Genomic DNA, 72,089 nt, shown 5'->3' on the forward strand with positions numbered 1-72,089 from the left:
ATCTGCATAATCAGCCACAGCCGCTGGAAGTTTCTCTGCCCCAGTCCCGAAGCCCACTCCTTGCCCCAGTACCGCTTCTGACGTTTACTTTAATTAGCTTTTGTTTTTGCTGAACAAAAGGACAGGAAAGAAGACAGCCATACCTCTTAGCACAGGAAACTCTGGCCATCATAGGAAATAGATGGAAAAATGCTTGATCTTTAGAGCAATTCGGCAGGAACCCACGACCATGCTCAGAAGCAGCCCAGTCGCCCCTGCCTAGTTCTGTCCTGTCGGCAGGCAGCAGCCGTGTTTTCCTGAGCTGCTTGTCAAGCCTGAGGTACACTTGATTCCCTCCCCTGGACTCACCATGCTGAATCGAGCAAATGAGTAACTTCTCCTCCCTCTTTCAAACTTCTGCTTAGGGCTAACAACTGGCACAAAGCTTCACTTATTTCTGCAGTAGATTTACAGAAGCCTCTCGGAGCAGATCCGTAGATTGAAAAGAATTAGAAGATTTGCCTAACAACCAGTAATTTAGGTGCTGTTAATGAATAACTCACTCTAAGGAATCAAGGAACTTTTAGGTTAATATCAGATGTGGGGCCTTTTATCAGGCAGGCATCAGTGAAAAGGTCTGGGGAGGGATGGAGGGAGGAATGTAGTGGAATGAGATAGTATTTAAGCCAAATATGAGAGAAGAAAAATACCACAAGAGAAGGAAAATAACTAGTCTCAATGAGCAAACAATCTAACTGTATTAGTATTGCTAGTGAAACCCTGAACAACTGAATGAAGCATCTAGTAGCACTAGAGATCTTTCCAAGTCAGCACTGTCCCTTCCTGTGCCCATCCCAATTGCTAATTCACTTCCTCTTACCATCCAAATATGGAACTCCTCTTCTCAGGCCTAATACACTGAGGATCTCTTACAAGCAGTCCTACATATCCTTACATCTCTCTCTCCTTTAAGGAGAGTGTTCTTCAAACCTCTAATGCATAAATTAATTGGTGGTACCCAGTGGATTGTTGTATCTGGAGGCACTTCTCTCCCCTTATGTACATGACATGGGCTTTCTATACTTATTGATCTGAGGTTTTGCCTGCACACAAAGCAATAGAATATTTCTGAGCCTCTTCTAACTAGAGCTTTCAGTCAAATGAAGTATGTGAGTGTGGTGGGGTAGTGTGGTGGGGAGAATAAGATGTAAGTTGTACAACTGTACAAGTTGCACAAATATCAAGGTTTCCATGTCATTGGCAATCATGCTACCGTGTAAATAAATTGCTGGCTCCGTTAAAAGGCATTCTCATGGGGTGAAGAGGACTTTCTTCTGTGTTTACTGCCCAACATCCACTCATCCTACTTCTGGTAAAAACTATACCCAAACTTTCCTTGGAAATGATGTCCTTTAGATAGAGTTGATTTACATAAACAGGTTGGATCTTAGCCAATCAGAGAATTGGATTCTCCTAATCATAGTGATTAATTTAGGGGAGGTGTATGACCCCTTCCAGCCCAATGAAAGTCAAGATAAAGATGATTGTTTGGCTTTGGGGGGACAGAGTCTTTCCTGCTAGACTTGATGATGTGATACAAGGTCTGGTTGCTCTTGCCACCAAAAAACAAATCTTGTGACTTTGTTTAAGCTCTTAAACCAGCTGCTTCTGATATTGGCAAGAGCCACCCTTCACTGTAAGCCTTTATAGCTTAAGTGATTTCAGGTTGGGTTTTCTGCCATTTGTTTTGAAAAAGTTTTACGGAACAGAATCAGCTAAAGACAGGTTTGTGAATGGGCTCTCCTGGGTCCCCACAGGGCAGCTCCTTGCAAAGGAAGTGGACAACCACCTCTGTCAAACAGGCCTCTTCAGTGACAACCACAGGCTTCCACAGACAACAGGTAGAGACAGGAAAGGCCTACAAGGAATGTAGTCATTCAGTGTACTTGAAACTGGGACATTCCAAATTAATTCTTTTCAAACAATTATATGTTAACTTCCCCAAGTATTTCCACTTTAACCACCTAAACTTGTTTGGTGGATCCTAGTCACGTACTATGTGACCTTAATAAACCTAATCATGGAATCCATCCATCCATGTACAATTGTCATAAATTCCTTTGGGTAATTAGTTCCACAGAGTATTGCTCTCCCCCCTCCCGTTTCTGCACAACTTCCACCCCTTCCCACACCCCCTTGGCAAACTTGAAATAAAGAATCTCTAACCACAGTCAAACTAAGATGCTTCCTTTACAGAACATCTATAAATTCTAAAATGGCTTTAAATGTGTAAATTATATATAAACACTGAGAATTCCTGGATGATTTCATTTTCTATAAATAATTTTTCTTACCTGAAACCACTCACACTGCTTCAGGTATACCATTTCTGTGTTCAGTCTCCCAGGTTTGCAAGAGTCCATTAGAAACACAGAAATTCACACAGGTCCAGGAACTTCCTTTTAGCTCAGCAAAATAACACATGGCTTGAACTGCAAGAGTTTGTTTGTTGTTTTTTTTGGTTTGTTCGTTTGTTTTAGGAAAAGGAGAATAAGGACCTGGGGCTAGGTTTATTGTCTATTTCATTAAAATAAAAAATACTTTGATTTTAAAAATGTGGTAGTGGGAATTCCCTGGCAGTCCAGTGGTTAGGACTCTGCGCTTCCACTGCGAGGGCAGGGGGCACGTGGGTTCGATCCCTGGTCAGGGAACTAAGATCCCACAAGCCACAAGGCTCACATACAATGACCCTGTCACATCCTAGATCCTGTCCATTCTGTGTCCTCCACATTCTTTATTATATGTGGTGGGCAGATCTTAAGGTGACCCTCAATGATCCGTTTTCTGATGTTCATACCCTGTGTAATTTTCTCTCCTTGAGTGTGAGTGGAACTTGTGACTTGTTTCTAAGAAACAGAATACGGCAAAGATGGTGGAAGGTTACTCCCATGATTACCTAATGTTATCTGGGACTCCATCTTGCTGACAGACTCACTCTCAGATTCTCCTTGCTGGCTTGATGAAGTAATTGGTCCTACGTGACAAGGAACTATGGGAGGCCTCTAGGAACTGAGGGCAGCGTCCAGCCAGGAACCAGCAAGAAGCCAGGGCCTTCAGTCCTACAGACACAAGGAAATGAATTCTTCCATCAACCTGAGTGAACTTGGAGGAGGACTCTTCCCCAGTCAAGTTTCCATAGAACACAGCCCAGCCATCGCCTGGATTGCAGCCTTGTGAAGCCCTGAGCAGAGGACCCACCTAAGGCATGCCTGGATTCCTGACCCACAGAAAATGTGGAACAATAGATGTGTGCCGTTTTAAACCACTAAGTTCATGACAATTTGTTATAGAGCAATAGAAAACTAATACATGACCATTCCCCCCTCTCCACTGTGATAGCTAGATAGCTTTGTTTCTGTTAAATTCTTTTTTTTTTTTTTGTCTGTTAAATTCTTCATCCTCTCTTATCTGGATAGTGACAGAAGTCTCCTAGCAGATCTCCCTGCCTCCAGCATGGCCCCTTCAATTCCATTCTCAACTTTGATTAGCTTTCTCAAATAAAATATGATATATGACTCTTTTACTTAAAAATGAGTAAGTGACAGCTCACTGCCTGAAGATGAAATCCGAACTTCTTTACTTGGTATACAAAGGGCTTTGTAATCTGGCTCCCACCCCCTTTCAGGCTTGCTGCACCACTCGCGCACACACAGCCCTGTGTAGTGAGGCCAGTGCCTTCAGAATACATCCAGGAGCCTATCACCTTTCACTCTCCTCTCTTCACTACCACTACTACTGTGATTCAAACACCATTATTTCATGTCTCACTTGGATTATTGCAATACCTCCCTGGCTTCTGTTCTTGCCTTGTTAAAATATAGTCTTAACAGAACATCTAGATGATCCTATGAAAATGCAAGTCAAAACTGACTCCCTTCTGTCCAATACTCTCCGGTGGAATGGCTCTCCATCTCACCCTGACTCAGAGCCAAAGTCCTTTCAATGATCAGCAAAGCCTTGTATGATACAGCTTTCCCCCCCTTCTTCCTCCTTGTCTTCAACTTCATCTACCACTCTTGTTTTTGCTCTCTCTGCTCCAGCCACACTGGAGCTACACAAAGTTTTCTTCTTCCTTGCTATTCCTTGGACACAGTAGATATATTTCCACCAGAGGGCATTTGTATTCGTGTTTCCTCTGCCTGGAAGGCCCTACCCCCAGAGGTCCTTATGGCTGGCTCCTTGACTTCATATGTTTACCCACATATCACCTTAGCGTGCTTTGCTTGACCACTGTCTATAAAACATTGACATTCCCTGCCTCCCTTGCATGTCTCAGTTCCTGTTTTATTTATTTATTTATTTATTTATTGGCTGCATTGGGTCTTCGTTGCTGCGTGCAGGCTTTCTCTAGTTGCAACGAGTGGGGGCTACTCCTCGTTGCGGTGCACGGGCTTCTCATTGCGGTGGCTTCCCTTGTTGCGGAGCATGGGCTCTAGGCACGCAGGCTTCAGTAGTTGTGGCATGTGGGCTCAGTAGTTGTGGCTTGTGGGCTCTAGAGCGCAGGCTCAGTAGTTATAGTGCATGGGCTTAGTTGCTCCACGGCATGTGGGATCTTCCCAGACCAGGGCTCGAACCCGTGTCCCCTGCATTGGCAGGCGGATTCTTAACCACTGCGCCACCAGGGAAGCCCATTGCATGTTTTATTTTTAAATTTTTGTCCATACCACTTACTGTCACCTGACATACTATATATGTTTTCCTCCAACATATATTTACTTCTTTCTTTGTAAAAAATTTTTATTACACTTCTTTCTTACCATTCCTCCAAAACTATAAACCTCATGGAGGTAGGAACTTTGTTCAGTTGATTCTGTAGAGTTCAACCTGGTGTCTGGCATATAGTATGGACCTGACTTGTTGAATAACCTTTGAGTAAATAAAGGAAGGTAATTTAAGCTTAATCAGACTCTCCATGCAAGACTGTAATTTAGAAGTGAACAACCTGATGAAGGATAACTGTGTAGAACCCACTTTGTCATTTAGTTTGGTAAAGGAAACATCCATCTTTCATGGGCAGGAGTGGTGGCAAGGTCATGGTCCTGGCTCAACACAGGCACCTGTGGGACCAGGCTGGAGGTGGTTTCCCCACAGTTCCCAGTGCAGGAGCAGAAGGGGCTTCCCCACCTGTTCTCCAATGATCCTTCACTCCTCCCAGCATTCTGGGAACTCCTAATATGGATTTTTAATGAAAATCCATTTCTGTTTAATCAACCCCAAACTGCTTCCACTGCTTGCAACTAAAAAAAGGAACGATGATACAGCCATCATTCTCCCTTTTGCTACTGTGCCTTGTACCTGGCAGCCCCTCTACCTGGAATGCCTGGTCTGTTTATAAAGTGCCAGCTCATCCTTTCACCATGATTCTTACCTCTTCCTCTCTGTAAAGATACTCATGCCAAGTAGAGCTGACCTCATCGTCTTTTGTTTCCACAGGGCACTTGTACAGAAGGCTACCATATTAATCTCATTATCTCCCACTAGCTGACAAACCCTTATGGGCAGGGACCAGGTTTTAATTCATCTGAGAAACTCCAGCTCTAGCCTACTGTCTGGCACAGAGGAAGACTTCAATAAAAATTTCATGAATAAAGGCTTCCTTTTTAAAGCATCAGTAAAACAGTAATTCTGTAATTGAAAAGAATTCTGATGCAGAAACAAAGAAATATATAGCAAATAAATCAGTTTGGCTGAGATATAATTATTTTCTTGTTAAATTGGTAAAAAAAAATTTTTTTTTAAATTTTCCTAGTACTGGTAAGGAGGCATATCCTTTACCAAAAAAACTCTAACCAGCCCAATCAGAGAAACAGAGAGAAGACACAAATTACCTGTATCAGGAATAAAACAGTTGACATCACTACAGATACTATAGGTATATAATACTTCAATCACTTAACAGTATAACATGGTGCTCTAGCTTATTCGTTATTTTTATTTAAATTTTTTTAAAATTTTTAAATAATTTATTTATTTTTGGCTGCATTGGGTCTTTGTTGCTGCATGTAGGGTTTCTCTAGTTGCAGTGAGCAGGGGCTACTCTTCGTTGAGGTGTGTGGGCTTCTCATTGTGGTGGCTTCTCTTGTTGCGGAGCATGGGCTCTAGGAGCATGGGCTTCAGTAGTTGTGGCACGCGGGCTCAGTAGTTGTGGCTTGCGGTCCCAGTTGCCCCACGGCATGTGGGATCTTCCAAGACCAGGGCTCGAACCCGTGTCCCCTGCATTGGCAGGTGGATTATTAACTACTGTGCCACCAGGGAAGTCCAATTCATTCTTTTTAAATCTGCATTTTATTCTACTGTATGGATATGGCATAATTTATTTAGTAATGGGTGTTTGGGTAATTCCAATCTTTCTTCATTTCTACAAATAGAGTAGAAAATTAGAATAGAAGCTTTTAGCTTTTAAAAAATTCATCTTTCCTTTTATGGTTCATACTTTTAATGTCTAATATAGAGATTTTTCATATTTAGGTTTTAATGCAAAATTTATTGTTTATAATGTGAGGTAGGAATTTGGTTTTATTAGTATATATGTATATACATATATGTGTATGTATATATATATAATTTTTCTAGCATGATTTCTTTTTGTAAATAGTCTGCTCTTTACACATTGATTTATTATACCAGCTCTGTTATAGTCCACATTTACATATATGTTTGGGTTTATTTCAGGAGTACCTATTATGTTCCATTGGCCTATTTGTTTTCCTCTGTGCCAATACTACACAGTTTTGATGATCTTAGCTTTTTAATATATCTTGCATATATCTTTAATATGTCTTGCATATGTCTTTAATATTGTATAGAAAGAGTACCCCTTCTTTGTACTTTCTTTTTGAAATTGTGTAAGCAATTCTTTGACCTTTACAGCTTGTTGACCACATAAATTTTAGACTCAGTTAATATTTTTTCATACAAATCAATTTGAGATTTTGATTAGAATTGTAATTAAAATTATATGGATTTTAATGAATTTTATAGATTATTTCGGAAGTACTGATTTCTTTTTAAAAATTATTTATTTATTTATTTGCACTGGGTCTTAGTTACGGCAGGCGGGCTACTTGATTGTGGCTCGCCAGCTCCTTAGTTGTGGCATGTGAACTTTTAGCTGCTGCATGTGTGTGGGATCTAGTTCCCCAACCAGGGATTGAACCCGGGCCTCCTCCATTGGGAGTGCAGAGTTTATCCACTGCACCAGCAGGGAAGTCCCTTGATATCTTTTCAGTGTTGATTTATTTAATTCATGAGCAAGGTACAATTTCCACTTAATTCAAGTTCTCTTTTATGTTATTCAATAACATTTTTTTTTATGAAGTTCATGCACATATTTGTAGGATTTGCTCCTAGGTAATTTGTAACTTAGGTAGGTACTGTTGTATAATTTTTTTGTGATTCTTTTTTTTAATTACACTTTCTATTTTATTATTCCTAGTGTAAGGGAGCCTTAAAGAAATTTGTATATTAATCTTGTATCCAAAACCTTGTTGAATACTTTTAGTAGTTTTAAAAGTTTATCTATAGAGACTTTTGAATGTAGATAATCTTACTATCTGTAAATAGGACAGTTTTATCCATCCCCCCTGCAATTTATATTCCTCTTCTTTTTTATTCATTTGAACCCCTTCTGATTTTTTTAACCCATTTTGCCATTAGTCATTTCAAAAAACCAGCATCAGTTTTGTTGGTCAATCCTATTTTTCTTTTTAGTTTCTATTTCATTAACTTCTGCTTTTATCACTATTGTTTCTTTTCTACAAATTTTATTGGGTTTACATTTTTTTTCCCCTAGTCCTTTGGAATGACTAGCTTAGCCATATATAATTTTTAGTTTTCTAAAAAATTTCCTTTATATTGTATTTATAGATTTTATACTCTTCATTACTTCCCTCCTTCTGCTTTCTATGGGTTTATTTTGCTGTTCTCTTCTATTTTCCTGAGTTTGAAGTTGAGGTTATTGATTTTCACCCTTCCTTATTTCTTCATATTTGCCTTTAAAACTAAATTTCCTTTTAAGCATAGTTTTAGCTGTCACTCATAAGTTTTGATATGTGGTATTTTTATCATTATTGAGTTCATAATATTTTCTATTTTCATCATGACTTCTTTGACCCATGATTTATTTAGAAGTTTATTGTTTAATTTCCAAACATTTAGTGATTTTCTAGTTGCCTTTTTATTCCCCCATTTTAGGCAGAGAATCCACTCTATTCAATCCTTTAAAATGCTTTGAATATTGTTTTATGTCTCAGCATACGGTCTTTTAAAATATGATTGTATGTTGGATTCAGTGTTCTGTTTATGTACACTAGATCAAACTTACAAATTAGCTTTCCAAATGTTATAATATTACTTTTTTTTTTACATCTTTATTGGAGTATAATTACTTTACAATGGTGTGTTAGTTTCTGCTTTATAACAAAGTGAATCAGTTATACATATACATATGTTCCCATAACTCTTCCGTCTTGCGTCTCCCTCCCTCCCACCCTCCCTATCCCACCCCTTTAGGTGGTCACAAGGCACCGAGCTGATCTCCCTGTGCTATGCGGCTGCTTCCCACTAGCTATCTATTTTATGTTTGGTAGTGTATATATGTCCATGCCACTCTCTCACTTTGTCACAGCTTACCCTTCCCCCTCCCCATATCCTCAAGTCCATTCTCTAGTAGGTCTGTGTCTTTATTGCTGTCTTACCCCTAGGTTCTTCATGACATTTTTTTTTCTTAAATTCCATATATATGTGTTAGCATATGGTATTTGTCTTTCTCTTTCTGAGAGATCTGAAATCTGTCACTCTGTATGACAGACTCTAGGTCCATCCATCTCATTACAAATAGCTAAATTTCATTTCTTTTTATGGCTGAGTAATATTCCATTGTATACATGTGCCACATCTTCTTTATCCATTCATCCGATGATGGACACTTAGGTTGTTTCCATCTCCGGGCTATTGTAAATAGAGCTGCAATGAACATTTTGGTACATGACTCTTTTTGAATTATGGTTTTCTCAGGGTATATGCCCAGTAGTGGGATTGCTGGGTCATATGGTAGTTCTATTTGTAGTTTTTTAAGGAACCTCCATACTGTTCTCCACAGTGGCTGTACCAATTCACATTCCCACCAGCAGTGCAAGCGTGTTCCCTTTTCTCCACACGCTCTCTAGCATTTATTCTTTCTAGATTTTTTGATGATGGCCATTCTGACTGGTGTGAGATGATATCTCATTGTAGATTTGATTTGCATTTCTCTAATGATTAATGATGTTGAGCATTCTTTCATATGTTTGTTGGCAGTCTGTATATATTCTTTGGAGAAATGTCTATTTAAGTGTTCTGCCCATTTTTGGATTGGTTTGTTTGTTTTTTTTATATTGAGCTGCATGAGCTGCTTATAAGTTTTGGAGATTAATCCTTTGTCAGTTGCTTCATTTGCAAATATTTTCTCCCATTCTGAGGGTTGTCTTTTGGTCTTCTTTATGGTTTCCTTTGCTGTGCAAAAGCTTTGAAGTTTCATTAGGTCCCATTTGTTTCTTTTTGTTTTTATTTCCATTTCTCTAGGAGATGGGTCAAAAAGGATCTTGCTGCGATTTATGTCATAGAGTGTTCTGCCTATGTTTTCCTCTAAAAGCTTGATAGTTTCTGGCCTTACATTTAGGTCTTTAATCCATTTTGAGCTTATTTTTGTGTATGGTGTTAGGGAGTGATCTAATCTCATACTTTTACATGTAGCTGTCCAGTTTTCCCAGCACCACTTATTGAAGAGGCTGTCCTTTCTCCACTGTACATTCCTGCTTCCTTTATCGAAGATAAGGTGACCATATGTGCGTGGGTTTATCTCTGGGCTTTCTATCCTGTTCCATTGATCTATATTTCTGTTTTTGTGCCAGTACCATACTGTCTTGATTACTGTAGCTTTGTAGTATAGTCTGAAGTCAGGGAGCCTGATTCCTCCAGCTCCGTTTTTCGTTCTCAAGATTGCTTTGGCTATTCGGGGTCTTTTGTGTTTCCATACAAATTGTGAAATTTTTTGTTCTAGTTCTGTGAAAAATGCCAGTGGTTGTTTGATAGGGATTGCATTGAATCTGTAGATTGCTTTGTGTAGTAGAGTCATTTTCACAATGTTGATTCTTCCAATACAAGAACATGGTATATCTCTCCATCTATTTGTATCATCTTTAATTTCTTTCATCAGTGTCTTATAATTTTCTGCATAAAGGTCTTTTGTCTCCTTAGGTAGATTTATTCCTAGATATTTTATTCTTTTTGTTGCAATGGTAAATCAGAGTGTTTTCTTGATTTCACTTTCAGATTTTTCATCATTAGTGTATAGGAATGCCAGAGATTTCTGTGCATTAATTTTGTATCCTGCAACTTTACCAAATTCATTGATTCGCTCTAGTAGTTTTCTGGTAGCATCTTTAGGATTCTCTATGTATAGAATCAAGTCATGTGCAAACAGTGACAGCTTTACTTCTTCTTTTCCGATTTGGATTCCTTTTATTTCCTTTTCTTCTCTTTTATTTCCTTTTCTTCTCTGATTGCTGTGGCTAAAACTTCCAAAACTACGTTGAATAACAGTGGTAAGAGTGGGCAACCTTGTCTTGTTCCTGATCTTAGTGGAAATGCTTTCAGTTTTTCACCATTGAGGACAATGTTGGCTGTGGGTTTGTCATATATGGCCTTTATTATGTTGAGGAAAGTTCCCTCTATGCCTACTTTCTGGAGGGTTTTTATCATAAATGGGTGTTGAATTTTGTCCAAAGCTTTCTCTGCATCTACTGAGATGACCATATGGTTTTTCTCCTTCAATTTGTTAAGATGGTGTATCTCATTGATCGATTTGTGTATATTGAAGAATCCTTGCATTCCTCGAATAAACCCCACTTGATCATGGTGTATGATCCATTTAATGTGCTGTTGGATTGTGTTTGCTAGTATTTTGTTGAGGACTTTTACATCTATATTCATCAGTGATATTGACCTGTAGTTTTCTTTCTTTGTGACATCCTTGTCTGGTTTTGGTATCAAGGTGATGGTGGCCTCGTAGAATGAGTTTGGGAGTGTTCCTCCCTCTGCTATATTTTGGAAGAGTTTGAGAAGGATAGGTGTTAGCTTTTCTCTAAATGTTTGATAGAATTTGCCTGTGAAGCCATCTGGTCCTGGGCTTTTGTTTGTTGGAAGATTTTTAATCACAGTTTCAATTTCAGTGCTTGTGATTGTTTTGTTCATATTTTCTATTTCTTCCTGATTCAGTCTTGGCAGGTTGTGCATTTCTAAGAATTTGTCCATATCTTCCAGGTTGTCCATTTTATTGGCATAGTGTTGCTTGTAGTAATCTCTCATGATCTTTTGTATTTCTGCAGTGTCAGTTGTTACTTCTCCTTTTTCATTTCTAATTCTATTGATTTGAGTCTTCTCCCTTTTTCTCTTGATGAGTCTGGCTAATGGTTTATCAATTTTGTTTATCTTCTCAAAGAACCAGCTTTTAGTTTTTATTGATCTTTGCTATTGTTTCCTTCATTCCTTTTTCATTTATTTCTGATCTGATCTTTATTTCTTTCCTTCTGCTAACTTTGGGGTTTTTTGGTTCTTCTTTCTCTAATTGCTTTAGGTGCAAGGTTAGGTTGTTTATTCGAGATGTTTCCTGTTTCTTAAGGTAGGATTGTATTGCTATAAACTTCCCTCTTAGAACTGCTTTTGCTGCATCCCATCGATTTTGGGTCGTTGTGTCTCCATTGTCATTTGTTTCTAGGCATTTTTTGATTTCCTCTTTGATTTCTTCAGTGATCACTTCGTTATTAAGTAGTGTATTGTTTAGCCTCCATGTGTTTGTATTTTTTACAGATCTTTTCCTGTAATTGATATCTAGTCTCATACCATTGTGGTCGAAAAGATACTTGATACAATTTCAATTTTCTTATATTTACCAAGGCTTGATTTGTGACCCAAGATATGATCTATCCTGGAGAACGTTCCATGAGCACTTTAGAAAAATGTGTACTCTGTCGTTTTTGGATGGAATGTCCTATAAATATCAGTTAAGTCCATCTTGTTTAATGTATCATTTAAAGCTTGTGTTTCCTTATTTATTTTCATTTTGGATGATCTGTCCATGGGTAAAAGTGGGGTGTTAAAGTCCCCTACTATGAATGTGTTACTGTTGATTTCCCCTTTTATGGCTGTTAGTATTTGCCTTATGTATTGAGGTGCTCCTATGTTGGGTGCATAAATATTTACAATTGTTATATCTTCTTCTTGGATTGATCCCTTGATCATTATGTAGTGTCCTTCTTTGTCTCTTGTAATAGTCTTTATTTTAAAGTCTATTTTGTCTGATACAAGAATTCCTACTCCAGCTTTCTTTTGGTTTCCATTTGCATGGAATATCTTTTTCCATCCCCTCACTTTCAGTGTGTATGTGTCTCTAGGTCTGAAGTGGGTCTCTTGTAGACAGCATATATATGGGTCTTGTTTTTGTATCCATTTAGCCAGTCTGTGTCTCTTGGTGGGAGCATTTAGTCCATTTACATTTAAGGTAATTATCAATATGTATGTTCCTATTCCCGTTTTCTTAATTGTTTTGGGTTCATTGTTGTAGGTCTTTTCCTTCTCTTGTGTTTCTTGCCTAGAGAAAATCCTTTAGCATTTGTTGTAAAGCTTGTTTGGTGGTGCTGAACTCTCTCAGCTTTTGCTTGTCTGTAAAGGTTTTAATTTCTCCATCAAATCTGCATGAAATCCTTGATGGGTAGAGTAATCTTGGTTGTAGGTTTTTCTCCTTCATCACTTTAAATATGTCCTGCCAGTCCCTTCTGGCTTGCAGAGTTTCTGCTGAAAGATCAGCTGTTAACCTTATGGGGATTCCCTTGTGTGTTATTTGTTGTTTTTCTCTTGCTGTTTTTAATATTTGTTGTATTTAATTTTTGATACTTTGATTAATACGTGTCTTGGCATATTTCTCCTTGGATTTATCCTGTATGGGACTCTCTGTGCTTCCTGGACGTTTTTTAACTATTTCCTTTCCCATATTCGGGAAGTTTTCAACTATAATCTCTTCAAATATTTTCTCAGTACCTTTCTTTTTCTCTTCTTCTTCTGGAACCCCTATAATTCGAATGTTGGTGCATTTAATGTTGTCCCAGAGGTCTCTGAGACTGTCCTCAGTTCTTTTCATTCTTTTTTCTTTATTCTGCTCTGCAGTGGTTATGTTCACTATTTTATCTTCCAGGTCACTTATCCGTTCTTCTACGTGAGTTATTCTGCTATTGATCCCATCTAGAGTATTTTTCATTTCACTTATTGTGTTGTTCATTATTGGTTTGTTCATCTTTAGTTCTTTGAGGTCCTTGTTAAATGTTTCTTACATTTTCTCTATTTCCAAGATTTTGGATCATCTTTACTATCATTATTCTGAATTCTTTTTCAGGTAGACTGCATATTTCCTCTTCATTTTTTAGGTCTCATGGGTTTTTATCTTGCTCCTTCATCTGCTGTGTGTTTTTCTGTCTTCTCATTTTGCTTATCTTACTGTGTTTGGGGTCTCCTTTTTGCAGGCTGCAGGTTTGTAGTTCCCATTGTTTTTGGTGTCTGTCCCCAGTGGCTAAAGTTGGTTCAGTGGGTTGTGTAGGCTTCCTGGTGGAGGGGACTAGTGCCTGTGTTCTGGTGGATAAGGCTGGATCTTGTCTTTCTGCTGGGCAGGTCTACGTCTGGTGGTGTGTTTTGGGGTGTCTGTGGACTTATTATGATTTTAGGCAGCCTCTCTGCTAATGGGTGGTGTTGTGTTCCTGCCTTGCTAGTTGTTTGGCATAGGGTGTCCAGCGCTGTAGCTTGCTGGTTGTTGAGTGAAGCTGGGTGTTGGTGTTGAGATGGAGATCTCTGGGAGATTTTTGCCGTTTGATATTACATGAAACTGGGAGGTCTCTTGTGGACCAATGTCCTGAAGTTGGCTCTCCCACCTCAGAGGCCCAGCACTGACTCCTGGCTGCAGCACCAAGAGCCTTTCATCCACACAGCTCAGAATAAAAGGGAGAAAAAGTAGAAAGAAAGAAAGAGGATAAAATAAAATAAAGTAAGGTAAAATAAAATAAAGTTATTAAAATGAAAAAATAATTATTAAGAAAAAGAAATTTTTTAAGTAAAAAAAAAAACCACAAAAAACGGACGGATAGAACCCTAGGACAAATGGTGAAAGCAAAGCTATACAGACAAAATCTCTCACAGAAGCATACACATACACACTCACAAAAAGAGGAAAAGAGGAAAAAATAATAAATCTTGCTCTCAAAGTCCACCTCCTCAATTTGGGATGATTCGTTGTCTATTCATGTATTCCACAGATGCAGGGTAAATCAAGTTGATTGTGGAGCTTTAATCCACTGCTTCTGAGGCTGCTGGGAGAGATTTCCCTTTTTCTTCTTTGTTCGCACAGCTCCCGGCGTTCAGTTTTGGATTTGGCCCCGCCTCTGCGTGTAGGTCGCCGGAGGGCGTCTGTTCTTCACTCCGACAGGATGTGGTTAAAGGAGCCGCTGATTCGGGGGCTCTGGCTCACTCAGGCTGGGGGGAGGGAGGGGTTCAGAGTGCGGGGCGAGCCTGCATTAGATCCAGGGAAGTTGTGCCTGGATCCTGGGACCCTGGCAGTGGCGGGCTGCACAGGCTCCCCGGAAGGGAGGTGTGGAGAGTGACCTGTGCTCGCACACAGGCTTCTTGGTGGCCGCAGCAGCAGCCTTAGCATCTCATGACCATCTCTGGGGTCCGCGCTGTTAGCCGCGGCTCACGCCCGTCTCTGGAGCTCCTTTAAGCAGCGCTCTTAATCCCCTCTCCTCTCGCACCAGGAAACAAAGAGGGAAGAAAAAGTCTCTTGCCTCTTCGGCAGGTACAGACTTTTTCCGGGACTCCCTCCCGGCTAGCCGTGGTGCACTAACCCCTTCAGGCTGTGTTCACGCTGCCAGTCCTCTCCCTGTGCTCCGACTGAAGCCCGAGCGTCAGCTCCTAGCCCTGCCCGCCTCGGCAGGTGAGCAGACAAGCCTCTCGGGCTGGTGAATGCTGGTCGGCTCTGATCCTCTGTGCGGGAATCTCTCCGCTTTGCCCTCCGCACCCCTGTTGCTGTGCTCTCCTCCGCGGCTCTGAAGCTTCCCCTCCGCCACCCGCAGTCTCCGCCCGCGAAGGGGCTTCTAGTGTGTGGAAACCTTTCCTCCTTCACAGCTCCCTCCCACTGGTGCAGGCCCCATCCCTATTCTTTTGTCTGTTTATTCTTTTTTCTTTTGCCCTACCCAGGTACGTGGGGAGTTTCTTGCCTTTTGGGAGGTCTGAGGTCTCCTGCCAGCGTTCAGTAGGTGTTCTGTAGGAGTTGTTCCATGTGTAAATGTATTTCTGATGTATCTGTGGGGAGGAAGGTGATCTCAGCGTGTTACTCTTCCGCCATCTTCCCCCTCTCTCTAATATTACTTTTTATGTGGCTTTTTGAATTAGATATTTCAAGATGTGTTACAATTTTCTGCTATGTTTTAGAATTTTCCATTTCTCCGTTTGTCTCTTTTGAAGTTCTATTTTGTAATTATACTATTGTGAGGCTCTGTTATACTTAGAAAATTAGAATTGTTATCATCTCTGGTGGTTGAAAACTTTTATTATTAAGAAGCGCTCCTTACTGGTAATAATGATTTTTCTTCTAAAGTCAGCTTTGTTTGACAATAATATAATTATGCAGTATATCTTTGGGTTAATATTTGTATGCTCTAGATCCTAATTTCAACCTCTCTTTATCCTTATGTTTTGGATATGTCTCTTTTTTACGTCATATAGTTTTGCCCCCTCAATCTCATTACTTTCATGTTTTAATTAGAATATTTAAACCATTTTCATTTAATCTAATTACTTATATATTTGGGTTTAAGTTTATCATTATAGTATTTGTTTTATATTCTGTTTTATGATTCTTTTTCTCTTTCTTGATTTAAAAAAATTTTTTTTAAATTTATTTATTTTTATTATTCTTTTTGGCTGTGTTGGGTCTTTGTTGTTGTGTGCAGGCTTTCTCTAGTTGCAGTGAGCAGGGGCTACTCTTCATTGCAGTGCGCACGCTTCTCATTGTGGTAGCTTCTCTTGTTGCAGAGCACGGGCTCTGGGCACGTGGGCTTCAGTATTTGTGGTGTGTAGGCTCAATAGTTGTGGCTCATGGGCTCTAGAGCACAGGTTCAGTAGTTGTGGTGCATGGGCTTAGTTGCTCTGTGACATGTGGGAACTTCCCGGACCAGGGCTCGAGCCCATGTCCCCTGCATTGGCAGGCAGATTCTTAACCACTATGCTACCAGGGAAGCCCCTTGCTTTTGTTTTGATTGAACATTTTTTATTCCTTTTGTCTCCTCAATAAGCTTCAAAATTACATACTCATTTACTATCTTTTTGTACTTCCTTGGTGAATACAATATGTATAGGTGTACACTGTGTAATATGTGTATATATAATGTGTATGTATATCTCCACAAGACTTTATCATTTTAACAATGACATTACGTTGTGCTTAGGTGTGGATCTATTTTAATTTATCCTGCACTTGGGATTCGTAGGGTTTCTTGAATTTGTGGTTAGAGGTAATTTTGGAATTTTTCAGCCTTTGTCTCTTCAAATATTACTCCTGCCCCATTTCCTCTCCCTCTTTTCCTTCTGGGTCTTTAATTACATGTATGATAGACTCCTTATAGTACTTTTTTTTTTTCTAAATTTCACTTGTTTCCATCCTTTGATTTTCTGTTCTACATTATGGATATTTTATTCTGATCTTTCAGCTTATTAATTCTCTGTTCAGCTGTGTCTAATATATTATCCCATCCACTAAAATTTTCATTTCAGTTATTTTTTTGTCTCTAAAATTTTCATTTGCTTTTTTTCACATGTAGATTCCAGTTCCCTGCCAATTTTTTAGTCGTGTCTTTTTTTCCTCCTTGAATATCGTAAGCAAAACTATCTTAAGGTCTGTGCCTAATAAATCCAGTATCTGGAGACCTGGTGAGTCCATTTCTGTTGCCTGGTTTTCTTCCCCCTCTTGTTTTTATTCATATATGTTATCTCCTTGTATGCTTGGTTATTTATGTGTATGTGAGTATGTATGTGTGTGTGTGTGTGTGTGTGTGTTCATGTGTGTGAGTGAATGGACATTGTATTTACAAAATTGACTATAAAAATAATTTGAAACTAAGGATGTCTTCTGCTTGAGAAGAGGATTCAAATATGCTCATGCATTAGCACTGGTATCACCAATTTTAAGTATTGAGATAAGTTGAAACTTTATTTCCTCTATTTCCAGTTTACCTTGTCCCTAGGGTGCAGCCCTTTGGAATTTCTACAGGAGTTTCTTCAAGGCTCCTCCCTTCTTGATAGGTCCTGGACTCTAACGCCTATTCCCCTTTCTCTGTGAAGCTGTGAAAAGTAATGCTCAGGTTCTCTGCCTGTTAGACTTTCAGATTCCTTTTTGAGTCAGCAAAGCCCATCAGGGAAAAATGGCCCCCAAATCCAGGTTCACTTCCCTGGTCTTCAATCCTCCTCTACATCTAGGCTCCCTGATACTTTATTATGTTTTTGCCTTTTCAGTGCCTTGAAACATATTTTTTTCCAAACACCAAAAAAAGTATTTTGTCCAGATTTTATTGTTCTCATCAGATGAATTGGTCAGATTTGCCTAGACTATATTGAAAGTGGAAGTCTAAAACAGTTAAGTTTTTATCTCTAAAATGTGTTATTTTTTTGCACGTTTAGAATATTAGTCTGCACATGCACTGAGATTATACTAAAATTGCATTTATGGATATTTTTATTATTTCTACAACCTTAGTTTTAATGGGTCAGCAGTTCACATTGGTGGACACAGAATAAAGCAATAATTTGCCTTGAAAAATGTCTGAACTTCAGTTATGCTTTACCAACATAGATAACTTTGTTCTTTATAAGCAATGGAATTACAGTTGCCAGGGAAACATCTTACCTAGCTCCTTTATCTGTAACCTTCATAATAGATTTCTATCTAAATTTTCCAGGACAAAACAATGGTTAACTTTCTTAACTAAAGGGGATTTCAGAAAAGAACTCGTATGGCTGATATGAAACATATGCTAACAAGGTAAGACCATGAAATTAAGTATTTTTTATGTTGGTATCATTGTCTTTATCTTTACTACCTCATAAAGAATGGTTTGTAGGCTGAATACAACCCCCATCCCTAATGTGCTTCATTATGAAAGCAACACTCAATTAAGTGGAGGACAAAGCCAGAAACATGCTATGGTTTAGAGAAATCTCTTAGTTTATTTTCAGATGTTTCTAGTTTGGAAAAAGCCGAAGTACATTTTGTTGAGCACATTTTATTCCTATGTGTATTATAAGGGAAATCTAACCCATGTGTTTTATTTCATTAATATTTTGCCAAGTTAAATGGTTCTTTTGCAAGATATATTTAATGTTGTTATTTTTATGAGGCTTTTTCCCTTGGATTATGAATTCATATGTCACCTAAAGTAAGTATACTTTGATCCAAATATCTTGTAGTTATGAAGTCAGAAACCCACAAAACTTGGGTGATTTCCCAACAGTGCCAAATGCAATATTTCATTTCTACCACTAACATGATTTTTTCCTCATATTTGTCAATCAGCACTTTATTGAGAAAACAACAGAGTTATTCTCCATTTTAAGCCCTGCTTTTTGATAAATGTCCAAATGAGGCTGTGGCTCAATTCGATATGGGGCACTAACTTCAAATTGTGGGCACAGATCTAAGTACATGGTTAATATACTGACTGAATCACATCTGTGGTTACTTAAAAGTATGATATAAGTGGGCACATCAGAGAACTTGATAAATACTCACTCCTAAGAGTGACAAAAATGACTGGTGAAGATATGAGGCAACGGGAGCTTTCAGTCAATGTTGGTGGGTGTGCAAATTAGTAAACTGCTGTAGAAAATAATTGTTATCTAGCAGAGTTGCGGATATGTATGCCCTATATCCCAACAATTCCACTACTGGGTATAGTCTCAGAGAAACTTTCACATGTGAACCAGTAGAGGTGAACAAGAAAGATCATAGTGTCATAATAACAAAAAACTGGAAACAGCTTAAATATCAATCAGTAGACAAAATGGATGTAAGTTGTGCTATTCATACAAAGAGCAATGGAAATGAGTGAATTATAGGCAAATATATTATCAACATGGATGAATCTCAAAAACAGTGCTGAATGGAAAAAAGTCATAGTAGAAAAAAAATGTAGTAGTATTGTATTTATATAAGGTTTGAATGTGTGCAAAGAATTTAGTGTTTAGGAATATATACAAATATGTGACACTATAAACAAAAGTCATGGAATGATACAGATAAAATTCAGGACAGTCATTACTTTGCATGGGGTGATGGAAAGTTGAGGGGATAAGAGACAGGAAGAGCTTCTAAGTTGTTTTTTTTTAGTGTTCTATTTTTTAAAGCTGTGTGGTGTGTGTACGCAAGTTTTTGTTTTATCATTATTTTTATATTTTGAAATGTCTTATGAGTATGATTTTGTATGTATTCAACCTTTAAAAATGCAGATTTAAGCATGCCATCAAATTGCTGGGCTGTTTGCCTACTACTCCAATTCTCATGAAACTAAAGTGAAAGGTACAGTCTGTCAGAGTTTTGTTATGTGCTTAATGTTTCCCTTCCTGTCCTGACTTTTCAAGAAAAATCCCTTTGGGTTCATTCTATGTCTTACATAGTTGGGCTATTTCTTGTATTTTCAGATTAGATTAAATACTATCAGGCAGCTTCTGTCATTCTGCATAAGTAGTAATGATTACTCTATCAGAAAAAAAAATCTATAATAACATAGCATAGCAGTTAATGTTTGACAAGCAAGTCTCAGTGGTATACTATAGCTGTCAGTATAGCCGTTAGTAACAGGAAGACACAATGGGCTAAATTCTGCAAGAGAATAGAGCTCTCCCTCATCAAGACAAGAGTGAATTCTTTCCAGACAACAAGGAATCTCTTTATTATGTAGAATCAATTATTCACAAGCCCAGAATGGCCGGCCTCCTTCCCTCCCCACCCCATTCTTTACTTTTTTCCCTCCTCCTCTTCCTTCCTTTCTTTCCTTCTTTCTTTCACCAACTGTATTGAATATGTATTACATGCCAGGTGCCAAATGTTCAAGTATATGCTGGTGTCCCCAAAGAATTAACAGGACCTTTGGCAGTGCACATGCAGCAGTCATACTTCCTTTTCCTCTCTGACATGGAATGACACCTACTTTGGTCAATCAAGGGGTACCTTCACAATTTTTGCCGTATTTGTTAGCTATATAATTCCTTTCGTCTTTTTAAATTGTAAACTCTGTAATATATACAAATGAATGTATTATTTTTAAATATACAATTTAAGTGATTATAATAAAATGAACACTCATCTACTCACCACCCAGCTTAACCTAGAGGTAAGACAGGAATAAAGACACAGACCTACTAGAGAATGGACTTGAGGATATGGGGAGGGGGAAGGGTAGCTGTGACAAACTGAGAGAGTGGCACGGACATATATACACTACCAAATGTAAAATAGATAGCTAGTGGGAAGCAGCCGCATAGCACAGGGAGATCAGCTCGGTGGTTTGTGACCACCTAGAGGGGTGGGACAGGGAGGGGGGGAGAGAGACACGAGAGGGAGGGGATACAGGGATATATGTATACATATAGCTGATTCACTTTGTTATAAAGCAGAAACTAACACACCATTGTAAAGCAATTATACTCCAATAAAGATGTTTAAAAAAAAAAAAACTGCAATTAGAATGTGTGCCCTTCCTCAATTTTCCCTCCCTTTCCCCACCCAGAAGTAATGTACTATTTGAATTGTATATCATTATTCTCTTGCTTTTTAGAAATAGTTTTATAACCCATGTTTTTACCTAAATACTTCACATGCTTTTGAAATAATAATTGGATAATAAACTATATTCTTCTGTGACTCAATGTTTTTTACTCAACATTATGTTCTTGTGATTCTTCCATGGAAATGTGGCTGATTTACTTTTAACAGATGTATAGTATTCCACTCTATGCCTTTGTCCCACTTTATTTTTAACTTGTCAGTGGGCTTTTGGCTTGTTCCATTTTTGCTGTAATGGAGAGTCTGCTCTGGACATTCCTATACATGTCTCCGCATACAAATGTGCAAGTATTTCTCTTGCTTATACACTTAGCAGTGGAATTTTTAGGTCATAGGATATGTGAACCTCCCACTGTACTGAAAAATGCTTGTTTATTTTCCAAAGTAGTTGTCTTGATTTACATTCTCATCTGCAGTGGGTGAGAGTTCTTAGCTCCACATCATTGCCAACAGATTATTGCTTGACTTCTTAATTGTTGCCAGTTGGGTGAGTATGATATTATGTCTCACTTGGGCTTTAAATTACAATTCCTTGATCACCAATGAGTTTGATCATCTCTTAATATTTATTTGCCATTCATATTTTTCTTCTGTGAAATGCTATTCATGTCTTTTTTCTGTTTGGTTATCTTTTTCTTGATGATTCATAGGAACTCTTTATATGCTTTACTGATGAGTTCTTTTCCAGATATTGGTAGTACAAATTTTGCACTACCAATAGTACAGTACTACCCAGTTTGTGGTTTGAATTTCATTCTCTTTATGACATTTTAAAAATTTTATTTAGTATTATTATCATTATTTTGGCTGCATTGGGTCTTCGTTGTTGTGCACCGGCTTTTCTCTAGTTGCAGTGTGCAGGGGCCACTCCTCGCTGTCGTGCATGGGCTTCTCTTGTTGCAGAGCATGGGCTCCAGGTGCACGGGTCTTAGCAGTTGTGGCACACAGTCTCAGAAGTTGTGGCTCGCGGGCTCCAGAGCGCAGGCTTAGCAGCTGTGGCACACGGGCTTAGTTGCTCTGTGGCAAGTGGGATCTTCCTGGACCACGGATTAAATCCATGTCCCCTGTATTGGCAGGTGGACTCTTAACCACTGAGCCATCAGGGAAGTCCGTCTTTATGATATTTTAAAATGTCTTCTGATATTTTGATTTTCATGTAGTCAAAATTATAAATCTTTTTCTTTATGCACTGTGCTTTTTGTGTATTATTGAAGATACTCTTTTGTACACTGAGATCATAAATATATTCTCTCACTGTCTTTTAAAAGGTTTTATAGTTTTGCATTTCACATTTAAGTTTTTAATCCACAAGGAACTGATTGTTGTATGTAGGGATCTGTTTTATTTTTCCTCCTATTGTCAACCAATAGTCAGGTGCCATTTACTTATGAGTTTATCCCTTCTTCAGTGATCTGCGCTGCCATCTCTATCCATTTCCTTCTAGAGAATGCTCTGTTTCCGAGTTCTATGTTTTCTTCTTTCAATATATAGCCTATCTTTGAACTAACAACACATTGTCTTAATTATCACATTTGGTAGAGCTAGTTGTCTCATCTTTTACTTTTGCAAAATTATTCTAGCTACTCTCAGCCCTTTGAATTTCCCTGTAAACTTCAGAATCAGATGGTAACTTCCATGTAAAATTCTAAGATTTGATTGGAATATCATGAAATTTACAGTTAACTTGAGGAGTGTTAATATTTATAAAATACTGAATTTCCCTAAATATAGCACGCTATAATTCCAAAATCATTTAGATCTTCTTTAATGTTTTTCAGTCAATTAGCTTTTTCATGTACAATTTGATGAGTTTGGACATATGCATACAGACTTTCATGAAACTATAGGCACAATCTAGGTCAAGGTAATAGACAGATCCATCACGTCCAAAGTTTCTTTGTGCCACTTTGTTTTTGATTTTGTGTGGTAAGAATAGTTAACATGAGATCTCCCCTCTTCATACATTTTTTAAGTGCACAACACAGTATTGTTAACTAAAGGAACTATGTTGTACAGCAGATCTCTAGAACTTGTTTACCTGTGTAACTGAAACTTTCTACCCAGTGAACAACCCCCCAGCTCCCCCTGCCCCCAGTCCCTGCTACCCACTGTTCTATTCTCTGTTTCTATGAGTTTGACTGTTTTAGACACCTCACATAAATGGAATCATGCAATATTTGTCTTTCTGTGACTGGCTTATTTCACTTAGTATAGTGTCCTTCAGGTTCATTTATGCTGTCATGTATGACAGAATTTTCTTTTTTTTAAGGCTGAATGATATTCCATTGTATGTATATACCACATTTCCTTTATCTGTCAATGGACAAATTTAGGTTGTTTCCATATCTTGGCTATTGTGAACACTGTGCAGTGAAAATGGAAGTGCACATATCTCTTTGTGATCCTGATTTCTATTCTTGTGGATATATACCCAGAAGTGGAATTGCTGGATCATATGGTACTGCTATTTTTAATTTCTGGAGGAAACTCCATATTGTTTTCTATAATGGCTGCACCAATTTACATTCCCACCAACAGTATACAAGCATACCAATTTCTCCACATGCTTGCTAATATTTGGGGTTTTTTTTTTATAATAGCAATCCTAACAGGTGGGGGAATATCTCATTGTAGTTTTGATTTACATTTTCCTGATGATTAGTGATGCTGAGCATCTTTCCATATACCTGGTGGCCATTTGTATTTCTTTTTTGAAGAAATGTCTATTCAAGTCCTTTGCTCATTTTTAAAATTGGGTTATTCGGGGAGTGGGGTTTGCTACTGAGTTTGGATTTTCTTGTATATTTTGGATATTAACTCCTTATCAGATATATGGTTTGCAAATATTTTCTCTCATTTCATATGTTGCCTTTTCATTCTACTGATTGTTTCCTTTGCTGTGTAGAAGATTTTAGTTTGATGTAGTACCATTTATTAATTTTTGCTTTTATTGCCTGTGCTTTTGGTGTTATATCCAAGAAATCATTCCCAAGACAAATGTCAAGATTTCCCTCTATGTTTTCTTCTAGAAGTTTTATAGTTTCAGGTCTTACATTTAAGTCTTTACTCTATTTTGAGTTGACTTTTGTATAGTGTAAGATAAAGATCCAGTAATTTTATTTTTGTTGCTGTTGTAAATAGTGGGAGTTTAAACTGATAAAGGTATTTTTAAAAATTTTTTATTTTATATGGAATATAGTTGATTAACAATGTGTTAGTTTCAGGTATACAGCAAAGTGATTCAGTTATACGTATATATTTATTTATTCTTTTTGAAATTCTTTTCCCATTTAGGTTATTACAGAGTATTGAGCAGAGTTCCCTGTGCTATGCAGTAAATCCTTGTTGGTTACCTATTTTATTATTTATTTATTTTAATTTTTGGCTGCATAGGGTCTTAGTTGCGGTACATGGGATCTTTCATTGCGGAGCATGGGCTTCTCTCTGGTTGTGGTGAGCGGGCTTCAGAGCTCATGGGCTCTGTAGTTTGCGGCACGTGGGCTCTCTTGTTGAGGCGCACAGGCTTAGTTGCCCCGCGGCACGTGGGATCTCAGTTCCCTGACCAGGGATCAAACCCATATCCCCTGCATTGGAAGGCAGATTCTTTACCACTGGACCAACAGGGAAGTCCCGGTTACCTATTTTAAACAGAGCAGTGCAAACATGTCAATCCCAAACTCCCAATCTATCCCTCCCCCATACCCTTCCCCCACTGGTAACCATAAGTTTGTTCTCTCAGTCAGCGAGTCTGGTTCTGTTTTGTAAATAAGTTCATTTGTATCAATTTTTTTTAGATTCCCCATATAAGTGATATCATATGATATTTGTCTTTCTTTGTCTGACTTAGTTCACTTAGTATGATAATCTCCAAGTCCATCCATGTTGCTGCACATGGTATTATTTCATTCTTTTTAATGGCTGAGTAATATTCCATTGTATATCTGTACCACATCTTCTTTATCTGTTCATCTGTCAGTGGCATTTAGGTTGCTTCCATGTCTTGGCTATTGTAAACAGCACTGCAGTGAACATTGGGGTGCATGTATCCTTTTGAAAAATGTTTTTCTCTGGATATAGGCCCAGGAGTGGGATTGCTGGATCATATGGTAGCTCTGTTTTTAGTTTCTTAAGGAATCTCCATACCTCCTTAAGTTCTCCATAGCAGCTGTACCAACTTACATTCCCACCAACAGTGTAGGAGGGTTCCCTTTTCTCCACACTCTCTGCAGCATTTATTGTTTGTAGACTTTTTGATGATGGCTATTCTAACTGGTGTGAAGTGATATCTCATTGTAGTTTTGATTTGCATTTCTCTAATAATTAGTGATGTCGAGCATGTTTTCATTTGCTTTTTGGCCATCTGTAGGTCTTCTTTGGAGAAATGTCTATTTAGGTCTTCTGCCCATTTTTTGATTGGGTTGTTTGTTTTTTGATATTGAGCCACAGAGGTGTTTGTAAATTTTGGAGATTAAATCTGCTGCATTTCTATACATTAACAACAAAAGATCAGAAAGTGAAATTAAAGAAACAATCCCATTTACCATAGCATCAAAAAAAAAAAAACATACCTAGGAATAAACCTACCTAAGGAGGCAAAAAACCTGAACTCCAAAAACTATAAGACTCTGATGAAAGAAATCGAAGATGACACAAACAGATGGAAAGATATACTATGTCCTTGGATTGGAAGAATCAGTATTGTCAAAATGACTATACTACCCAAGGCAATCTACAGATTCAATGCAATCCGTTTCAAATTACAATGGCATTTTTCACAGAACTAGAACAAAAAAAATTTTATGGAGACAGAAAAGACCCAAATAGCCAAAGAAATCTTGAGAAAGAAAAATGGAGCTGGAGGAATCAGGCTTCCTGACTTCAGATTATACTACAAAGCTACAGTCATCAAAACAGTATGTTATTAGCATAAAAACAGAAATGTAGATCAGTGGAACAGGATAGAAAGCCCAGAAATAAACCCATGTACCTGTGGTCAGTTAATCTACGACAAAGGAGGCAAGACTATACAATGGAGAAAAGATAGTCTCTTCAATAAATGGTGCTGGGAAAACTGGACAGCTACATGTAAAAAAATGAAATTAGAACATTCTTTAACACCATACACAAAACTAAACTCAAAATGGGGCTTCCCTGGTGGCGCAGTGTTTGAGAGTCTGCCTGCCGATGCAGGGGACATGGGTTCGTGCCCCAGTCCAGGAAGATCCCACATGCCGCGGAGTGGCTGGGCCCATGAGCCATGGCCACTGAGCCTGCGCGTCTGGAGCCTGTGCTCTGCAACGGGAGAGGCCACAACAGTGAGAGGCCCTCGTACCACAAAAAAACAAACAAACAAACAAAACCTCAAAATGGATTAAAGACCTAAATGTAAGACCAGATACTATAAAGCTCTTAGAGGAAAACATAGGCAGAACACTCTTTGTCATAAATTGTAGCAGTATCTTTTTGGATCTGCCTCCTACAGTAATGGAAATAAAAACAAAAATAAACAAATAGGACCTAATTAAACTCAAAAGCTTTTTCACAGCAAAGGAAACCATAAACAAAACAAAAAGACAACCCACAGAATGGGAGAAAATATTTGCAAACAGTGCAAGCAACAAGGGATAAAACTATTTTTGGAAAACAATGACACTATCTTTTGAAGTGGAAGAAACACATACCTAGGACCTAGCAATTCCAGTCCTAAGTGTATACCCAAGGGAAGCTCTTGCCCATGAACACCAGGGGCCTGTAAAAGCAGCATTGTGCATAATAACAAAAAGTGAAAACAACTGTAATGTCCATGAACAGTATAGTAAATAGATTATTGTGGTATGTTCATTGGAATAGTACACGAGTGAAAATGAATAAACCAAATCTATGCATATTAACATGTGTCAATACTAGAATCATAATATTGAATGAGAAAATCAAATTGTAAAGAATCCATACAGTGTGATTCCTTTAATGTAAAATTGAAGGACAGGAAACGTTAGATAAAATATGGCTTAGGGGTACATACACACATAGTAAGATTATGAAGAAAGGCAAGGGAATGATCAACATGAAACTCAGTAAAGTAGGTACCTGGGGATAGGAGGGAATGGGGTTGCTGTCCGTAGGGCACACTGGACACTCCAAAATACTAGTCATTTTCTATTTCTTAAGCTGGTTGGAGGGTGCAGGTGTATCTTATTATTTTAAAAATATACATATGTGTGTGTATGTTTATACATGCCATACATGCATACATAGTATACATACTTTTGATGCATGCTATAACTTATAATAAAATCTTCATAAAAATTTAATTAAAACTTTTAATAATCGAGAGTTATTTTTTGGTAATTCAAAGAGTACTTTAATGGTTTTATGACAGCTCATTAATGTGTTAGTGCCTCAAGGGTGTGTTCTTGGTCTGAGCTTCTTTGTCTCTTTCTATACAGCGAGGTAATAAGCTAACTGTGGTATGTTTGCAGATCCCTTCATCTGTGTATTATAAATTTTTGTAAGTTACATTTCCTGATTTATCTAAGAAAGAGATTCACAGAGGCTCCCAGGGCCCTCATGCAGACCTGGGTCTGGCCCCCATGGCAGCATTGAGCCATGTGTAACGTGTGTCATTGAAACACAGTGTGGAAAAAATATCTGTTGACCCTGACCTTTTTCTTTTCCCAGGCTTATGGCTAGAGAACTTCCCTTAGCTCATTCAACAAATGAAAATGGGATAAGTGACAAATTTTGAAATTCTTCTTTAATTTCTAATTTGTTTATTCCTGTCCTCCAGTTTTCCTTTTCTATTTAAAATCATTTTAAACAGAAACACACATCTTTTCAACACATACACAGAACTGTTTCTTAGGCTGAATTACATGAAAACTTCTTACCAAAAAAATATTCTAGCCCAAATTTTCCTAAACTCCAGCCATTTGAAAAACATTTTATGATTTTTGACATATCCATTTATCATGTCTTGTTGTAAATGTGGTATTTTTCTTTAAATTTGCTTTAATTTGACTTACTTTTGGTATCTTTACCTCACTCCAACAATATTAGTCAAATCATGAGTTTGATGTGCTATTTCTGTTTTATCTAATATTCATGGAAATAGAATCATAACTATTACCATTTTTTAATGTTTGTCCATATACTACATAAGACCCCAAATCATTCTAGGTATGACCATGTGCTATACTTTGGGAAAATCTAGCCAAATTTAGAAAGACAAAGAAAAGTCTCTCTCCCACCTCCTCTGCCCCAACAGTACATGTTCAACAGAAGGGCAACTGGCAGCCAGCTCCAACGTCAGCATTTGCCAGACTGCCAATTTTCTCCTTTGTCTGCGGAATATTTCCCATTTGGATTTGCTTTATGCCTTTTATTTGGGATTGCCATCTCTCTGTTGCCCGGCTCATTATAGAAGGGGGTAAATTTATGCCTGGGGAAACCAACACTCCCACAGCTGCAATGCCAGTCAGTCAGCCAAGATAAAGTAGCAGAGCAGAATTGATAGACTGGTGCCTACGTCCCTGTTTATATGCAGGTCAAGTCACTGGGGGCGTGTGTGGCTGTGTTGAAAGTGGATTGCCAAGCTCCCCATTAGCATCCTGCCAGTAGCAGTGTGACAGCAGACCTCACAGTCTTCAGTGACAATCCAATTCACATCTCCTCAGTGATCATCAACCACTTGGTTGGAGAACATCGAGTTCTCCACCAGCTTTCTAGCTGGGCATTCCTAGTTTATGAAGCCCTGCTTCTTTCTCAGTGGCATGGGGCATCTGTAATACAGTGTGATTAAAGAGCTTTTTTCCCCCCCTTCCATTTAGCTGCTCTTCAAGGTCAGGTAGTTTAGATATTTCAAGAGGCTGCCACTGCCTCTTAGTTGCACACATGCGAATATAATGGTATGGGCAGGGTCTTCCAGGAACATGGCTGAGTCCATTAGGACTTAGTGAAGCCTCAAAGGGAGGATCAATGTTTCATTTCATCAGAAGGCTCTCCCTCTCATCACATCATGCTGGACACAGGCTGGATAACATCTTACTACTAATCAGCTCTCTCTGACATCGAACTCTAAGGATTGGTAGTTTGAAAACCAACAGTATTAGCTCTGGCCCCTCCCGCTTCTCTCAAACATCTACCCCCTTGCCAGAGTGTACAATTTGACACGCTTGTTCATCGACTTCTCACTCATTAAACTGATCAAGATACAAAACTTGTTAGTTAACTTTTCATGCACTTGGGGGATCTGGTTGCATATTTTAATAATCTGCTCTCAGGATGTGCTGATCAAACTACATATTTTGTTGATTTGCCATGACACATTCTTAACCGCATTGTTGCTTGCACAGGGTTCTGGGTGATGTGCGATGCATCCGGGAAGCATGGAGTGGCTGCCGTGTGTGTGTGTGTGGAATTCCCCATCTGAAAACTATTGCACTAACATGTATTTAAAATCCAGCTTGTGCACTCCTTCCTTGAGTGAGAGAGATGGGCAGAGCCCACCAGCCCATCAGCACGGCTCCCGGAAGCCTCCTTCCTTATAAGACAGAGCCTTAGGCCCCAGACTCCAGGCAACCACAGCCCAACCTCCCTCTTTCCAGCTGGAGATTCTCAGTCGCACCAGTGCTTCTTGACCTTTTCAAATACCTGAATTTTTGGCAGCACATTTGAGGGAATTAAAAGACACACATTTTTTTTTGTTTGTTTAAAGCAAGTTTCCAAAAACCCAGAAAACTTCCTGTAATAACCCGCTATTCTTTTGTTTGCCCACTCCACCATGTCAACCCTTGAGTGGAAATGGTTACTGCCCTGAGAATGTTCTCATGTGTTCTCCTGGAGTACAGCTCTTCTGGGTTCCTGTAAACCTGTGCCCTACCTGTGGTCCCAGCTGATGTTCCATTTCCCCCTTCAGCTGTCACTCACAGAAAGCTGACCCCTGCCCCATGCCACCCACCCTACCAGCTCTGCTCAGTCAACTCTCCAGCCCTGACTGGCTTCACCTCAACTGTAAAACTGTAAAAACAAATTGCTCACACAGATCCAAATGTGTCTGGCCACTGTTCTGTTAGGACACACACGGCAGATGAGCAAGTGCAACCCGGTTTACTATATCTGGGTGTCTTACAGAATGGTTCAGAAATCTCCGGTCTCACAACCTTCAGAGCCCCAGAGCTTCCCTCTGTAGTTGAATGTCTGTATCTGAAGCCATTTTTAAAAATAGAAATGCAAATGCCTGTTCCTGATTTTAAATGCACCCTTGGCAGGTAACAGTGACAGCTATTGTAGTACAGCAGTCACTATGCTAAAAACACTTTTCTAGACATTTTTTCATTTGTGCCTTGCAGCAACCCTGATCTACACAACCACCAACACCTCCTAGGGCACTGTGATTATCCTGCTTTACAGATGAGATGACTGAAGCTTAGAGGACAGCAAAGTGACTCTCAAAAGTCACATAGCTATGTACAGAGCCAAGATCTGCACCCAGGCAGCCTGAGCTCCCAGGCAACCCACTTCTCCACCACTTTATGAGGCCTCATTCAGTGGCTTTTTCATTTATAATTCATCATAAATGATTCAAGTTTTCTAGAACCTAAGGCTGCAGGCTTAACTGTCCCAGGCGCTCCTTTCCACCCGGCTACACTCATTTCCTCATTTGATGACGTGCCTTCTTCTTTACACAGCTCTTTACAAACTGTGGTCAACAAGCATTTTATTCATTGCCTCCTTAGGCCTCTCCCCACCCTCAATTCTCACAAGATCTTGAGCGTTGTACCGTTTCCTCTCCACTTTTTCTTACTCACATCTTCCACTAGGGGGCACATTCTGACCATAAAGCTTTTGATGTTCTTGCCAGGCAGCTATAAAATACAACCAGTGTCACCCTAATGCTTTCATTCTGTTATAAGAAATGGCTTTATTCAAGCTACAGTCCTCATCGTTATTTCATGGAGGGGGAACAACAGTAAAAAAAAAAAAAAGGAAACTATAATTTTTGTGGACTGTTTCTCCATAATTCATTCACTGGATTTCTGTTATGTTGTATGGAATCCATTAAGCAGGATATTGAAGCTTATGAATGGAGACCTAGTAATTCCTCTTTAATAAACATGAGTTACTTTTATTTCTTAAACTTTATTAGGCGCTTACTCAAAACATTACTCAAAAATGCTTGTTAATAATATGAAATGATTTTGATTCCGTTTGCATTATTAGTATTTCTAAAGGCCTAAAATACAAAGTCTGGACTATTCATAAGGACCGAGAAAATGGCTGGCATTTGAATGTAAATCTTTATGCCTGAGTTTAATTCCCTCTTGACACTTCTCACCAAACCTTGTAAGGAAGGTGGCTGCTACCACAGGGCCCTTCTTGTGTAGCTGAGGAAACTAATAGTGGAGGAGACTTAGAGCTTTAGGAGGAAGTCATATATGAAGAACAGGCTGGTTTGTGTTGGTTCCCTGTCAGCTACACTATTCACCAAGCAGAGCTATCACAAAGAATAAAGAACTATGAGTACATGTTTTAATTTAAAGTCCAGCTTCCCTTGTCCTCCTTACCTGCCAGACCTCTAAATGCTGGAATCCAGCTATTTTTTGCCCTCTTTTCTTCTCCATCGCACTCTTTCCCTAATCGATCTCATTCATAACCATGACTTTGAAGAATTATTTATAGAGTGATGACTCTCAAACTTCTATCTCCTAAGACCTCTCCTCTGAACCCCAGGCTCATACCTAAATATCTTCTTGACAGTTCCATGTGGATGACTTCTTGTCCTATCAAACTGAACAAGTCCAAATGGAACAATGGATTTTGCACCACAACCCAGAAAAGGTATCGCCATCATCCCAGCATCACCTTTTACCCAATTTTAGGAAATGCCCCTAATGTCTACCTGGTTATTAAAGCCAGATACCTAGAAGTCATCCTGATACCCACTCGTGCCTCTTCCCAAACCTAGGTGAACCAGCCAGATCTCTTGATCCCATATCTAGAATATATCTTATATTTTTCTACTGTTTTCTTTCCATTTCCTGTTCCACTTTAGTTCAAGATGCCATCATCTCTGGTCTGGACCACTGTACTCGCTGGCTCCACGCTCCCATTCTTGTCCCTCTCCTCAGCAATCCAGTCCTCAGACAACAGCCTGATTCATCTTCTTAAATCTCAATTATAGATTTGACTCTGATTTCTCCTGCTTAAAACCCTTCAGTGGCATCTCATTGCACATAGAATAGAATCCCAGCTCTGTATCATGGCCCACAAGGCCCTCTAAACTCTGGTCCCTGCCCATCTGTCCAACTTTATCCCAATCCTCAGTCCACTCAGCTGGCCTTCTGTGGAATCCAGAACAACCGCTTGCAACACCTCAGGGCCTTGTGCTGGCTGTTCTTTCAGGCTTTTCCTGATCATCTTAGATAGGCAGGTGTCCTGATTATTCTCTGTCACCCTATTCACTTCCTTCCTAATGCTTTTCACAGGCTCTAATTATTTTATTTATTTACATGCTTGCTCATTTATTATGTCACTCTCCAATGATGTAATCTCCAAACCTAGTTTGTTCAAGAAGAATCACTGTCCTTAACACCAGTGTGCAAAAATATGACTATTTAAATGATTCCTTTTTGTTCACAAATTCCTACTCTACCAAGGCAGGCAAATCTAATCTGAATCAAGGTGGTCCCCCATTCACTTTCCTGGGGTTGCACCCAAGTGGTAGGGGGATTACATGGGTGCCCCCTCAAGATCTCCATGTTCTCCATCCACTAGTACCTACCAGGACACCTGCTGTTCTTCTGAGCCTCTGTCAGGCCTTTGGTTCACAAAGGCCACAAAGGCCCTTCAATCCAGTAGTTCACACCACGTTTCTATTAGATGCAAAACAAACTATTCTGCAGTTTCTACACCACTTGGGAGTCTGGGCAGTCTGTGCTGCTGGCTGAAGCTTGGTCTTCTCAATCTGGCTCTGCAGTCATTCCTACCTGGGGACAGGAACAGGGCCCTGTTCCAGAACCCATCAATGTCTGCACTTTTATTACCTTCCTCCAGATCTTCTGTACTCTCAGTTAAGAGAGTCTTTTCCTAAAAGGAGCAGGAGATGGGATAAATAGAAGCCTCACTCTTATTTTTGAGTTCTCTCTCTCAAATATTTTGTCCATATGGAGTCCTGTGTGTTCCCCTGAGGGCCTAATCTTCTGAAACTCAAAAGCAAAGGCAAACTATTTTTCTCTACTTACTGTTTCACATAATTTCCATGATTCTATGAACCCAGAAAAACTTAACTAGCTGAACTGGGGGAAAGAGCTAAAAATAGGAGGTGGTAAAATTATTTTTATTTATTTTTATTTTATTTATTTATTTTTTGGCCACACCTTGTGGCATGCAGGATCTTAGTTCCCTGACCAGAGGTCAAACCCGTGTCCCATGCAGTGGAAGTGCAGAGTCTAAACCACTGGACCACCAGGGAAGTCTGGCAGAATTTTTTTAAATAAACTAATGCTTCAAAAATATTTCTTCATCACACTAGGATTGTGCCTGGTACATTGTTGGTGTGTAATAGGTGTCCATAACTTAGAAAATTATTAATAGATGAATAACTGAATGAATATATACTCAATAGTGTCAGAAAACTGCAGTTAGGTAAATAGAGAGGCCAGAACACAAATTAGGAGGTACAAGTACTATTCCTTACCCTCCGGCTGAGTGTCTGATCCTCTACAGCTGATTAATTATACCACTCCAAGCCTTCAAAATAGAGACAGAATTATGGCCAACAGATGATGATAGCCACTTAGAAGAGTTCTTTGAGCTCCTTATAACAAAACATAAGAACGTGATGCCAGGCCCTGCAGCCAGCCGCTCTGGAACACAGCCCTGCCCACCAGTGGACGAGCAGCGCCCCCAGGAGGCACCTCGTGGCAGCCAATCAGGCTAGGGGCCAGCCCTGACTATTAGCATGCTCACAGTAGTTGGCCAACAGAAGGGCCACATGGAGGCCCTCCTAGAGCATCTAGCTCTGGGGACCAGAGGGGCCTGTGTTGCTGGGCGATATGGGACCTACATAAGGCCTCTTCTCCAAGACTGGGAAATGTAACTAACCTACCTAATACATAGAAATAAAAACAGAGAGAATCAGGCAAAATGAGGCAACAAAGGAATAAATTCTGAAAGAAGGAACAAGATAAAACTCCAGAAGAAAAATTAAACAAAGTGGAGATAAGTGATCTACCCAAGAAAGACATCAACGTAATAATCATAAAGATGTTCAATGAACCTGGGAGAAGAATGGATGAATGCAATGATAAGGTTAACAAAAGTTAGAAAATATAAAGAAGAACAAAACAGAGTTGAAGAATACAATAACTGAAATAAAGAATGCACTCTAAGGGATCAACAGTAGATTGAATGATACAGAGCAATTTAATATCCATGTATGATAACTTTCAACAAAGTGGGTATAGAGGGAATATACCTCAACATAATAAAGTCCATATATAACAAGCCCACAGCTAACATCATACTCAATGGTGAAAAGCTGAAAACATTTCCTCTATGATCAGTAACAAGACAAGGATGCCTACTCTCACCACTTTTATGCAACATAGTATTGGAAGTCCTAGCCACCGCAATCATAGAAGAAAAAGAAATAAAATAATCCAAATTGGACAGGAAGAAGTAAAACTGTCACTTTTTGCAGATGACATGATACTATATATAGAAAATCCTAAAGATGCTGCCAAAAAACTATTGGAACTAATAAATAAATACAGTAACATTTCAGGATACAAAATTAATATACAGAAATCTGTTGTGTTTCTATGCAATAACAATGAACTATTACAAAGAGAAATTAAGAAAATAATCCCATTCAGAATTGCATCAAAAAGAATAAAATACCTAGGAATAAATCTAACCAAGGCGGTAAAAGACCTGTACTGGGAAAACTATAAGATTTTTTTTTTCAGATACATGTAATAAATTTTATTAGAAGTTGAGTATCTGTTAATTAACAGGCAGCTATATAACTTACTATAAAGCCACTACAATTCAAACATTGTAGCATTACTACATGAATGAACACATATACAAATTAAACAGAAAAGAATATCTACAAATAAAAACTATAAGATATTGATGAAAGAAACTGAAGACAATGCAAACAATTGGAAAGATACACCATGCTCATGGATTAGAAGAATTAACATTGTTAAAATGTCCATACTACCCGAGGCAATCTACAGAGTCTATTCAATCCCTATCAAAATACCAATAACATTTTTCATAGAACTAGAACAAATAATTCTAAAATTTGTATGGAAACAAAAAAGACCCTGAGTAGCAAAAACAATCCTGAGAAAGTAGGACAAGCCTCGAGGTATCATGCTCCCTGATTTCAAATCATACTATAAAGCTACAGTAATCAAAACAATATGCTACTGGCACAAAAACAGACACATAGATCAACAGAACAGAATATAGATCCCAGAAATAAACCCACGCTTATATGGTCAATTGATCTATGGCAAAGGAGGCAAGAATATATAATGTGGAAAAGAGAGCTTCATCAATAAATGGTGTTGGGAAAACTGAACAGCTACTTCCAAAAGAATCAGATTGGACTACTTTCTCATACCATATACAAAAATAAACTCAAAGTGAATAAAAGGCAAATGTAAGACATGAAGCCATAAAACTCCTAGTGGAAAACACAGGCGGTATACTCTTTGACATCAGTCTTAACAATATTTTTTTGTATATGTCTCCTCAGACCAAAAACACCCCCCCCAAAAAAAAGCAAAAATAAACAAATGGGACTACATTAAATTAAAAAGCTTGTTGTACAGTTAAGAAAACTATCAACAAACCCAAAAGGCAGCTTACTGAAAGGGAGAAGATATTTGCAAACAATATATCTGATAAGGGATTAATATCCAAAATATACAAAGAACTTATACAACTCAACATCAGAGAAACAAGCAACCTGATTTAAAAATGGGCAGAGAACCCGAATAGACATTTTCCCAAAAAAGACATACCAATGGTCAACAGACACATGAAAAGATGCCCAACATCATTCATTATCAAGTAAATGCAGATCCAAACCACAATGACATATCACCTCACTCCCTGTCAGAATGGCTATTATCAAAAAGACAAATAACAAGTGTTGGTGAGGATGCAGAGAAAAGGGAACCCTCATACACTGTTGATAGGAATGTAAATTGGTGTAGCCATTATGGAAAACACCATGGAGGTTCCTGAAAAAATTACAGATAGAACTGCCATGATCCAGCAATTCTGCTTCTGGGTATTTTTCCAAAAAAAGAAAAAAAGAAAAGAAAAGAAAAACCACGAAAATACCAATTTGAAAAGATATATGCACCCTTATATTCATTGCAGCATTGCTTACAATAGTCAAGATATGGAAGCAACCTAAATGTCCACAGGTAGATGAACGGATAAAGAAGATGTGGCATACTTATACAATGAAATATTAGTCATAAAAACTTTTTTTGCCATTTACGACAACATGGATGGATCTAGAGAGTATTATGCTAAGTAAAATAAGTTAGACAGAGAAAAACAAATACTGTATGATTTCACTTATACGTGAAATCTAAAAAAGAAAAAAAAATGAATGAACATAATAAAACAGAAACAGACCCCTAGTTACAGAGAACAAATAAATGGTTGCCAGAGGGGAGGAGGTGGGGGGGATGAGAGAATAAGTGAGGGAGATTAAGAGGTACAAACTTTCATTTACAAAATAAATGAGTCACAGGGATGAAATGTACAGCATGGGGAATACAGCCTATAATATTGTAATATCTTTGTGTGGTGAAATGGTAACTAGACTTACTGTGGTGATCATTTTGTAATGTATAGAATATCGAATCACTGTGTTGTGAACCTGAAATTAATATGATGTTGAAGGTCAATTATACTTCATTTAGAATAGAATGTTATGGTTTATATTCTTTATAGAAATCATTTTATTATACTATTCTCCATGATCAAAGTATTTGCCAGGATTTTTCCATTAACTTGTTTTATAATGTCTCTAACAGACAATGCAAACTATGAGTTTGCATTCATAGGTTTACTTCAAGGTTTACTCTGAATTTAGATTTTTCCAAAAGTAGTTCAAACTAAAACAAAAAAGGTTATTCCACATTGAATGATCCCTTATCACTAGTGTATAGAAAAAAGAGAAGAGAAATATTGAAGAGAAATAACATGGCACTAATTATGAAAATGTAAAACGTATCTGTGCTCCATGAGGTTGTACCCATGCCTTTATGCATTGGTTTTTCATCAATAAAATGGGATTCATAAGTAATACCTATTTCAAGGGCTCATTTTGAGGATTAAATAAGAAAGTACTGTAAATTTCTTATCTGTTGCCAGAACCAATAAATATTAGGTTTTATTGTTACTTCTTAACCAAGAAAAGAGCATCTTTGTCACTTACCTATTGCTGCATAAAAAAACCATCTGATATTTGTGGCTTAAAACAAAGTTATACTATGTTCACAGATTCTGTGGGTCAGGAACAAAGACAAGGCACAGTGGGGACAGCTTGTTTCTGCCACATAATGTCTGAAGCTTCATCTGGGAAGATTTGAAGGCTTGGAGTGACACAACAGCTGGGGGCTAGAGTCATCTGAGTGCTTGTTCACCCAAATGTCAGGCAGTCAAGGCTGGTAGTCTGCTGGGATCTCAGCTGAGGCTATGGGCTGGATCACCCACTTGTGGCCTCTTCACTTCCTCACAGTATGGTGGCTGGATTCTACGAGTAAGCATCTCAAGAGAAGCAAGTGGAAGTTGTATCTTTTATGACCTAGCCTTGAAAGTCACAAAATATCACTTCTGCCACAGTCCCAAGTCACTAAGATTCAAGGGGTAATAACATAGACATCCCCTCTTAACTGGAAAAATATCAACATCACATCATAAGAAAATCAAGTAAAAAGGGAGATCTTGTGTGGCCACCTTGGAAAATACAATCTGTCACAACTTCCAAATTGACATATCTTAGGACACGTTCACATTATTCTTGCTACTTGTCATTTGTGAAAAAACTGTGTTTTGGTAAATGAGGAGTAATTTAATAGGCATGATTTATAAGGTTAAAGGACTTTCTGTCTATGGAACTACAATCATCATCGTCATCATCATCATCATCTTCTAGCAAGAGAGAAGAAATAAAAGAACCTGTAGGTTCTACCAAACTGATAATAGCATGAACTCTACAGGAATTCACTGCCCATAACACAGGACTGTAAAAGTACTACCACACCTGGCATAGCTGCATAGACATATACCCCAGTCAAGACTGTGCAGGGCTCTGAGCAGCCCAGAGTTGATGGTCAGCAATCCTACAACTAAAGAGGTGTGTTTAAGCTCTGATCTGTGTTGCTGCTGCTTACCGTTGGGCTGAGAAAAAAAGGAAGTGGCCCTCCATGTTGGACCCTGTATATTCCCTAGGACAGGGCAGCTGAGGAAGTGGATTCCAGGAGAAAGAAGACAGGCACCTGAGAGGGAGCCTGGGTATCCCAGGTGGGTTGGCTGTGGTAATGGTCTCTCCAAGGCATTTTGTCCTTCAGGTAAAGAAATCTGATTCTAAGACTTTTGGAATCCAATCCCCCCACCGAACAAAACAAAACAAAACAAAAACAAAAGAAAAATATACAGCTACGAACTTTTAAAATTCTACTAAGTCCCTTTTTACAAAAAAAGAAGTCATAACGAAAACATTTCTATCTACTTTCCCCATTATTTCCTAGAGGAAAGAGTGTTTTTCCCCACCTCCAAAAGAGATGGGGGATGCTTCGGAAAGTCTTTACCTCAGAGCAAGAGCTGACTTCTTAAATGGAGTAAATGTAGTTTTATGAACAACTTCCTACATAGTCTGTACCTTTTTCACTTTGATTTGGACCAGTGAAAATTCTATTATGCATCTCTCTATGAAAATTCTATTATGTATCTCTATGGGATCAACAGTTGGTTTTGGGGAGCCATTGATTTCAGGACTCCAACTCCCCTGAGGGAATTTGACACAAAGCAGCCGACTCACTGCTGGAAAGAGTTGTCTATACTCCTGTCTCCTCTCCTCACCTTCCCTTCATCTTTCATAGTCAGGGCTTTCCTCTCCTGTCACTTCACCAAAAATGGTCTCCATAAGGTCACTGGTGACTTCTTACTGACCCAATCTAATGGGTACTTCTCAGGCATCTTTCTTCCTCTCACTGGTGTGGGAAATTCTTGATCATTCCTGTCATTCTTCTCCTTTTTCTCTAGAGTTATTACCCTTTACCCCAGAGAATTAGGTTCCGGTTTTTCTGACTTTTCATATACAACTGAGCCAGGCAAGATATTAGCTACAAAATATTAACAATAATAAGGTAGGTGCATGTTTTGTACAGAAAAATGTTGGAAGAAGTCTTTTTTTTCCTATGTGGTAGTATATATGTAACATTGCCAAGGACAAATGATTTAGGAATACGAATAGTCACTTCTTTTTATAATAGTGAGAAGCAGGTACAATCATGTTTTATCTCTAATTTCATACAATGAGAACAACATACAAAAATGGCTTTATCCAAAGCCCTAGAAGAGGATTTCTTCCTTGTAACTTACTGAATTGAATTTAACTACAAAATTACAAAAAATCAAGTTCTAAAGGCACTAAAAGCAATTATTCATGGGCAGTATTTTTTATCCTTATTTCTCTGAAGACAGCATTGCAATTTTTACATCTCTTTAAAATTTATGTCTAAAATGTATCTTTTTAGCTGATCTTTCATTCCTAAAACAATATTTTCCATAACACTGACATATAAGATATCCCTTTTTTGGTTTACTGTACATTTTAGAGTTTAACACTATCGTGGGGGTAAAACTGGCCTCTTCCTTTTCATAAAACCTTGGGGTTTTAAGAGCTAAATCATTAAATAATCAAAATACTGAACACAAGCTTAAACTTACTACTAACCTAAGAGTTTATTCATTTAAAATTTAGAAACATGTCTAAGAGAGCCTTCCTTAATTCTTGCACAGAGTAGGTATTCAAAATTTATTTATTGAGCTGAATCTTGCAAGGAATTGATGCAACATCTAAACACTTGGTTTGTATCTTTCATTTGTCACTTTCTAGCCTGCTCTGTATTAAAGTTACATTTATATATATTGATATTTCATATCACTAATGATCCTGTCAGTTTCTTGAGGTAGGAACCATGTCTTGTATAACCTTGTCTACTTCATAGAGCCTAGCACAGTTCCTTTCATGTTGCAAATGTTCAATGAATATTTAAACTGAGGGGGAAAAAAGGTCCAATACAGGACCTTATGAAAACCTATAGCAAACCTCAAACTAGTGAAATGTTAGAAAAATTCTCTTTGAAATCAGGAGTGAGACAGGAAGACCTGCTACCTCTGCTTGTATTCAGTATTGATCAGTGTGCTGGAGATTCAGGTTGGCACGATGAGACAGAAAAAAGAGAGGGAACAACAAAGAAAGAATGAAGGAAGGAAGGAAGGGAGGGAGGAAGGGAGGGAGGAAGGGAGGAAGGAAGGAAAGAAGAGAAAAGAAAGAAAGTATGAAGATTAGGAAGAAGTAAAAAATGTGTAATTATATACAGGTGATACAATTATATATGTACAAAAGAACTTCTAGATAAGGTATTATAATTCATAAGAAAGTTCAGCAAGGTTGCTAGATTTAAGATCAACATATATAAGTCAACTATATTCTAAAACACTATAGAAAACATAGAAATACATTTAAAAAATTAATTTTTAAAAGATAGCTTTTATAATAGTAGGGATAGATAAAAGTATTAAGAGTAAATCTAACAAAAATGTGCAATACATTTAATGTATTTAATGAATAAAATTATAAAACTTTGTTTATAAATCTTTAAAAGTTGAGAGACATACCATGGTTTTTTTTGGTTTTATTTGGCTTCACCTTGCGGCACGTGGAATTTCGCCAACCAGGGATCAAACCCACACCCCCTGCAGTAGAAGCACAGTCTTAACCACTGGACCACCAGGGAAGTCTGAGATATACCATATTTGTGTTGAAGTTATTTGCATGTGTTTCATATCACTAATAGGAAGACCCAATATCACAATATTCCCATCTGTATGAATTCAATGTTATTTCAGTCACAGTCTTTACTAGAGTTTGCATGGATATTGACAAAATGAGAATTGCCCAGATTATTGTTTCCAGTCAGGCTGAAGTAACAAGGACCAGATTTATCCTATACCTGAAAAACCAAAAACAATGGACAATATATATGAAAAAATGGTTTTTGTGACATTGGACATCAGGCAATGAAGGCCAGTGATTCCTGAAATATGAAAAACAAATGAGATGAGCCCTATGTTTGCCCCAGATTATTGCCTTGAGAGAGTTTCCACACCAAGTTTCAGAGATGCTCACCCAAGGGGAGTCAGGTGGACTCTCTGAGTTGAGGAGATGGAGCTACAATCCAGAGACACCAAGGTGGCTAGATGATGCATCTTGCATACCAGAGAGGAGAGAGCTGTTGTGACCCCTCTGTAGGACCTGTGAGTATAAGAGACTTTGTTTTCCTGAGTGTCTCCTGTGTCTCCTCTTGTGGCTGAACCTGACTGACCATCACATAAAAGGACACACAGCACAGGAAAACACTGGCTCTTTTATTCTGTTTCATTGGTTCACTTGTCTATCACGCTGTTAATCCCATACTAACTTCATGATTAAAGCTGTGCTAATTAAGACAGCATCTTATTGACAGAATGACAGAAAAGTAAACTAGTAAAAAAGAATGAAAGAGCCAAAAAAGGTCCTATCAATATCTGGAAACAATATATTTCATACCTGGCATTGCAGACTAATGAGGAAAATAAGGACTACTTAATAAGTGGTGTTAGGGCTAATGATTGATTAGTCAAACGGTAAAAAGGAAAATTGGAACTTTATCTCAGAAAATAAATTTTATGTATAAGTAAATTGAAGATTAAAATGTGAAAATAGAGAAATGTTTTGAACTTGGAGAAGAAAATATTTCTTAAGATAAAAAAACTAAAAATAGTTCAATGAACTCATCTACACTAAAATTTAAAACTTCTGTTAATCATAAGATACTATAGAGTAAGTGAAAGGGCAAATCCCAGCTGGGAGAAAAATATCTTCAACACACATAACTGGCAAAGGACTGGTAGCCAGGATACATAAAGAACCAAAAAGAAAAAAGCAAACAACTTGATGTTTGAAAAATGGACAAAAGAGATGGACAGTTTACAGAAGATGAAACATAGATCATCCAAAAAAAAAAACAAACCACGAGGGCTTCCCTGGTGTCGCAGTGGTTGAGAGTCCGCCTGCCGATGCAGGGGATACAGGTTCGTGCCCCGGTCCGGGAAGATCCCACATGCCATGGAGCGGCTGGGCCCGTGAGCCATGGACGCTGAGCCTGCGCATCCGGAGCCTGTGCTCCGCAACGGGAGAGGCCACAACAGTGAGAGGCCCGCGTACCGCAAAAAAAAAAAAAAAAAACACGAAAGACACTCATCTATATTAATATCCAAGAAAATGAAAAGAGAGCCACAGTGGGAAGCTATTTTACACTCATCAAAGGCAAAGATCTAAAAAGTCTCAATACCAAGGGTTGTTGAGAAAGCGGAGTTTGAGGGACACCATTGACTGGGGTCAATGAAATGGTGCTATATCACCCTTGAGAAAAATTCAGTAATACCTTGCAAAGTTGGAGAAGTGCATACATTTGACCCTGCAATTCCACTCCCCATTAAGAGTGCTAGAGAAGCACTCATATGTATGAATGAGGAGACACATATGAGAATGCTCATAGCATCATTTCTGTAAACCTTTGTTTTCACCAACCCCAAAAGAGAATTAAAACAAACAAGCAAAACAAAACAAAACAGGAGACTGGGTAAATAAGTTGGAGACTATTCACAAATGAAATAGTATAGAACAGTGAAAATTAATGCATCGGGGCTATAACTTTCAACATAGATGAATCTCACAAATGCAATTAAGCAAAACAAGCATACACAGACCATGAATCTTTGCAGAGACTACAGTTGCTTAAGCCACTCTTGTTTCCCTCTTAGCAATAGAACACCAATATTACTTGGTAAATTGCTTCCCAGATAAAGGGGACCTTGCAGCTTGGTGTGGTCATGTGATTTAGTTCTGGCCAATGAGCTGTAAGTATAAGTGATGACTAGGACTTCCAGGAGCTTTTAAAGGAGTTGCGCTCAGCCGCTAATGACTCTTTTTTGTCCTTCAGCCTTATCGCCTTCTTCTAGCCCACAAGGTGACCATAGTGGCTGAAACGCCAGAAGCTGCCTTTAAGGTGCCTTGGAAAGTGGAAACCATGAGCTAGGATGAAACAGATTCCTAGGTACCACTGCTGGCCCACCCCCAACTTTCTCCTATGTGACAGAAGAATAAACATGTATTCTGTTTAAGCTGCTTTCATTTTGTGTTTTTCTGTTATATCTGTTTCTATTTACATCTGATACAGATGTAAATAAAGTTTCAAAAGATGCAAAGCAATTAGTATGTAGCAAAAGCCTGGAAAGCATGCAGTGGTAAACAACAAATTTAGGATAGTGATTACTTTTGGGGTGGGATGCAGGAGGGAGAGATGGGACATGTATATACAGCATGTATTGGGTTTCATTTTGTTTCGTTTTATTCTTCATACCTTTTTGCATGTCTTAAATGCTGGCATAATGCTATTTAAGACTTTGGAGCCCTTGGAGCTCTGGGAGCATAAAGCATGTAAATATCATTATGGACTCTGCATGCAATCTGCCTCCCTCAATTCTCATTCCCTTTGGTGACCGGAGTTGGACAAACAGAAATAAACTTGCTGATTCCCTCGACTTTTTTCCCTAAAGGCCAAAAACGGTCACCCTATCTACTGCCGCTCCTCCCCTCTCCTCTTGTCCCTCACAGATACACAGAGAAGCCTTCCCAAACATTTTCACACCGCCTTTCCAAATGTCACCACAGCCATTCCTCGAAAGGGAGAAGCAGGAGGAGGGGAGGAGAGGAGAGAGGGCCTCTATCATCTGTGCACTTTGGGACGAAGTTTGGTTCTAGTGCACATTAAGTGTTCCTTTTCTCAGGTGGCATCATTCCAAAGAAGCAAAGAAGAAGGGGCTTTGCTATGGGGCCAGCTGTTGCTTAGTGCTTGGCACGTCAGCTGCTATCGCCCCACCATGCTAAGAGGATGTCAGATCTGTTGGGCATTTAGGAGCATGCAAAGAGCAGAACAGCTTCTACAATAACAGTGTAACAATTTCCCTCTGGAACGTTTCACAAATGGGTTGATGGGATTAGACAGTATGCCTTTTTAAGAAGACTTTATAGACACGATCGCTTATATAAAGATGAAAGTGGTGTTTTGGGGAAAATGCCAAGTTGCAAATCTGAGGAGGAGAAGATATTCCATTAACCTTGTATCTACGAGGCTGTCTATTAATTTCAAATGATAAAGAGATGTCAGATAAAGCCAATTAGCATAAAACACACTTAGTCAGCTTTGCAAACCTTCAACAAATAGCAACAAGAATGAAGGACATTTGGGGATGGAGTTTTTCCAAGGAACTATTAAAAGTGATTGTGTCTTCACTTTCTTTCATCTTGTAAACTCTATGTGCAAGTCCTAAGGCAATTACTAAGTGATTTTCTAAATCTACTCTTCTTCCTGTCTTTTCTCTCCTTTGTGATTTAATGTCCTGTATCTCTTTACAGAGAAGAGACAAATGGGGACACATTCTTCTGGGGAAGGAAACACATGATTACACCTGATATTCACAATGTCTCAGGGTCTCTTGAACTGCTGGGAAACTGACACTTTTAAATTCACAGTGTAACTGTAGTGATGAGGTTTCTACATGGGGTGATTTTGGTGATTAACAGGGAGGCCTGAGGTACAATAATGGGTGAACACTTTACAAATTGGGTTTGTGTGGTGGTGACACTTTGTTTTCCAAATATACCCCTCCCTGGGTATATTATTGTAGGTAAATTTTTAAGTGTTCACCTTATGCTTGGCTCTGGGTTGATCAACATGGAAGACACAGTAGGCATCTAAGGTATGGGGTTTTCTACTGCTATAAGGAACTTGGGGACAAGCGCCATGTCTTACTCAACTTTTTTCCCCCAATGCCTGGCATACAGTGGGTGCTCAAAAACAATTTTTGAGTGAATAAATCCATATATGTCAAACAAACAATGAGCCTATAGTAATATACCATAAACTAACAAAAATATTATATAATAATATAATATGATACAATAATACCAAAATGTGATACTGACCACAAGAGCTATAGAAGTTCCAAGAAGAGGAAGGACACATTCAGAGAATGCTTCATAGAAGAAGTAGAACTTGAGGAGCCACTTGAATACTGGTTACAAGAGAAGAACAGATGGCATTCCAGGGGACATTAATGTGAGCAAAAGTATAGAGGTAGACATGAATAAAGGATGCTTGCAAGATTAGTAGAACAGCCTTGTGTTGGAAGTATAAAGCATTACTTTGGGGAAATAACAGCACCCACAGCATCTGTTACAGAGTCTCCATTTATCTTGGCTGCTTACCCTCCCATATGCTCAGGGAAGGTGACCAACGATGATGATTTCATTATTCTTACCAATGACTGACTAGTTTTGTCATGGGCATGTAAGCCAATCCTGGATAAGGAGTTGGGGGTCTTCTGGAAGAAAGGTCTTCTTCACCAATTAAAGAGAAAGCCCCTTTTCTTCACTGGGTATTGTCCTGTTTGCATGTGATCTCTGGAGCAACGGCAGCCATCTTGCACCCATGAGGAGGGACATCAGCACACACCAGAATAATGGGGCAAAAAGATGGACAGCACTAGGGTCTGTGACAACATGGTCTAGCCAATCATGAAAATATTGGCCCTGAACTTACAATGTGAGATATTTTTGCTTATCATTTAAGCCATTTTTGGACCGAGTTATCTGTTGCATCTAAAAGCATCCTACACACCTAATTTCCCCCAAACTTTAGTGCCTTTGGCCCCACTAAGTAATATAGAGAGACAATAATAATTATTACAATAACTATTGCTAGCATTTATTGAATGTTTACTATGTACCAGGGGCTTTCCTTAGTGCTCTACGTCATTTACTCTATCACAAGAGGTAAATATTTGTATTAGTTAAGGCAATGCTACCTGTTCTAACAAAATTTAAAATGAACAGTGGCTCAAACACCATAGAAGCTTCTTTATTCATCTAAGTCCAGAATGAATATTCCTGATTGGCATAAGAGCTATATGATCCTCCTCCAAATGGAGATCCAGGGATCCCAGGCTCCTTCTACATTGTTGCTCCTTCATTTCCAATGTGTTGCTTCCTAGGATGTTCTGGACACTGACATCTAGCTGGCAAAAGAAGAAAAATGTGCAGAAGGCGCCCCTACTTCCAAACCACATTAACAGAAAGCAACACACATCACTTCTGCTTACATTTCACTGAACTAACCACATATTCCCACCCAGATACAATGAGGGCCAGGAAATGTAGTTCCTGGCCAGGAAGCCACTTCACAGAACAATTCTATACAGTGGAAGAGGAACAAGAATCATCTGTCCTTGAGGACCCTTATTATCTCCATTTTGCAGTTGAGGAAACTGATGCATAGGGAATTTAAGCAACTTGCCTGAGATCACAGTGGTGGTGCACATTGTTCTCCTTGGAAACATTCTGTTCTCCTTGGAAACACCCTTATTATCTCCATTTTGCAGTTGAGGAAACTGATGCATAGGGAATTTAAGCAACTTGCCTGAGATCACAGTGGTGGTGCACATTGTTCTCCTTGGAAACATTCTGTATCTTAAAAATTACCACATGTTCTTGGGAATTTGCTTTGTTTATAATTATGGATACCTATTGCTAAACCAGGGACTATTAAGTTTATTGGGAAGAAAATGCGGGGGCCAAATTCAACTGAAATGTTGAAATTTAATGAGGACTGCTCCCTGCCCACGCCCCATCCCCCCCCATGTAGCCTCACTTCCCTTACCTCTGTCTAGAAATGTGTAGTCACTTTCAGTTGTCACGAGTACTGGGGTACTACTCAAACTAACTGATCAGAGCCAGGGATGCTAGATGTTCTATGATACCCGAGACAGCCTGACTCTATAAAGAATTTTCCCATTCAAAAATCCAGGGGCGTCCCTGTGTGACAGTAGACTAAGGCTGTCCCTTCTGTGGGGCGCTTACATGTCAGCTGGAGAAAAGATGTGGTTTAGAGGCAGCACAGATTCTGGGGTTGGAAGGTTTCTGCCTGAGTTACGTCCTATCACTTACAAGCTAGGTTAGGGGAATTTAGATTATGAGAATAGCTCAAGGAAGAGATGGAATGACTGAAGTATAACAGGGAGCAGAGGGAAGACGGAGTCCACCTGGGAGGGGTTTAGCTCTGTGTGGACACAGGTTGGGCTTCCGGTAAGGGCTGAACATGACCTCAATCAGCAGACAGAGCCACAGGGAGTCAATCACACACCCAGCTCTCTGGATGGTTCCATCTTTAACGGAAGCATGGGGAGCATTGCTGGAAGGAAATGTGGAAACTGACCAGGGTTGAAGGAGGGTGGAGATAAGAGTTATTGTTTTCCAAGGGTAAGAAGCCCCTTTCAGCTTTTTCCATTACTGTTCCTTTTAGATTCTCTTTCCATAAAGTGCTGGTGTGAATTCCCACTAAAGTGAGGTTCAGTGTCTGGACTCCAGTGATGATTGCAGCATCTGTGTGTCAGACAGGCCTGGTTCTAAGAGCTGTTCATACACTCTGTACCTACATATAGTGTCTCATTTAACCCAGCCCCTGGCACAGTGCCTAGAACAAGGTAGGAGGTGACATTAATCAAGAATGAAAGCATGAATGTAAGTAAGAGTGAGTCCTCATGACATCCTGCCCATCGGTGGGCATTACTGTTTAGGTTTTCAGGATGAGGAAACTGAGACTGCTCAAGCTTCTAGGGAAGAGAGAAATTAGTGCAGGAAAGGTGTCTGCAGCCTTTTAACAAATGGCTTTCATGAACGGAGGAGCAAAAAGTTAAAAGAAAAATGGCTCCTCCAGAAAATAGCAAAGATCTTTTTCGAAGTGAGCAAACAAGGTGAACAGGAGACCAGAGACTCATAAGGGACCAGTTTTACCATGACACACACAAAACCATGCCTCCCATTCAGAAAATAATACTTTCCTAACATCTAATCTAATTCATGGTCCAGAATCTGTGACTGTGTTTCAAAAGTTGTGGGGAACTGCTGAGCCACAGCTGTCAACTCAAATGCCAATGGGTCCACAGGGTGCTTGTCCTGTCTTAGAAGGTGAAGCTGTCCCTCAGCTCCAGTCCACTGTCACAGGAAAAGCTGCTCCAGCTGCCAGATTTCCCCATTTCCAAGAGAAGCCCACATTCTCTATTTTTATGTGAAATATTTTTGGTTTTAAATGTTGGCAACAAATTTAAAACTTTTTACAACTAGAGGCCACAACATTATCCAGCTCCAGGCTGCATTTGACCACAGGTCTCTGGTATTGTGCCCTCAAAATAGATCTTAGGAGAGCAGGATAAGACACTGAAGCTGGGAGCAGAAGAGGTTCAAGAAGGAGGAGGGTGTGAGCTGGAGCCCTGCCTTGGCGATGTGGCCTGGGATCCCGGGTCCACCAGTGCCTGTTTCTGGGTTGCCAAGGGCACTTTGCCCCAGATTCTGTTCCCTGAGCACCTCTCGTCCCCAAAGTGGGTCCCGGGGAAGCCACCCCACTTGTATGGCTTTAGATAAAGGCCTGTAGCACCAAGCCAGCTAACAACCCTCTCAGGCACATGTTGTATCTTTACATCCCTTTCAAGAACTGGAATCTTTGGCCTGGGACCTTGTATGGTGGTGATGAGGCAGGTACAGGGGTGCCCTGAAATGAGGAAAGTGGAAATCTGTTTGGATGAGTCCCTTATCCTAGACTGTGGCCCTAGACCTCACATCACTGACTGCTGGGGTAGAAGTGTTTACCATGCCTGTCCTACATTGTCTGGCATTGAGAACTGTGTGCTTGGCAATTTGTATGTGGTGATCAGACACCACCAAGTCTAAAACCTGTACCCTATTAGGGACTTCCCTGGCTGTCCAGTGGTTAAGACTCCGAGCTCCCAATGCAGGAGGCACGGGTTTGATCCCTGGTCGGGGAACTAAGATCCCGCATGCTGCCTGGCACGGCCAAAAAAAAAAAATTTGTACCCTATTATGAATTTCAGACTCTCTTGAGAGAAAAGGGGACATAGTATGTGATAAAGTATTTGACTAGCACAGCTCAGATGAAGAACAAGGTAAGAAATATTTTTTGCTATGGAAATTCTTTATCTGACATGTACTTCTAACTTTGTCTTAATTGGTGTCTTGCATCCAACAGACTTTATTTCACTATTTTTATATGACCTGAGAGAGTTGTGAAAGTGTGTTCTTCAAGCAAGTGAGAAGATCAGTACAGAATTTCCAGTGGGTAATATTTACCTTTTTTGATTTTTAATAGCTTTGATCATTTGTATGATTGCAATCTGCTGAGACTGGGTTTTGCTTAGAATCTCAGAAAATCCTGGTGTCACAGCTGTACATCACTGTGGGAGAAGTGCTGTGGGGACCGCTACAGAAACGTGTTTATACTTTAACTATCAGCCATTTTCTTGACGATTACTTAAAGTATCAACAACACCAGTAAAATCTGTTGGGCCACCGTACCTGGTGGCTGCCTAATTTGTAGGTGGGTGCTGGTCAGCCAGAAAGCCGAACTGAGCTAAAGACAAGTATAATCTTTGATGCATAATTTACATCTGGGAGTTATTTCTGAGCACAACAGGATGGTGTTAGATCCACACATTTGAAATATTAGTAAGAGCCTACTAATGACACGTTGCGTGGTATTTGTCCCATTTGACTAACAGTTACTGGCTGTGATGGACAGACACTGATGTGCAGGTTGTGTGAGATGTGAGCTTTCTCATTTTACACTATTTAGAGAACAATCAGGAGACTTTACAAAAGATTAAACTGAAGACTCCGTTTTCAAATAGCTTTGGTTTTGCAATAAAAGATTACTGAGAAGTTGAAAATGGAGAGTGACATGTGTGTGCGTGTATGCGTGTGTCTGTATCTCAAAGCTAAATGTGATTTCAAAAAGAAAAATGTAACTTTTGTTTATTAGCTTCAAACAAAATCCTATGTGGTTTTATAGATAAGACCTGAATTTTCTTACTAATAAAATTGATAACATCTCTTAAGGCAATTAATAACTTATTGCTGCATTTTGTGTGGGGGACAGTGAATTTCATGAAAAATACGATGATGAAACATAACCTAAACCTTTTTGAAAATCTACTTTTTTCAAAAAAGTAGATTTTTCCTCCTTGCTCTACTCTATTCTTTAATATATGTGTTAAAAGAAGTTAAAGGAATGGTCAAAAAGAAGAGGTTTCAATGTTCAAATTCTAAGACAAGCTTCCAAGACTCTTACGCATGAATTGTTTTTCCTCCCTAAGTCTGAAATGTGGGTAGGTTTTACCCATAAGCTCTCTTTTGAATACCATTTCTTTTGGTCACACTCATTTTCAAAACACATTCTTTAGGGCCTAAGCGTATAGCACTTTGATAAATAAGATATGCCACTGTATCATTTCAGATTCCAGACCAACAATCACGCTCCATGCTGTCAAGGATCAGGAAGTTGGAAGCAGTGAACAGAAAGGTAAGCTGATTTGCTTGTATGATTTTTTTTTCCTCAGTGTTGCGTTTTAGAAGTTTACCACTACCAAAAAGCCACTAAATAAAAGGTAAAGTAAACACCCAAAGTTCTCCAACTGCATCACTTTTCCTAAACCAGCAGCTCTTCAAAAGTGGCAAATTGTTTTAGGCCTTTCTCAATCTGGGAAAGAGTTGTGAAGTAAAACTTTGCTTTTTAGGCATTTAATGGCCCAGTTACATTCTAACCCTTCAAATAAACCCTCCCAAGAGTCCTTAGAGACTTGATTTCTCTGTTCTCTATGTCCTTCATACTATTAAAAAAGTCTATTCTTTTAGAGAATATAAAAACAAAAGAGGGGTTTAATAAACCAAAAGATGGGTCCTTAAAAAGATCAATGAGATTGACAAATCTTTAGTTAGACTAACCAAGAAAAAAAGAGAAGATACAACTAAAATAAAAAATGAAAGTAGATTGTTACTACCCACCTTTCAGAAAATAAAATGAATTAAAAGATAATACTATGAACAATTGTAGGCCAACAAATTAAATAGCCTAGATGAAATGGATAAATTCTTAGAAACACACAAATAACCAAAACTGCTTCAGACGAAACAAAAATCTGCACAGATCTATAACAAGAGATTGACTCAGTAATCAAACCTTCCAACAAAGAAAAGTCTAAGGCCAGACAGCTTCACTGGTGAATTCTACCAAATATTTGAAAAAGAATTAATACTAATCCTGCTTAAACTCTTCCTAAAAATTGAAGAGGATGGAACACTTCCAAATTCATTCTTTGAGGACAGTATTACCTCAAAACCAAGTCCAGATAAAGACTCCACAAGGAAAAAAAAACTACCAGTGATAGCCGTTATGAATATAGATGCAAATATCACCAACAAAACTAGCAAACTGAATCCAACAGCGTATTAAAAAGGATTATACACAGCAAAGTGGGATTTAACCTAAAAACGCAAGAGTGGGTCAGCGTAAGAAAATCAATCAGTGTAATATACCACATTAACCAAGTGAGGGGAAAAAAACCACAGTATCATCTCAACTGACACAGAAAACATGTCTGATAAAATCCAACACCCTTTCATGATGAAAGCACTCAGAAAACTAGCAATAGAAGGAAACTTCCTCAACATGATAAAGGGCATTCATGAAAAACCAATAGCAAACATTGTACTCAATGATGAAAGGCTAAGCATTCTCCCTAAGATGAGGAAGAATACAATGGCACCTACTTCCATCACTGCTATTCAACATTGTACTGGAAGTTCTAGCCAGTGAAATTAGGCAAGAAAAAGAAATAGAAGACATCCAAACTGAAAAGCGAGAAGAAAAACTCTCTCTATTCATAGATCACATGGTTCTATAAATAGAAAATTCCAAAGAATACACACACAAACACACACACATAACACAAACTACTAGAGCTAATAAATGAATTCAGCAGAGTTGCAGGGTCCAAGATTAACACACAAAAACCAATTATGCTTCTTATACTCTTGCACTGTACTATCCAAAAAGAAAATTAAGAAAATAATTACATTTACAATAGGATCCAAAGAATAATATACCTGGGAATAATTTTAACCAAGGAGATAAAAGACTTGTACACTGAACACTATAAAACATAGCTAAGAGAAATTAAAGTAGACTTAGGTAAATGGAAATACTTACATGTTCATGGCTTGGAAGACCTAATATTGTTAAGATGGCAATACTACACAAAGTGCTCTACAGAGTGGATGAAGTCCCTATCAAAATTCCAACAGCCTTTTTTCAGAAATGGAAAAGATGTGCCTCAAATTCATATGGACTTGTAAGGGACCCTGCATAGCCAAAACAATATTGAAAAAGAATACCAAAGTTGGAGGACTCACATTTCCCAATTTTAAAACTTATGACAAAGCTACAGTAACCAAAACAGTTTGGTTCTGGCATAAGGATAGATAAATAGATTAATGGAATAGGATTGAGAATCCATAAATAAACCCATACATTTATGGCCAGTTGTTTTTTGACAAGGGTGTCTTGACTGGGAGTGAATGGGATGTTTAATGCTGTACTTCACCAGTTTTTTTGGTACTTATTACTTAGTCGCCTCATTAAGCTCTATGATCTGAGTGGTCTACAGAAATGAAAAGTGGATGAAGCACTCCCTCTGAGACTTCTGCTGTGCTGGATTGGTGGAGACCTGACAAATTTCATAGGTTGCTACCTGCCTATTCAGTTAAACATTTCTCAGAATTAATCTTTAAAGAGTGAAAGATTATGTGTGCATGGAAGTCCTCACGTATAGGCTTACCAGATTTAGCAAATAAAAATACAGGACACTCAGTTAAATGTGACTTTCAGATAAACAGTAATTAACTTTCCTTTTAAGCATGCCTTAAATATTACATGAAAATCCTGTATTTTATCTGACAACACTCTTTTTTAAAAAAATTAATTTATTTTGGCTGTGTCACACAGGATGTGGGATCTTAGTTCCCCATCCAGGGATCAAACCAACACCCCCCTTTGTGGGAAGCATAGAGCCTTAACCACTGGACCGCCAGGGAAGTCCCTGACAACACTCTTTATATATATATATATATATATATATATATATAGGCTGCATTGGGTCTTCGTTGCTGCACACAGTCTTTCTCTAATTGCAGTGAGCAGGGGCTACTCTTCGTTGCGGTGCGTGGGCTTCTCATTGCAGTGGTTTCTCTTGTTGCGGAGCACGGGCTCTAGGCGCACAGGCTTCAGTAGTTGTGGCACGTGGACTCAGTAGTTGTGGCTCACAGATTCTAGAACGCAGGCTCAGTAGTCGTGGCACACAGGCTTAGTTGCTCCGCGGCATGTGGGATCTTCCCAGACCAGGGCTCGAACACGTGTCCCCTGCATTGGCAGGCGGATTCTTATCCACGCCACCAGGGAAGCCCCTTGACAACACTCTTAATGTTACAACTTGTTTAGATTAGAATAGAGGTCAGTCTGTTTTCAGACATTCTTTTGTTTTTTTAAATCTATATTCAGTTTTAATTTCTTGTCTTCATCCAGTTTTAATATTTTCTTGCCTCAAGGTAGCTGAACATGATATGCTGCCATTAGGGGATACCTTTTCTTTTCTATACTAAGACTGAAGAATGATCCACAGATGCTGACAGGTAGTCCACAAAGAGAGTAATCATTACCAATAGTTTGTGGCTACAGGCAAACCTCTCTGTGACAATATTCAAATGTAAAAAAAATAAATAAAGTGGAAGAGTGTGAGCTTTTAAAATATCTTGTTAATGTATTTAATCATGCAAATAACTTTGTCATCTTCGTACACCATATTATAGACGTTGGATAATGGTGGCTTTGGATTTGACATTTTTGAATGTCCACCCTTATTTACCACTCCAGATTTTTGCAGCTCTCTGCTACGTGAACATGAGTATGATCATGCCTTCACAATTTGCAAACTATAAGTTAAAGAATCAGAAGAAAAAAAAATGTAAAATCGGTAACAGTTAATTTTAATACTTCTATTCATAATTGACACTTTTCTCATTTAAAAATCAACAGAACATTTTATGATGTGACAGACAAGGGCTTAATCTCCAAAATATACAAACAGCTTATACAATTCAACAACAATAACAACAAAAAACAAACAACCCAATCGAAAAATGGGCAGAAGACCTAAATAGACATTTCTCCAAAGAAAAAATAGAGATGGCCAATAGGCACATGAAAAGATGCTCAACATTGCTAATTATTAGAGAAATGCAAATCAGAACTACAATGGGATACCACCTCACAAGAGCCAGAATGGCCATCATTAAAAAGTCTACAAATAACAAATGCTGGAGAGGGTGTGGAGAAAAGGGAACCCTCCTACACTGTTGGTGGGAATGTAAGTTGGTGCAGCCACTGTGGAAAACAGTATGGAGGTTCCTCAGAAAACTAAAAATAGAATTACCATATGATCCAGCAATCCCACTCCTGGGCATATATCCAGACAAAACTATAATTCAAAAAGATACATGCACCCCTGTGTTCACAGCAGCACTATTCACAATAGCCAAGACATGTAAACAACTTAAATGTCCATTGACAGATCAATGGATAAAGAAGATGTGGTGCATATATACAGTGGAATACTACTCAGCCATAAAAAAGAATGAAATAATGCCATTTGCAGCAACATGGATGCAACTAGAGATTATGATACTAAGTGAAGCAAGTCAGAAAGAGAAAGACAAATACTATATGATATCACTTATATGCCACAAATGAAACTATCTATAAAACAGAAACAGACTCATAGATATAGAGAACAGACCTGTAGTTGCCAAGGGGGAAGGGGGAGGGAGAACGATGGACTGGGAGTTTGGGGTTGGTAGATGCAAACTATTATATATAGAATGGATAAACAACAAGGTCCTACTGTATAGCACAGGGAACTATATTCAATATCCTGTGATAAACCATAATGGAAAAGAATATTTTAAAAAAAGAATGTTTAAATGAGTATAACTGAGTCACTTTGCTGTACAGCAGAGATTGGCACAGAATTGTAAATCAACTCTACTTCAATTAATACATAAAGATAAAAAAATAAAAAATAAAAATCAATAGAACATTTTAGAGTTATTTTCAGTGTGACAAGGCAGATTTTGATAAGACATAACATTTCTCTTAATCATCCCTATGACTCCTTTAAGAATTTTGGGATGTGACACATTTAGATTCCATGCTGTTTTATCTTTTATTTCAGTTGGTCTGTGTGATTGAAAAATGAACAGAAATGATAAATCAGAAAATTTTTGGTTCCTCTAGGTAAGAGAGAGTTTGGCAGGAAAAGTCAAACATTCTTAGAGAGATTTCTATAGGTGGTAAATAGTACCACTTTTTATCTCTTGCCTACTCTAAAAACATATCCTCCCCAAAACCATAACTGCAAAGAGCTCCTAAGTGTTTACTGCTTGTCAGTACTGTTGTAACTCAGACAACCTTCACACCACTTGGTAGAACAGGTACTATTTTTATCTTTAGAGGTTGGCCCAGAATAGACCCTCAGCATATATTTGTCAAGTAAATGAATATCATCATTTTTACTTTTGCTTTGATCACTGTTTCTTTCAATGACTGTTTAGTTTTTTCATTTCTTCATTTGTTCATTGATGAGCCAATACAAAAATGAAATTTGTTTTTAGCCATCTATCAATGAAAATAGTGCCAGTCTCTCCTCAGGACTCATGAGGCCCGTTTTCTACTGCCCCCTGGTGGCTGTAACTATTACAAGGTGGGAGCATTCACTCAAATCTGCAAAATCAACTCCAAAGCCCACTGGGTACCATTGTGAGGAAGGCAGGGGACACCATCCAGTTGTGCACCAGGCTCTGTGCTAGGCCTCTTACATGTGCTCTCTGCTCTCGCTTACTCTTCACAGAAACCTCCGTTATACAGATGAGCAGACTGAGGCATGGATAAACGGGACCAAGGCCACACAACTGGTAAGTAGAGGTGTTGGATTTCAAAATCAAAATAAGGTGACATCAGGAATTAATCTGACTGATTCACAGTTTAACTGGTGTCACATGAATCACAGCTTCATAAAAAGAGGGCCCGCCTCTGTCTGTTCAATATTGAGTCCCTAGGACCTAGCATATAGCAGGCATTTGGTGAAGAGTGGTGGAATGGAATGAATTATAAAATATGTGGATGTTTCCAGTAAAGCTGGTACTTAGAGGATGCTCACTCAGTTTCCTGCCCTGCTCCCCCTTCCCCCCAACACCAAACCCACTTTAAATATATTAAATGAAGCAGGGCATCGAGAACTAAAGCAAAGGACTACTTGGGGAAAAAAAATTGCTAAAATAATGGGATATAGGTGTGTGTGTGTATGTATACATACACATAGTCACCATCATCACTAGTTCAATCAATCTAGAACTAATCCTGAATTTCTGTGGCAAACAGTCTAAAACAATATGACAGGCTAAGCTCTCTTCAATTTACTCCCTCAGGCCTAAATTGAGCAGCTCATACAATTTATGAGGTTTCTGGGACAGAGTTTTGCTTGGTTGCAATATCTTGTGCAAGGAAAATGACTGAATTTGGAATGATGTTAAACTTAGGGTCAATGCAGTGTTCAAAAGAAAATGAAGTTTTGCTAAGGAACGTGGGCTCAATTGTTCCTCTCACCCGGAGTGTTAAGGGATAAAGCAAATCCCCCAAATACAAAATGTGTTTGAAGGTAATTTTTTATTGAAGTCTATTGTCTTAACATGTGGTTGTAATATGTAAAAAACTGTTGAGTTCTACCTTTGCAGTTACAACTCCACAAATGTTTTAAAATAAATGCTTCATCAATTTGATGTTAAAGTTGGAATGATTTACCCAGAATCTTGCAGTCAGACATCTGGGTGTCTGGTGTCTCTTTGATACTAACAACCCTAATACAGATGTAACATAACTACAAAATTACAAATTGAATGCAGAAGTTAAAACTGCATGGATTTAACTCTGCCCCTAGTAACCCCTGGTGGACATGAGTCTGATTTGTAAGGCACCAAGTTTTCTATTTCAACATAGGTTTTTGTATGTTTGTTTTTATTTTTGGTGTCGTCTGTCACATTTGTTAAGGTTCTACATCCCAGTATTTCCTAGCTCCCTAAACAAGAGTATTCAATTTGATCATCATTCCTGGACGTTCTCTTGTTTCTATTATTACCTGGTGGAGTAAGACCAGAGCCAGCCAGTGCCCATGGAGAAGGAGCCGTTCTGTTCTGTATGGTTAACGGTTTATGGACCAGCTGCTTTTTGTTTTTTCCTTGGAGAGCTTTCCAAACTGTACCTTGGCTGGCACTGCTGACTGGAGGTTGAGTGATCTAGATGCAGATATAGGAGATGTGGTCCTTAGGATGTAATGCCTTGGTTTATAGCATCTTGGAGCACCAGCATGAAGTATTCAGTTTTGCATTCCTGGCATCTTGAAATGTAGGTGTTTATTAAGAATTGTTGATTAAGTGACTCCTCTTTCCCCCATGACAGGACCTCTGCGTGGCGTGTTCCAGTGGTGCCTAGGTTTCTCTTGGTCACTGCTTTTTCTCCGTCTCAAGAACAGGTCTTTTGGCTGCCTCTCTCCTTCTCTCAGAGGCCTAGATCACCCTCTCTGTTACTGCTTTTAATTTCCGTTGACTGTTGCTGCCACTCACACCACATTTCATCTCCTCTCTCCTTTCCTGCACTGTCTTCCCACTCCATCTCTGCAGTGTTCTCATTCCTGTCTTCTGTCCCTTCCAAGGCCTGCCAGCGCTAGTATGGAGGCACTGAGCTTATAAGCATGTAGCTGGGCAATTAAACAGCACTTTCCTTTCCTATAATTGATCTAGCCAATTACCACAGTCCATCAGGTTCTACCTGTGGCTACTCTGGTCTCAGATGGACTTGGTGATACTGAGTTCTAAGAAAAGGACATACGTTTTTCTTTTTTTTTTTCCTGGATACCTTTTATTGTGGAGCCATTCCAGAAGCACAGGTAATCTGGAGATTAACTACCAGATAAGGACTATTTAGCTGCAGTAATTCCTTTCAGTGTGCTGCCGGGTATCAGCTCAGTAGCTTGTGGCGTTTGTTCACCATTGCCTTGTTTGTTTGTTTCTAAGCACTAGGGAGTAGAAGCCTGCAGAATTATGTGTGATTGGGGTACTGGCATTCATTGTGCTGTCAGTGGCAATACTCAGTGTTACTGATGAAGAATCGACATGGGACTTCAACAGGAGTGAAAAAGGGAATCTTCATTTGAGAGCGATAAGCTCTTTCCTTTAGATCCATGTTTTGAGTCACTTTAGAAATGTTTTTGCAGAGTTTTTCATTGTTGTTAATCTTATAACTTCTGCAAAGATGTTGTGGATGTGCTAAAATTAGTCTAGGAAACATTTTATTTCAAAGAAGAAATGAGAGTGTGCTAGGACGCAATCCCCACCCCCTTCCATGTTCTCCCAATAAAAAAAAATCATGAAATAATTTTTATTAACTTGTCAAATTACATCTAAGAAACTTCAAGCCTTTGGGATTTCACAACTAGTGAACTTTGGTATACCAAAATCAGTCAGGGCTTTGTAAAATCCAGATACGTGAAAATCGGAGGGCATCTTCTCCCCTCATGGAACAGAGGCTGGTGGGCAGGAAGGCCTGACCCAAAGTGAGTAGAACTGCCAGTGAACATGCCTACATAATCCCTCCTCCAGGCAGATGATTTTATACTGGTCAAAGAAGGGGTTCCATGGGGCTGACCCAGAAATCCACATGGAAACCGGGTAAATAAACCTATATCGAAGTTATTTAAGAAAAAATTTTAATTGCCATTATTCAAAACAACTTAGCATATCCAAGTGGAAAGGTGAGTGATTTTGCTCCCTGACTGGGAACTACTACCCATCCTAGCAGACGATGCTTAATATTTATTGGTCTCCAAAATAACAAAGACGGAAAAAAAATTTCCATACTGGTTCTGTTTAATGACTCCCAATTTCCTTTAAAATACTTAGATTCTAATGTGTGCTTTAATTGCCCCCTAATGCTATCACTCTTCCTGCATTAGGATGCTCTTGGCATAATTGAAATGGCAGGTTTTATTTGTGGCCATCTCTCTTGTATATTCTACTTAGGATCTCAATTCCCCTAACTGTACAGAAATGTAAGTACATCATTTGCTCTGTATGCTCTGATCAATCAAAAGTGCTTCTTATCTCTTTCTCTACCTTTGGAAGATGACTTGGAATTCTGAGGAGTGCATTTGGGACCAAAAATATGGAAGTCACAGTCTCGAATTGATTCTCGCTCAGATTGTTTTGTTTGTTAAGCTCCTTTTGGCTTAGGCAACAGAATACAGATCAACCAGAATTTTTGTCTCGGTCTGTTTTGCTGGGCTTGCATATTAACACCAATATAATGAAATCACAGTAAATTATACAAAGCATTTGGAGTGGATATGGTGGTTGTTTCAACTTTTGAAAAACTCACTATTCCCTTGCGTTTTGCAGCTAATGTACTTCATTGTGGCGACCCAAAAAGGACTCAACTTGGGGATGTGCATTTTATCTTCCCGATTTTTTACCATCCAAGGATTATTTGAACTTCCATTCAAATATATTCTCTCATTCTGTCAGGTCCTGGAAATTGAACACTTTAAATTTTTGAATGCTTAGTGGGAATAAAATAATATTTTTCTCTAACTAATACATTTGAATTTCCACATGTTCCAAATATTCTTATATGTTTGTCAATATTTTGAAATGAAGTATTGCAAAAGCAATATATATAATGTATAATATATATATCTATCAAGAGGAATAAATAACCCAGTAATTAGCAACAGGGAAGCACACTGCAGACTCTGAATAAAGAAGCTTCATGGAAACAAAACTTTCTTCAGAGGAGGTTAGTATAGTCTCTCCCTCAGAACTGTCTTGAAAATGAGCCCAAAGGCAGCTTCATAGTAGGTAATTTACTAACTCCTGATCCAATAATGGAGCTAAGAGATCGGTGCTAAATGACACTTAAAAGGGCATTAACTGACACCAGTATCACACACAGAAGACATTTTAAATATTAAAACTTAGTACTTTTTAATCTTGAAGGAAATGGATGAGAAAAGAAATATTTATAGAATTAACTAAAAATATTTGACATGTCTGGACATCAAATATAGATATAAAACCAAAATATAAAGGACATATTAGGAAATACATATGGTGAATAACAGAATGTTAATAAGAATCTCCATAACTGAGAAGGAAAAAAGTTAAATAGAAAAATTTACATAGGACTTAAAAACAGATAATTAAAGAAGAAATAGAAATAATTAGAATATACGTGGAAAATAATTTAACCTCTCTAGGAATTGAACACATGCAAAATGAATAGACCAAAAGTAATAGACCATTTTAATCTATCAAAGAGCAAATACAAAGAAGCTGTAGGGATCAAAGCTGATAAGGGCAGGGCTTGTTGGCACACTCATACTCTGCTAAGTAGATGTATAAATTATTATACCCTTTCTGGAAGACATTTTAGCAGTTTGTATCAAGAGCAATTTGTATGGAGGTTCCTTAAAAAAACTAAAAATAGAGTTACCATATGATCCAGCAATCCCACTCCTGGGCATATATGCAGAAAAGATGAAAACTCTAAGTCAAAAAGATGCATGCACCTCAATGTTCATAGCAGCACTATTCACAATAGCCAAGACATGGAAGCACCCTAAATGTCCACTGACAGATGAATGGATAAAGAAGATGTGATACATATATACAATGGAATAGTACTCAGCCATAAAAAAGAATGAAATAATGCCATTTTCAGCAACATGGATGGACCTAGAGATTATCATACTAAGTGAAGTAAGTCAGTCAGAGAAAGACAAATACCATATTACATAACTTATATGTGGAATCTAAAATATGATACAGGGGACTTCTCTGGTGGCACAGTGGTTAAGAATCTGCCTGCCAACGCCAGGGACATGGGTTTGAGCCCTGGTCCGGGAAGATCCCACACAGGCCACAGAGCAACTAAGCCTGTGCACCACAACTACGGAGCCTGCGCACTCCAGAGCCTGCAAGCCACAGCTACTGAGCCCGTGTGCCACAACTACTGAAGTCCACACGCCTAGAGCCTGTGCTCCGCAGCAAGAGAAGCCACCGCAATGAGAAGCCCCCTAACCACAACAAAGAGTAGCCCCTGCTCACCACAACTAGAGAAAGCCTGTGTGCAGCAACGAAGACCCAACACAGCCAAAAATAAAATTAATTAATTAATTAATTAAAAAATAAATAAAATATGACACAAATGAACTTATTTCCAAAACAGAAATAGACTCACAGACATAGAAAACAAACTTATGGTTACCAAAGGGGAAAGTGGGGGAGAGGGTTAAATTAGGAGTTTGGGATTAGCAGATATAAACTATTATATATAAAACAGATAACAACAAAGTCCTACTGTATAGCCCAGGGAACTATATTCAATATCCTATAATAAACCATAATGGAAAAGAATATGAAAAAGAATATGTATTTGTATTGTATATATATATCTGAATCACTTTGCTGTACACCCAAAACTAACTCAATATTGTAAATCAACTAAACTTCAATAATAAATAAATAAATAAAAGATTTTAAAAGATGTCATAAGTTCTAAAGAAATACAATTTAAAACTTTTGTGAGGTGACGGATTGTGTAGTGAAAAGAACAACTAATAACCATCCTGACTCCTATTAGTACCAAAGAAGGTCTACTGAGGGGACTCCATTTTGCTGTTTGCATTGGCTGTGATTGGGAACTGCACATAGGGACTCAGTGTGGGTTTAAAGGCACCAGCTGCCCAGTGTCACAGGAGCACCTGCATTGTGCATCATCTTCCTTGGCTTCTTGGGAGTTTTGGAGTCTTATTTCCTGACTTTTTTTGGGTACCCTTTGTCATCAGAATGCCATTTGGAGATAAACATGTACTTTTTATGGCCTCTTCTTTTTTTTTTCGGTACGCGGGCCTCTCACTGTTGTGGCCTCTCCCGTTGTGGAGCACAGGCTCCGGACGCGCAGGCTCAGCGGCCATGGCTCACGGGCCCAGCCGCTCCGTGGCATGTGGGATCTTCCCGGACCGGGGCACAAACCCGTGTCCCCTGCATCGGCAGGCGGACCCTCAACCACTGCGCCACCAGGGAAGCCCTGGCCTCTTCTAAGCAGTGTAAATAGCTAATGGTATAGCCATTTCATTTTTAAAGTCTAGATATTCATTTATAAAGAAAGTTCTCTTTTTTTCCAAAGTGTTCTAGGTTATTAGCATTGTAGCAGGAGATCAAATTCAAATGCAAGTTCCTTGGTTTTCTTTGGTTCATCAGATAAAAAAGTTGAGCCAAGATTAAGCATTGAAAGTGATGTATTTTAGATATGAAATTCTTGTTAGATTGTAATGGCAGGTATTAAGAAAAAGGGCTTTTTCACTGCTGAAAACCCTTCCAGAGAACACTTAGAATTCATAAATGGTAACTAGTGTTCTTCCCTGTGTCAATAAAAGTGATTCTTAGGAATGAATAGTTTATGGTAATAAAACTTTTGGAATAATTGGGTAATGAATTTAATGAAAATTAGCCATAGTATTTAAACCTACATCCTTTGAATGTAGGGAACAAATATGAGGGCACTCTTCATTTTAGCTTCTTAAACATGTTAGCTTATTAAAATGTATAATAGCTATGTAATCAAATTGAAATATTTGTGTTCTTTTACTCATTGATGTTGGAGTTTCAGAAAACATAGGGGTGCTTATTGTTGATCAGCTTGATAAAATTGACACTAGTTGTCATTCAGAATTGCAACGTAAGAGACCTAGGGCTCATATTCGGGGTTGTCAAAGTATCAAATAATCTCTTAAGAATTCTTGGCATGAATTTTACAGTTATTTTTTGGACCCAGCCATTAAAGAAAATCAAAATAGCTCTTTGCACTTTAGCAGCCCTTTATGATTTTTAGTACTTTGCCATAGATCACTAACGAGCACTCCTAAAATGTTTACTGTGAAGCAGAAAAATAAAAGCCTCATTTTAAAACTGGATACCTTGAGGCGGAGAGTGGATCCTAGCAATACTCAGTGAGTGACAAACTTGGGACCAACTCCAGAGCCCCTGTCCTCAGCAGGCCCAGGAGTGGGAAAGGCAGTCCCAGAAGCCGCACAAAGGGGGATTCTTAAGTCATTCTCCCTTCTTCTACTTCTAGTAAGATGAAGGGCAGAGAACCCCATGCCATTGTGTTAGGAGACAGTGTATTTGTTTCAACTTCTTTCAAATTGAGGGAGTGGGCTAGATTTATATCTCGTCAATGAACAACCCAAAATACTGTTTTTATTTTGATTTGAGCATATGAATGCTTAATCTCCTGCTCCATGGATTGGAATGCATGGGAGGGTGTTGTCCTCCAACTGACCTTTCCCAAAATCGAATCCTGAGTCGAAAAGCTGTAACCTAAAACCCCAAATCATTGGCCTTAAAGAAGCTTCCCTGAGAGAATTAGGCCATTCCTTTTTGATTTCTAAATGCATGTGCCTTGTGCATGCATTCAGAAACTGTGGTATCGTTGGCCTCAAGCCTCCCTGAGTTTCAGGATGCGTGGATAAGCAATAATCTCTCAGTTCCAACTTGATTGGAGCCTGAACCCAATCTCACCCGAAATTAGTTTTCAAATCCAAATGCAATTAAAAACAGATGTTTCCAATCAGACTGAAAGATTGTGAAAAAAAAAAATCAGGTTCACTGCCTTTACAATCAGTTGAATATTCTAGGTATTTGTAATCAATGGGAAGGGAGAAGAAATAAGTTGTTTCCAGAGAGTTCGCTCTTCTTTCCTTCCACACTGAGCCCTCCAAGGGCTCAGAATCAGTACATTTTGAAGAGGTGTATGATGATTTGCCAAGCTGGACTTTTCTGCCTGATCCACTTTCTAATCTATTCCAGGTCCAGACAGATAAGCATCTTGAGTTAGGCACTTCATAATTCTTATTGCTGAGAATGAATTTCTACCAATAAAAGTAGGGACACATAAAAATAACTTGTTTCTTAAAAGTACTAGAATATTAAATATTCTTAGACAGAAAGTTTCATTTAGCACATGCTTTAAAATTCCTTCTAGAGCTAGCCTAACGGCAATTCAGGGAACATTAGTGAGCTTGGGGAGGTTTTTTCCCCACTGAATCAAAACCCCATTAACGTTTGCATAGTGGGGAAAAGGAGGAGAAAGCTTACTTGTGGACAAATAGTATCCATGAACTTTAATGCATTAAAATGGATTCATAAGTTCTTCTAAGATGAAAAACACGTGTCCAATTATTGTGAGATTCACCACTCCTTACAAGTTCAGAGCAGAGAGTCCTCATCTCCTTGTCTTAAATTGAGTATGTCTATTTTCAGAATAATTTTCAGCATGAAGCCTGGTCCACCATTGGATTTTTAATCTCCTCTTTTATCCCTGGAATCTTGCATTCCTGATGCACTTCATCTTTTTGTGTGTGGAATAATATCTTTCAGAAAACTTTGATGCATTGGTGAATTAAAAGAAAAAAATGAGATGTAAGTGCTTGCTCTATTTGTCATTTTTAATACATTTTGAGTCACTTGATTTATGATTAAGCATTTCTTGGGAGAGGAGAATGTTTAAGGTGGTATTTTGAGCTCCATTTAAGGCAATTTAGTTGTCATCAGGCCTCCTCACCCCATAACCTTCGTAAGACCTTGCTTCATAAATTGGACCCAAACAATTGGCTTGTGTTTCGAGTAGACAAAGCCTTATGGAAATGATACTTGCTAAGTGTTTTTATTGGACATCTGGGTAAGAGTTAGTCTTTGTCAGACCAGTCACAGACCATAGCCAGCCTGACTGCTACACCCTTGGTGGCAGTTTCTGCTCTTAGAAAACTCTTTTAAAATTCTTTTAAATGGAGAGGGAATGAGATTTGGATTCCTTTTGACCCCCAGCTTTCTGCTTTGATTTCTGATTCCATGGCTGAGTTTAAGGGTGTTCACTCCATTCCTCCCTCAACTTTAGGTCAGATCTCTGCATTTAGTGCTTCCCTTGTCCTCTGCTGGCAGCACGGCCTAGTGCTGGGTGGAATCTCAGAGCCCATGTTACAGCCATATCATACCTGGATCTTGTAGCTCTGCTGAGGAATGGCAGGGCGATTTCAGGCCCTGGAGGTGCCAAGTTGAGTTCAGCCAGCTTGAAAAGGTGACTGGGGTTCTCTCTCCCCTCACTTCTTCCTCTCAGTGAGTCACCTTGATCCGAACTAATGTTGGATGCCAGTGGCATAACACCTCCTCATGGTCTATTTGACCCTAGATGAGAGAGAGAGTTAGTACAATTTCACTCCATTTCTTAATTGCGAAACTTACCCTTTATTTAAAAGAAAGAAAAGCAATGAATATGCTATCCCCTGGGGTTGATTACCAGATGAAAAAGAATGAGGAGCTCTCTCTAGTATTTTTTATTACTTGTACCATAATATAGAATTTTATGTTGGGAAAACACTTCTCAGCCATGACTTAATTCCAGAAATTCCTGGGCCAAAGGTAGAATATCTCTTAGATGAGAAATTCAAGGGCAAAGGCAGGAAGTGCTTTGGCCAACTATGAAACAAAACCAAACAAACAAATAATAAATAGATACACAGAGGAGGGGAAATCTTCAGAGAATTCAAAAGATGAATTTTATTCTTGTTTAAACTGAGAAAAAATGTCCATTCCTCAAGAGAAAATGGATTTGTATGTGATTCAGGGTGCTGACAAGAATAACACATGGTCCTAGCAAGCGGTACTCTCTGTCTTTTATTAGTGCTCTCCTGAGAGTTCTGGGGCTGTTTTAGATGTGAGGATGTAAAAAGTGTGCATCCCATGGAGGTGTTTATTGAACTTCTTCTGGTGTGGAGATACATCAGACACCTTATTAAATAAAATTTTCAGATAAGCCCTCACTGTGCCTACATGTGATTTCAGAATTGAGGAGACATGAATGTCACTGCAGTCTACTGATGGTTTTAAAACCTTTTCTGGGTGACAGAGCCATCTCACACAGGACATCTCAGATTTGCTATTCTTCAGAGGAAGGGTCCTCAGTGAATCCAAAGAGTGCAACATGGTCTTTGCTTTAGTCAGTCCCTGTAGCAGTACCAACCAGAAAGCTGCAAACAGGAATTCCTAGAGCCAAAGAATTCTGCCATAACTAGCTTCCATCTCTTAGCACTTTAGTTTGCTTGTCAATAATGGATGGAATGAAATTGAGGTGTCTGTCGTGAGGTGGATGGACCTAGAGTCTGTCATACAGAGTGAAGTAAGTCAGAAAGAGAAAAACAAATACTGTATGCTAACACACATATATGGAATCTAAAAATAAATGGTTCTGAAGAACCTAGGGGCAGGACAGGAATAAAGACACAGACATAGAGAATGGACTTGAGGACACGGGGAGGGGGAAGGGTAAGCTGGGACGAAGTGAGAGAGTGGCATTGACATATATACACTACCAAACGTAAAATAGATAGCTAGTGGGAAGCAGCTGCATAGCACAGGGAGATCAGCTCAGTGCTTTGTGACCACCGAGAGGGGTGGGATAGGGAGGGTGGGGGGGAGGCTCAAGAGGGAGGGGATATGGGGACATATATATGCATATGGCTGATTCACTTTGTTATACAGCAGCAACTAACACACCATTGTAAAGCAACTATACTCCAATAAAGATGCAAAAAATAATAATAATAAAGTACATTAACTTCAAAAAAAAATAATGGATGGAACTGAATTACATCTAAAATAGTCTTTCCAGCTTTAGAATTCTTTGGCTATTCTCTGTATTCAACTCCAGAGTTTGTTTGTTTTCATTCCTTTGGGTGTAGGACATAAAGGAAAGCAAGCAAGCCAGGGAGGAGACAAGGAAGGCAAAGATCAGAAAAGGGAAACAAGAATGAGAAAGAGCTTGGAGAATGAAAGGAAATAGGCTTCTAGATAAGTAATGGGTGAGGGTGGGATGCAGATTAATTTCCTGTATCTCAGATTTAACACAGCAGTGGTTCTTATCTTTTAATGTACAGAATAACAAAAATTACTGATGTGTTCTGTGTGGCACCCTGCTCTCTTAAAGCAGATGGGGGCCAGGGGGTGGGGTTGAGTGAGGATTAGGCATCCCTTCTGTTGTGGGTAATTGTAAAATATTTCTTTTCCTGGAGGGTCGGGGAGGGGGGGATGCTGTGGTAACATATTGATACAACTGTATAGGGAACTGGTTCTGGAAAAGATGGCAAAGATTCTCAAGGTGGAGTTGGCTGGTGTGAGCAGGCATTCCATAAACACTGGCTGAAACACCGTGGAGTGGACTGACTGGTGGGCGTGGGTGTGGCTGGGAGGGGACCCCAGTACAGACATTCCTCTCCTGGCCAGAGAGGTGATGGGCTGTGATAACAACAGCAGCCACTCTCCAGACAGTGTGTCTCTGTTCAGGACTGTGCCGCAGCAGCAGTGGCCTGGAGCCCTTTGTTTGGAAAGAAACTTTATTATTCCTCAAGCCTTAGGTCTGTCGGCTGCTGCCCAGGGTTTACAAATCCTGCAGGCAGTTGTTGTACCTTCTTCGTTTATGAAAACCACACCTCAGTACCATCCTTTACTGACATGGCAGCTCATTCAGGGGGGTCCCTCTTAGCTTGTGCAAGAGGGATGGGGAGTCGGATCATTGACTGGAAACGGTAAATAAAATGAAGAGCCATTTTTAGAAAACTAAGACATACATACTATAAACATTTTCCTTGAACTTAAAATATAAAACTGTGTATTGATTCAGGAATCACTTGATGCAGGAGGGGAAAACTCTTTTCTTTAAATCTGGCTCTGATATTGGAGTTGTCTTTCACAAACCACATTTATACAATTCCCCGTTTTGGGTTCCTTTGAAGTTATAGCTACATTAGAGCAAGAACTTAAAGATGCTCGTAGAATACTCTGAGAGCAGAGGCCTCCAGGTTGTAATTGTCGTTTTTCCCCTTGAGTCTTACAGCTCTCTCACTCACACATAGTATAACAATATTTTTAGGAGCTCCCTTTTGGCAAGGCTTTCCAAAGCAGCCATCTTCATTTTCCTAAAAACAATTCCTTCCTTTTGCACTCACCTTTCATGGCTTCACATAATATTTAGTTAAATTGTGTAAATATATTAAGTCCAACAGGTCACATACAGGTGTCAAATCAAAAACAACTGATTCTTAAAAGATCCATGCACCCCAATGTTCATAGCAGCACTGTTTACAACAGCCAAGATATGAAAGCAATGAAAGTGCCCACCAGTGATTGGATTAAGAAGATGTGATATATATTTATATATATGTATCTATATATCTATGTCTAGATATATATATATGATGGAATATTACTCAGCCATAAAAAATAATGAAATACCACCATATGCAGCAATGTGGATGGACCTAGAGAATATCACATCTAGTGAAATAAGTCAGATAGAGAAAGACAAATACTGTATGATATCACTTATATGTGGAATCTAAAAAATAATACAAATGAATGTGTATGCAAAACAGAAACAGACTCACAGACATAGAAGACAAACTTGTCATTTTACCACATGGGAGAGGCAAGTGGGGAGGGACAAATCAGGGGTATGGGATTAAGAGATACACACTACTATATATAAAATAGATAAGCAACAAGGATATACTGTATAGTACAGGGAATTATACCCATTATCTTGTAATAGCCTATAATGGAATATAATCGGCCAAAATTCTGGATCACTATGCTGTATACGTGAAACTAATATTGTAAATTAAGTATACTGAAGTTCAAAAAATCAATTCTTGGTGAATTTACAACTCAACCAGTCAGAGCAGGGAGAGGCCTGCTCTTGGTTGACCCTTGGTGTTGGTGGCAAGGAGCAGAGAGGCTTACAGGGGGTGGAAGTGATCACTCATCTGCAGAATTTGTAGGTGGGGGTCATTAAGCAGCTTCCACTCTAGTATATTCTTACCATGCAGAGTGCAATGTGACAGTCCCTAGTTGGGAAAAAAAGAGAGAAGTCCAGTTGCTGCTAAATGTTATGTGCAGTGGAGACAATTAGCACATTGGAAGAGAGGTCACTTCTGGCTGAAATGAGCAAATGGAAGGCAGTTGTCATGGGATGAATTGTGTCCCCCCGAAAATTCATACGTTGAAGTCCTAACCCCTAGTGCCTCAGACTGTACTGTATTTGGAGATAGGTCTGTAAAATTAAATTAAAATGAGTGGGCCCTAATCCTGGTCTTTTTATAAGAAGAGGAAATTTGGACACAGACATGGACAGAGGGAGGACGATATGAAGACACAGGGAAAAAATGGCATCTATAAGTCAAGGAGAGAGGCCTGGCACGGATCCTTCCCTCACAGCCTCCAGAAGGAACCAACTTTGCTGACACGTTGTTCTCAGACTTATAACCTCCAGAATATCTGTTATTTAAGCCACCCAGTCCGTGGGACTTTGTATGGCAACCCTCACAAACGAATACAGAAAGCTCTATGGAGGAGGGAATATATGATGTGGGCTTGACAGGATGGTTAGGTTAGCAGTAGATCAAGGTTAGAGGAAGGAACTTCCAGGCAGATGGAAGAGCAAGGCTTAAAGGTGGGTACGTATTTGAGATCTAGTAAGAAGACTTGTTTGGCTGGAGGAGGGTTACTGTAGGGTAGTAGAAGAATAGGCTAGAAAAGGTAGGTCAGAGCCTTGGGCCTTAAGGGCCGCCTGTGGGCCATGGGGACTCACTGAAGGCTTTGGAACAGTGCCACGATCAAAGCAGCATTTTAGAGATGTTAGCTAGTCTGGAGTTGTCAGAACAGGCTGCTGGGCACCTGCTGAAGTCCCTCGTGGCTGTCATCTGTATGAATGTGACCAGCTCCCAGGCGTGGCTGACGACGCTCCTTGGATACTGCCTAACTCATGAGGGAGAACCTAGACTTTAATTCATCTTTGGGTTTATGTGATGCTTCTCATATTGAGGTGTTGAAATTGAAACAGCATTTTACCTTGCATGTGAGTCTTAAAAGCCGGTTTATCTGTATATGGTAATTCCTGGAAAGCCTATAAAATCACTGGTGCTTAATATTTGTGAATAAATGCAGTAATGAGCATGCCCATGGATTTTGATAATGCTTGTAGCCTGCTGCATTAGAAGAGGTTTCTCAGGCCTCCATCCACACTAGCTATTCTAGAGCCTCGTGAAATTTTAGAAAATGATTACCCAGAAAGGCTGTTAAGTACAAGGCCCCAAAAGGAAAGATTCTGGGGTAAGTCCTGGGTATGTCTATTTATAAAAAGTTCCAAAGATGATTGTGACATGTAGCTAGGGTTGAAAAATCACTGATTACATTCAACTTTTCAAACTTTTATAACAGCTTTAAGAGCAAGGTTAAATTTGATACCAAAGAATTTTAATCCTTACGCTTCTAATTTTATCAAACTTTATTAGCTTATCAAGAAAAAGTCTTTGCCAATCCAGGATCCAAATAAGTGACTTCAAAGCAGCCACTTCTGCTTTCCACTCCAATTTAAAGAGATACCCTTCTCTTTCTCTGGACTCCCTCAAACCAAACAAACAAAACAAAACCACCTGAACAAAAGACAGAAAATCTATTTACCTAAACAAGTCCCTGCCCAGAACCACCCCCAGCTAACCTCAATTAAGCTGAAATACCAAACTCTTTATAAAAACCTAGCAGATGCATTGTCCATAAACTGAAACTTTATTTTTCTATAACTCAACTTGGTTTCTGTTTCAAGCTCCCATTCCATAGGAGGCAAATCTTAGTTTTAGTCAATAAAGAGTATTTTCTGTCTCCTTTCCAGGGGCTGCACTAAGTTATTGGGAATTTAAATGGTAGAGGGGCACAGGGGTGGATGGTCAGCAGGAAGCCTGTCTATCTAACCTGAGTCATCATGGGTTCCTGCTGGCAACACTGAAATGTCCTCATTCCTGTCTGGTCCTTGCTGTTGTGTCACCCTCATACCCCCTGCAAGGTTTTAGGCACCTATTAATTTTCATGTATCTCCCAGGCACAAGATGAGTCTGCTGCTTCCACCAACCCTGGGCAGGGGTGAGCTATGCGGCTGCCTCTGGCAGACGTATGTTGATATATGAGGCAGCCATTTCTACCCTGGGTTCTTGCCACTCCCCACACTCTGCCCAGGAAAGACGGATGGGTTTCATCCATTCCACTGTGTTTTCCTTTGCAGTTGCCCCTCCCTCAAGGCCCCCAGCATCTACTCCTCAATGTCCCTTCCTCTGCTCTAGGGAATCTCTTCTCATCTCCCGGGAAAGCAAGCCTTGCATTTACATAGTCAAGCATTCCCACAAACTCTGTTGTTCTGTTTCTGCACTAGCATCCTCTCAATTTTCCTTTGAGGGTTGGGCTTTTGAACAAATCAGAGAAAATGCCTTGTTTTCCTCTTTAGGCACCATCACTTGTTCCCTGAGGCAATACGCACCCAGCTGAAAGCATCAGGGTGACGCTAAAGAGTAATGCAAATAGAAAGTTAGGCTTTCTCTGAAATTCGTTTGATTTGGCCTTGACTGAAATTGTGACCGAAGCCAGAGGGTCATAAGCTTCCGTGATCAGTTTAATGAAGAACTGTCAAGAATGTTGGCACAGGACTTGGTGAATACAAAGCACTCAGTTAGCCGGAACCTCTTAATATATAATAGCTGGAAAATGTAAGATGTTTACTTTAAACACGCTAAGAATATAAACAGCAAGGTTAGGGTCAAGGTCTTT

This window comes from Grampus griseus (genome assembly GCF_964374135.1).
Source record: "Grampus griseus genome assembly, chromosome: 5".
Taxonomy (NCBI): domain Eukaryota; kingdom Metazoa; phylum Chordata; class Mammalia; order Artiodactyla; family Delphinidae; genus Grampus; species Grampus griseus.